This window comes from Heptranchias perlo, chromosome 21, assembly GCF_035084215.1.
Source record: "Heptranchias perlo isolate sHepPer1 chromosome 21, sHepPer1.hap1, whole genome shotgun sequence".
Lineage (NCBI taxonomy): Eukaryota > Metazoa > Chordata > Chondrichthyes > Hexanchiformes > Hexanchidae > Heptranchias > Heptranchias perlo.
In genome coordinates, this window is record NC_090345.1 from 38,485,010 (window position 1) to 38,557,098 (window position 72,089).

Here is a 72,089-nt window from a genome sequence, read left to right on the forward strand (position 1 = left end):
GATAGAAAATTTGACAAATTCCTTCGTCAAATTTGCCACCAATGGTGAGTTGATCAAGAACAGTGCTCAGTGTGTTATCATTTCCAGCTTATCTGTTCCCTGAATGTGAAACTAGAAACTGAACCTGATAATCGAAACTAACCACCACTGTTTTGCTCTCCAGGGGGAGTGGTGCCAGAACATGAGCAGTGTATGATGTCACAGAACTCCAATGGTCCCATTACCAACATCGGCCTGTTCACCATCAGAGAAAGACCCAACAAACCCAACCTGCATGGTTGATCTCAACTCTGCTTTCTCAACATATTCCTCAGTCACTACCTCTGGAATCCACTTAGACGAAATGCTTCAAAGACATCTCCATGATAAAATGATCTAAGTGTCTGTTACACCGAAATTTGGAAATTCTAATCAGGCTGCTGAGCCACTGGGACTGGGCTGTGGCAGGACTTCCCGCCCACCAGTCTGCCCCAGCACTGACACCATCCCCAATCCCGGGGTTAGGGCCATTAGTATAAAGGGGGTGGATGCTTCCAGGGCACCGCCCACCTCCCCCCCAAAACCTAAGACCAAAGTTCCTGATCCTTTACAGCCTGCTCAGTACAACTGTATTCAAAAAATTTAAAATATCCAAAATTATCTTGATACATTAACAAGGGCAGTGAACGTGACACCAACAGCCTAAAGCCCCTGAGGGGGACACTTCCGGCCCCAGGCTGGTGAGGTCAAGGTGGGAACAGGGCCCGGTTAAAACAAGGAATCAGAGTGACTGTCATTATTTTTTTTTATTCGTTCATGGGCTATTGCCCATCCCTAATTGCCCTTGAGAAGGTGGTGGTGAGCCGCCTTCTTGAACCGCTGCAGTCCGTGTGGTGAAGGTTCTCCCACAGTGCTGTTAGGAAGGGAGTTCCAGGATTTTGACCCAGCGACGATGAAGGAACAGCGATATATTTCCAAGTCAGGATGGTGTGTGACTTGGAGGGGAACGTGCAGGTGGTGTTGTTCCCATGTGCCTGCTACTCTTGTCCTTCTAGGTGATAGAGGTCGCAGGTTTGGCGAGTTGCTGCAGTGCATCCTGTAGATGGTACACACTGCAGCCACAGTGCGCCGGTGGTGAAGGGAGTGAATGTTTAGGGTGGTGGATGGGGTGCCAATCAAGCAGGCTGCTTTGTCCTGGATGGTGTCGAGCTTCTTGAGTGTTACTGGAGCTGCACTCATCCAGGCAAATGGAGAATATTCCATCACACAGAATACCCAGCCTTTGACCTGCTCTTGTAGCCACAGTATTTATATGGCTGGTCCAGTTAAGTTTCTGGTCAATGGTGACCCCCAGGATGTTGATGGTGGGGGATTCGACGATGGTAATGCCGTTGAATGTCAAAGGGAGGTGGTTAGACTCTCTCTTGTTGGAGATGGACATTGCCTGGCACTTGTCTGGCGCGAATGTTACTTGAAAGAAAAGAAACCAGTCAGACCCCACCCGTAGGTTACATGTTCCCACAGACCAATCAGATCACTAGAGCAGTATTAAGGATTTGGGTCACATGATCCCATGGACCAAAGAAATTGGCAGAAGAATAACTGAGTTGTGGCTCATGTGATTCCTATGGACCAATGAGATGTCTAGGAATCAAAACCAAATGAAAGCTACCAGAAGATAAATAATAACAATAGATAAGTGTTGGAATACAGTATTAAAGCTCGCAATGTGCTAAATAATTGTATCTGAACCAGTAGGTTACATAAATGAATCATGTTTATTCTAAAAAGGATTAATTATTTCCTTGAACCCTCCTCTCATAAGGAGCTTTATGCTGAGAGATTGATCGAATGAAGAGATTCAGATCGTCTCCATTGCCTTGGAACCAAAAAACAAGAGCCTGGAAATTAGTCTGAATGTTTCTATTGCACTAACATTGAACGCACTTGTAACAAAATCCTCTCTTCATTATTTTAATAGAGGCGTTAACCTGTTTATTTTAAAATAGTGGAGAGGAATTTGATAGAAATGCATTAAGTGTTTGTAACATCACTCACACTGATCTCCAGATTGGTAGAATAAGAAATGGTGACAAAAGAATTAACATTGAAACAACAGTCAACTCACACATCCACCACTGAGTGAGAAACAAGGGTCTGGATTTACTTCCGCTTTACCATTCGGAAATGGAAGAGGAAGATGGGGGGCAGAAGCCAACTGTCAGATCCTCACTCCTCAGAGCACCACCGGAAAGTCAACACCCCAATGTGGCCACCCTGCTGCATTTAATATGTTGGTGGCATGAGGGAGGCAGGACGTGGGAAGCAGGCCGAATTCCCTGCCCCCCAACTGATATATCACCAACCAACAGGGGAGGGGTGACAGTATAAGTTGGTGTCAGCGGCAGAATGCTCTTTTGGACAAAGGCGGCCTTGGAAAAGGTCAAGAGGAGAGCTACAAGACTGATTCCTAACTCAAAGAATCTTAGCTACTCAGATAGGCTCAAGGACCTTGGTCCATTTACTTTAGAGCAGCGTAGACTTAGAGGTGGCCTGATAGAGGTCTATAAAATAATTAAAGGGCTGGATAGTGTCTCTATTGATAGATTATTCCAGTTTAACAGACTGGGGAGGACCAGGGGACACAAATTTAAACCACAGACGAGTCGGAATAGACTGGGTGTTAGGCAGTTCTTCTTTTCCCAGATCATTGTGAGCCTCTGGAATACATTGTCGGCTGGTGTGGTGAGTGCTGACTCTCTGCATACCTTCAAGAGGGAGCTGGACTGGTTCCTGACTGGGGAAGAAATCGCATCATATGGATTTATAGATAACCCTTGGTCACAAGGGTGCGAGGGTAACTGTATTACCCCACCTGGTTCTCGAGCTAAGCTGAGCTAATTCAGTATCAGAGTTAATGGCTGCTGTCAGCTTCACAGGTTCAGTTAGTGCAGTTGGAGTGTCAGTGGTTTCTTCAAATCAGTTTCCAGCATTGCACGTTCCTGAGACAACACCTCCACTGAAAGGCCGACCCCTTCCCGGTGCTGCTTTTCCAATAGGTCTAAATATGATGTGAGGCCTCTGCAGCGTGAAATTTAAAAGGCACAGTTCTCCCGGGCACTGCTTCAAACTCGGCAGCAATAAGTAAAGCGCACTGTGGGCCGGGTGGAACTGTTCCGCGGGCCGTACATTTGACACCCCTGGATTAGATAGAGAGATATCACACGAGTATGATGGGGTAGGGACACATTGTGTCAGCTTCAGCATTTCCTGAGTATCACAAGCACTGGTTGTCATCGCTGATTTACACAGAATATAAAACCTTTGTGCTTTTGTTCTGACTTTTATTAACAGTTCGATAGCTCAAAATTGCCTGATCTGGGAAATAAATGTGACAATTTTTTCTGGTTATTTAGTTTGGTTTCCCCCATTTCATCATAAAGATTATCAAAAGACTATTAATAGTAGATAGCAGCTTTAAAAGAACCAGTAAGAAATTAAGCATTGTATTAGCATTCCAACAGCTGGTTTATCCAATTGTTTCTACATAATTTTATTTATTATAATGAATTTGATTAGCAGTTTTTTGCCTGATAATGCTTCCAGTGTGGGTTTTCTGCCAGATTAGAGAGGATCTGTCTCGATTAGAGAGGATCCTTCTGTGCCGTAAATTTTCTATGATTCTTCTACGATTCTATGATCTGTTGGTATCTAGATAATACAGTGGGAAGGCCAAACTTTCCAGAGCATTTCATTCCCCAATGGAAGAAAGGTTTGTTGGTCGCCCTGTGACCTGCAATCCCAGATATTTCTGGTTCTTAGGAAGCACAGGCTTGCCTATGGAGACTGACATTCACAGCGAGCACAAATAAAGAGTATTGGGCCTAAATTGTAATAGGCGGGAGGTCACAAGAGACAGCCTTCACGTGGGTGAATAATCAGCTCGGCCACTGAATATCACAAAATCTGTTTTTATTAGGCAGGCCTTTGGAATGTGCATTTTAAGGATCATATTGCAGCTTCCATGGGCACTCTGAAAATGATGTTATCGAGATTAACAACTTTGGGTTGTCCTGAGTTTGTGAAACGTGCTATATAAATACAAGTCTTTCTTTTTATGTAATTGTTAATGCCCTGAAGCATCATCAGACATATACCTTTAGGGCCCCTGGACTAGGAACAATTACACACTTTGTATTTTTTTTTTAAAAAGTATATGTTTTGCAATTTAATAATATTTACTGCTACTTATAGTACCTGGTAATGAGGAAAGAATGGGAGACAAGGAGATTGAAGCAGCAGAACAGTCACTGTACCAGAGACCTGTACCAACCAGCATATAGCAGGCACTGGAACAGAGACCTGTACCAACCAGCATATAGCAGGCACTGTACCAGAGACCTGTACCAACCAGCATATGGCAGGCACTGGAACAGAGACCTGTACCAACCAGCATACAGCAGGCACTGTACCAGAGACCTGTACCAACCAGCATATGGCAGGCACTGGAGCAGAGACCAGCACCAACCAGCATATAGCAGGCACTGTACCAGAGACCTGTACCAACCAGCATATAGCAGGCACTGGAACAGAGACCTGTACCAACCAGCATATAGCAGGCACTGGAACAGAGACCTGTACCAACCAGCATATAGCAGGCACTGGAACAGAGACCTGTACCAAACAGCAGCAGAGTAATGGAAACAGACAGCGGCAAATGCAGAAAGTTTTCAATGCCACAATTTGCTGATCAGCTTAATGACCTCTGGTTCCTAATTCAGATTCAAGATGGCCAATTTCATTCTGCAATTTTGTGAATTTTCTGTTGCTATGGGAATTATAGTTCTTGATTGTTTTAGTCTGTTCATCGGGATCATAGAATCATAATTTCATAGTATGATACAGCACAGAAGGAGGCCATTCAGCCTATCGTGCCTGTGCCGCCTCTTTGAAAGAGCTATTCAATTAGTCTCACTCCCCTGCTCTTTCCCCATAGCCTTGTAAAATTTTTCCCTTCAAGTATTTATCGAATCCCCTTTTGAAAGTTATTATTAATTTTGTTTCCACCATCCTTTCAGGCAGTGCATTCCAGATCATAACAATTTGCTGCGTAAAAAAATGTTTCATCATGTCGCCTCTGGTTCTTCTGCCAATCACTTTAAATCTGTATCCTCTGATTACCAACCTTTCTGCCACTGGAAACAGTTTCTCCTTATTTACTTTAAAAATAGTTCATGATTTTTAACACATCCATCAAATCTCCTCTTACCCTTCTCTGCTCTAAGGAGAGCAACCCCAGTTTCTCCATTCACTCCACATAACTGAAGTCCTTCATCCCTGGTACCAGCATAGTAAATCTCTTCTGCATCCTCTCTAAGGTTTTGACATCCTTCCTAAAGTGTGGTGCCCAGAATTGAACACCATACCCCAGCTGAGGCCTAACCAGTGTTTTATAAAGGTTTATCATAACTTCCTTGCTTTTGTACTCTATGGGCTTCATTTTAGCACCCGCTATCGGGTGCGTTCCTGGCAGGGGGGGCTCCGAAAATCGGGGATTCCCGGAGCGGGTCGGGAGCCCGGCTCCAACCCGCCCACTTCCGGGTTCCCCACAGATGCGCTGATGTGCGCGCGCAGCCTCCGCATGTGGGACTCCCGCAGGCAATTAAAGCCGGCGGGGTGCCACTTAAGCTATATTTAGGTATTTCAGGTCGTGTTGCAGCCATCAGCCTGTGGCAGCTGCAAAGGTCCATTTGACAGGTGGTGGGGGGAGACCCTCACTCATTGCAGGAGGCCACTCTGTCACTTTGGACAAAGTTTGGCCTCCACCACCCTCCTCCTAACAACAAAATTCATCAACTTGCACACTTACCCTGGTGTCCAGACACATGTACCTATCTTGTGGACCCCCTCAGATGTACATCTTCTGGATGGGGACCGCCATAGCTGCAGTCATGACCTCCTCGGAAGGCGAACAGCATCACCAGCCTCGCCGGCCACCTCTGACACAACACAGTGCTGTGACACATCCACCTGCACAGCAGGAGGGAGGGCAACGGCAGAGAGAGATGCGTCGCAGAGGGCACTACCCTCGCCACAGGGTCTACAGACCGAGGCTCAGCTTCCTGGACCTCTCTGAGCAGCAGTCCACACGGAGGCTCAGAGTCACTCGACATGTAGTCGTGGACATCTGCAGCCTCCTTCATGCCGAGCTGCTCCCGGCTGGCCCGAGCACCATCTTCTTACCTGTCGCTCTCAAAGTCATCACTGCCCTCAACAACTTCTCCTCCGCATCCTTCCAGGGTGCCACCGGGGACATCGCCGACGTCTCTCAGTCGTCTGCACAAAAGAGCCCTGCAAATACACCTACACCCACTCTGCAGTGACACAATGGGTGTCATCAGTTGTGGGTCTTCATTGTGATCCTCAGGAAAGGGCATTATTGCACAAACCTGACAGGATTCGCAAAGACGTGGCAGTAGTGGTGCCAATATAATATGTGATGTGAGTTGGTCAGAAATTCAATATAAGTGACAACCATGACAAACCCTCAAACACCCTTGTGCATCCCCTTCATGCTCACGACACGTTTGCCTTACGCTGCCTACTGCACATATGTGATGCATGCCCTGTGGCTGCAGCACAGGTAGTGGCAGGTTGAGTGAGGCTGACTGTGAAAGAGATGCATGAGAGGGTGAGTATGAGATAGAGCCATGAGATTGTATGAGGATTGGGTTGAGTGGTAGTGGTGGGATGAGTACTGGCGAGTTGAGTAAGTGCAGGTAAGATGAGGATGAGGTTTGAGTGTGTGTGAGGAGTGATGTGATAGAGTAGTGTTGGCAGTGCAGAAGGAGGTGTGGGGTGGGGGCGGTGATGTGGCAGACAGAGTGTAGGGGAATGAGTAAGTGTACTCACTTTGGCTGACCTACTTAGGTCATTGCAGCGCCTCCTGCACTGTATGCAGGTGCGCGATATGTTGGTGGTTCAGGTGACCTCCTCCACCACCTCGAGCCAGGCCTTCTTGGTGGCAGAGGCAGGCCGCTTCCTCCCGCCCGCCGGGGGGAAGATCTCTGTCCTCCCCCTCCTCCTCACCCCATCCAATGATACCTGGAGTGAGGCATCATTAAACTGGGAGCAGCCTTCCCCCTGGGCTGCTCCATGCTGTAATTTTTCCTATTTCTTGCAGCATCAGTCAGTGGAGGACTGCCCCTTTAAATAGAGCTCCTCCAGCTGACAGACCTTACTGCGCATGCGCAGCCCGCCCGACGTGCAGATCAGCAGCAGGGAACCCGGAACAACAGGTAAGTGGATCCAATCAGCCTGCGATTGCGCGCGGGGCAGACTGATTTCACCGGACGCGTTACCCACGCGCTCAATGGACCCCCCGCCGCGAACCCGCTGCCCTGATAATATCGAGCCCCATGTCTCTATTAATGATGCCCAGGATATCATAGGCTTTTTTAACAGCCTTCTCAATTTGTCCTACCACCTTCAAAGATTTGTGTAGATTCACCCCCAGGTCTCTCTGTTGCTGCCGCCCCCACCCCACTTTAAAATTGTACCATTTAGTTTATATTGCCTCTCCTCTTTCTTCCAACCAAAATGAATTGCTTCACACTTCTCCACATTAAATTTCATCTGCCATGTGTCTGCCCATTTCACCAGTCTGTCTATGTCCTCCTGAAGTCTGTTACTCTCCTCCTCCTCACAGTTTACTATATTTCCAAGTTTTGTGTCATCTGCAAACTTTGAAATTATGCCCTGTATACTCAAGTACAGGTCATTAATATATATCAAAAAGCAGTGGTCCCAGCACTAACCCAGGGGGACACCACGGTATACTTCCCTCCCAGTCTGAAAAACAACCGTTCACCATTACTCTCTGCTTTCTGTCCCTTAGCCAATTATGTATCCAAGCTGTCACTGCCCCTTTAATCCCATGGGCTTCAATTTTGATAACGAGTGTCTTATGCGGTAGTTTATCAAACGCCTTTTGAAAGTTCAAATACACAATATCAACTGCACTACCCTCATCAACTCTTTATGTTACTTCATCAAAAAACTCAACCAAGTTGGTCAAACATGATTTGCCTTTAACAAATCCATGCTGGCTTTCATTTATTAACCCATATTTTTCCAAGTGCCAGTTAATTTGGCCCTAGTTTTTTGTCTCTAAAACTTTCCCCACCACCGACTTTAGGCTGACTGGCCTATAGTTGCCGGGTTTATTTCTCTCCCCTTTTTTGAACAGGGGTTTAACATTTGTAATGCTCGAGTCCTCTGGCACCACTCCTGTATCTAAAGAGAATTAGAAGATTGTGGTCAGAGCCTCCACAATTTCTACCCTTACTTCCCTCAGGAACCTAGGATGCATGCTATCTGGACCGGGTAACTTTTCTACTTTGAGTACTACCAATCTTTTAAGCATTTTCTCTTTATCTATTTTTATCCTATCCAATTTCCCTACTACCTCCTCCTTTACTGTGATGAAACTCATCATTTTACATTAGTACATCCCTTCTAGATGATCATAAGCCACAATATCTGCCTCAGAGCACTTACAGAATACTTGATTCAACAATATGACAGTATAAAATTTAAGTTTAACTTTGTATTTTCTACAAAGTCAGAGTGGAATTGAATTTTAATTGTATTTGAAATATTACCTGTTAAAATACTATAAACAGATCTGCCTTTTGTCTCTTATTTCTTCTGATAATCACCAGCCTTGGTGAAGCACTATACTCTTATCTGTATGTCTCACTGCACAAATAATTCCAGCTCTATGCTTTTCAACTGCTTTGTAACGTATACTATTGAATTTCTCAAAACAAGCACCTTATTCAATAGTCTACACGTAAATTTAAATACAGAAGGAATTCCAATAATCTTTACCTCATAATTGTGATCAGATGGAAAATTCAATGAATTCCTTCTTCAAATTTACCTCCAATGGTGAGTTGATCAAGAACAGTGCTCAGTGTGTTATCATTTCCAGCTTATCTGTTTCCTGAATGTGAAACTAGAAACTGAACCTGATAATCGAAACTAACCACCACTGTTTTGCTCTCCAGGGGGAGTGGTGCCAGAACATGAGCAGTGTATGATGTCACAGAACTCCAATGGTCCCATTACCAACATCGGCCTGTTCACCATCAGAGAAAGACCCAACAAACCCAACCTGCATGGTTGATCTCAACTCTGCTTTCTCAACATATTCCTCAGTCACCGCTTCTGAAATCCACTTAGACAAAATGCTTCAAATACATCTCCATGATAAAATGATCTAAGTGTCTGTTACACCGAAATTCGAGTCAGGCTGCTGAGCCACTGGGACTGGGCTGTGGCAGGACTTCCCGCCCACCAGTCTGCCCCAGCACTGACACCATTCCCAATCTCAGGGACAGGGCCATTAGTATAAAGGGGGAGGATGCTTCCAGGGCATCACCCACCCTAAGATCAAAGTTCCTGGTCCTTTGCAGCCCACTCAGTATAGCTGTATTCAACATTTTTAAATATAGAAAATTATCTTGATACAGCAAAAAGGGCAGTGAACGTGACACCAACAGCCTGAAGCCCCCGAGGGGGACACTTCCGGCCCCAGACTGGTGAGGTCGAGGTGGGAGCAGGGCCCAGTTAAAACAAGGAATCACAGTGACTGTCATTATTGAAAGAAAAGAAACCAGTCAGACCCCACCCATCGGTTACATGTTCCCACAGACCAATCAGATCACTAGAGCAGTATTAAGGATTTGGGTCACATGATCCCATGGACCAAAGAAATTGGCAGAAGAATAACTGAGTTGTGGATCATGTGATTCCAATCGACCAATCAGATCTCTAGAATAAACACCAACTGAAAGCGACCAAAAGATAAATAATAACAATAGATAAATGTTGGAATACAGTATTAAAGCTCACAATGTGCTAAATAATTATATCTGAACCAGTAGGTTACATAAATCAAGCATGTTGTTTATTCTAAAAAGGGTTAATTATTTCCTTGAACCATCCTCTCATAAGGAGCTTTGCACTGAGAGATTGATCGAATGAAGAGATTCAGGTCGTCTCCGTTGCCTTGGAGCCAAAAAAACAAAAATCCTGGAAATTAGTCTGAATGTTGTTATTGCACTAACATTGAACGCACTTGTAACAAAATCCTCTCTCCATTATTTTAATAAAGGCGTTAACCTGTTTATTTTAAAATAGTGGAGAGGAATTTGATAGAAACGCATTAAGTGTTTGTAACATCACTCACACTGATCTCCAGATTGGTAGAATTAGAAATGTGACAAAAGAATTAACAATGAAACAACAGTCAACTCACACATCCACCACTGAGTGAGATACAAGGGTCTGGATTTACTTCTGCTTCACCATCCGAAAATGGATGAAGGATGAAAATTGGGAGGGGAAGCACCACCAGAAAATCTCCCATGCCCCCCTCATCCCCCCGCCACCAATGTGGATGCCCTCCTGCATTTAATATGTTTGTGGGGTGAGGGGTGCAAAGCGTGGGAAGCAGGCCGAATTCCCTGCCCCCCACCTGATGTATCATCAACCAACAGGGGAGGGGTGACAGTATAAGTTGGTGTCAGCAGCAGAATGCTCTTTTGGACAAAGGCGGCCTTGGAAAAGGTCAAGCGGAGAGCTACAAGACTGATTCCTAGCTCAAAGAATCTCAGCTACTCAGATAGGCTCAAGGACCTTGGTTCATTTACTTTAGAGCAGCGTAGACTTCGAGGTGGCCTGATAGAGGTCTATAAAATAATTAAAGGGCTGGATAGTGTCTCTATTGATAGATTATTCCAGTTTAACAGACTGGGGAGGACCAGGGGACACGAATTTAAACCATGGAAAATAGGAATAGACTGGGTGTTAGGCAATTCTTCTTTTCCCAGATCATTGTGAGCCTCTGGAATACATTGCCGGCTGGTGTGGTGAGTGCTGACTCTCTGCATACCTTCAAGAGGGAGCTGGACTGGTTCCTGACTGGGGAAGAGATAGCATCATATGGATTTATAGATAACCCTTGGTCCATGTGATCTACTGGACTGGTATCGATCGCCTGAGGGGATCGGAGAGGAAATTTATAGACTCAGAGCTGAGCTACAGGCGAGAGCGGACCTAGGAGAGAGCGCGGGACTTGGAGACTACTAAAGGCCCAGGCTCGAGGGCCTATCCGCACTCGGAGCGGAGCTACAGGCGGGAGCGGACCTGGGAGAGAGCGCGGGACTTGGAGACGAGAGGCAATTGGTGAAAAAAACAAGGAGTGCCGTCACAGGACAGCAAGTAGGTGATTGGCTGGTGAGTATTAGTTTTTTTCTCTGAGTTAGGGAATTGGGTAAAATTGAATTAAAAACTAGAAGCGTAAAACTACTGGTATCTTATTAAAATTAAAGCTTAAACTACTTAACTGGAGTAATATATTCAAAAATAACTGTATTTGAGGCTTAATTTGTTTTTGCTTGGTTTATGTTAATCTAATATATTTTGTGGTTACTACGGTCTCTTTGTGCAGCAGGGACGACTGTTAAGCAGGGGCCCTTGAGTATATCACTTAATTCCAGTGTGATTGGTGGGATCCATTTAATTTTAATTTAATTTAAATCAATTAAAGGGTAAGTCATGGCAGGACAGCTCGGCCTCGTGGCATGCTCCTCCTGCTCTATGTGGGAAATCAGGGACACTTTCTGTGTCCCTGACGACCTCCTGTGCGGGAAATGTATCCAGTTGCAGCTACTGACAGACCGCATTGTGGCACTGGAGCTGCAGATGGATACATACTGGTGCATTCGCGATGCTGAGAACCACGTGGATAGCATTTTTAGCGAGTTGGTCACACCGCAGGTAAAGGGTGTACAGGCAGGAAGTGAATGGGTGACCACCAGGCAGTGTAAGAGGTGCAGGCAGGTAGTGCAGAGGTTCCCTGTGCCCATCCCCCTCTCAAACAGACCTGATGGCTTACATCCTAGGGTCTTGAGGGAAGTGGCAGTAGGGATTGTGGATGCTTTGGTAATAATTTTCCAAAATTCTCTGGACTCAGGAAAGGTCCCGGCAGATTGGAAAACTGCTAATGTAACACCCTTATTTAAAAAGGGTAGTAGGCAGAAGGCTGGAAATTATAGACCAGTTAGCCTAACATCTGTGGTGGGTAAAATTTTGGAGTCTATTATTAAGGAGACAGTAATGGAACATTTAGATAAACATAATTTAATAGGACAAAGCCAACATGGCTTTAAGAAGGGGAAGTCATGTGTGACAAATTTGCTTGAGTTCTTTGAGGACATAACGTACAGGGTGGATAAAGAGGAACCAGTGGACGTAGTGCATTTAGACTTCCAGAAGGCATTCGACAAGGTGCCACATAAAAGATTATTGCTCAAGATAAAGAATCACTGGATTGGGGGTAATATTCTGGCATGGGTGGAGGATTGGTTATCTAACAGGAAGCAGAGAGTTGGGATAAATGATTCATTCTCGGACTGGCAACCTGTAGCCAGTGGTGTTCCACAGGGGTCGGTGCTGGGTCCCCAACTCTTTACAATCTATATTAACGATTTGGAGGAGGGGACCGAGTGTAACGTATCAAAGTTTGCAGATGATACAAAGATGGGAGGGAAAGTAGAGAGTGAGGAGGACATAAAAAACCTACAAGGGGATATAGACAGGCTGGGTGAGTGGGCGGAGATTTGGCAGATGCAATACAATATTGGGAAATGTGAGGTTATGCACTTTGGCAGGAAAAATGAGAGAGCAAGTTATTATCTTAATGGCGAGAAACTGGAAAGTACTGCAGTACAAAGGGATCTGGGGGTCCTAGTGCAAGAAAATCAAAAAGTTAGTATGCAGGTGCAGCAGGTGATCAAGAAGGCAAACGGAATGGCTTTAATTGCTAGGGGGATAGGGGGATAGAATATAAAAACAGGGAGGTATTGCTGCAGTTATATAAGGTATTGGTGAGACCGCACCTTCAATACTGCATACAGTTTTGGTGTCCATACTTAAGAAAAGACATACTTGCTCTCGAGGCAGTACAAAGAAGGTTCACTCGGTTAATCCCGGGGATGAGGGGGCGGACATATGAGGAGAGGTTGAGTAGATTGGGACTCTACTCACTGGAGTTCAGAAGAATGAGAGGCGATCTTATTGAAACATATAAGATTGTGAAGGGGCTTGATCGGGTGGATGCGGTAAGGATGTTCCCAAGGATGGGTGAAACTAGAACTAGGGGACATAATCTTAGAATAAGGGGCTGCTCTTTCAAAACTGAGATGAGGAGCAACTTCTTCACTCAGAGGGTAGTAGGTCTGTGGAATTTGCTGCCCCAGGAAGCTGTGGAAGCTACATCATTAAATAAATTTAAAACAGAAATAGACAGTTTCCTAGAAGTAAAGGGAATTAGGGATTACGGGGAGTGGGCAGGAAATTGGACATGAAGCTAAGTTTGGATCGGTCAAGGCCCTGTGGGTGGTGGAGCGGGCCCAGGGGCTGAGTGGCCGGGTCCTGCTCCTACTTCTTGTGTTCTTTAGATTTGAGGTTAGGATCAGATCAGCCATGATCTTATTGAATGGCGGAGCAGGCTCGAGGGGCCGATTGGCCTACTCCTGCTCCTATTTCTTATGTTCTTATTTTTGGCCCTGGGTTTTTCTGTTTTTTGCCTCTCGCAGGAGATAACATACCTGTGGGGCAGGTGTGAAGGGCAGAGGTCGGGGGAGAGAAGAAGTGTTTAGCCATGATGGCCCGGCCATCATGGTGTGGGGCAGGCTTGATGGACCAGATGGTCTTTTCCTGTCCATCAATTTCATATTTTGGTATTACTGTTTGAGAACATGAAAGATTTATTCTATAATTGTTTCCATTGCTTTGTGTAATCCCATCTCTTCTGTTACTATTTTGTTTTTCTCACTGGGGCCACGGGCCATGGAGTCAGAGCAAATCTTGATTCCCAGAAGTTAAAATTCAAACAAACCACTCTCACATTATTGCCTCAGAGTGAAGGAGCTGTGCATTGTCTATTCAGCATTAGGTTAATTTTCTGGCATCACATTGCAATGTCGATTGAGGAGACAAAGGTCTAATGGTTCCTGTACCTCATCAAACATAGATAACACTCAGTGACCTCCTGATAGAGGTGATTACGGTGCCTGGAAGGATCCAAGAGCCTCAAAAACTTTTGTTTCTCATTTACTATCCTCTGCTTATTCTTCCATTCTTCTCCTCTCCTGAAGGTGTTGACTCATTCGTGGTACAGTCCAATGGGCACTGGACAACTTCCAATACCTTTAAATCTGTTTCCAGCATTGTACAAACCCGAGACAACACCTCCATAGAAAGGCTGAGCCCTGCCCGGTGCTGGTTTTCCAACAGATCTAAATATGATGTGAGGCCTCTGCAGCCTCCCCCAAAGTTATGCTCTTCCATTGTCCTAATCCTCTGGACCTTCCCTACCATTCCTTTCTAACCTTTCTCTAACAGCGTTATGACTACAGCTAGCAGTGCAAGTGCCATGTTTCACTTCACAAACAACAGCTGTTAAGTTTACTGCCAGTGTTAAAGGCTGGTCTGAATGTTCCTTACAGAGCTGGTACAGTTCACCATCTCAAAGGTTGAACTATGAACAGCACTTACTGTCAGCATTAGCACAGATCAATGACACAAATAAAATCGTAGCTACAGTTTCATTTTATTGGTTATTTTAACACTCAGTCTCTGATATTACAGCAAATTAACATTTCTGGTTGGAAAATCTGTATCTGCAACTAAAAGCTTTATTATTTGTAACCATTTTAATCTATTTTTATATCCTTTAGCCATGGAATTTAACCACTTCCATTGAGGCTGGAAATCATGAAGCTGCGGGGGGCTCGTTACAGGGCGACAATGAAAATAAACTTTCTTCAGACGTTATTCTGGCCATCGTGTATAGCTGACAAATCGAATTCGCACCAACGCGCCCGTTATAAGTAGTGGGGACTGTACTCACGAATATTTATACATTTACAAACAAAAGGTTGCTTAGAATGAAAGTATGAACAGCGTATATTAAATAAGTTAAGTCAGATGAGTACCCTGCCAAACTTGTTCACAGATCAGAGATTATTACTGTATCTTTCAAACTCTGTGTTTATTTTTAGCTGGGAAAGTCAGCGTTGATCTAGATAGAAAGGCGTAATTCACAAAGAGCACTTAGATATTCATCATTATCACCATCAAACTCCAAGGCCTTTTCAAAGCATCCAATAGCTTCACGCTTCTCCCCATCCAGCTGGTGCAGTAACCCAAGAATACCAAAGGCCTTGCTGTCTCTTCGATTCCTGTCAATTTGTTTTTTTGCAATCTTTCTCAAGTTGGTGCGACACTTTTCCCATTCTCTTGTGCCACTTTGGATTTTAAGTCCTTCCAGAAAATGGGTGATGGCATTTGATTCAGATCTTTTATGTTGGAGTTGAAATAATCCAGCCTGGAAACATACTGCCTGCTTATTACCAGGGCAAATATCCTCTAATTTCAGTAGATTGCTGTAGATCTCCTCTGCTTTGTGATATTCTCCATTTAATGAACAGATTCCTGCAAAATCCAGTTGTGCAGTAATAAATGTTAATGGACGGTGCTCAAATGACCTTTCAAAATAATGCTTGCATAGTTTGATCAACTTAGCTTTCTGTTGAAAAGCAGGATTGCGAGGGTCTTTGCTGCCTGGATTTTTGTTCAGTTGAAATAGTTTGCTTCTGTAACACAGACCTATTTGGTGGTGTAAGAAGGTAGAGTTTGGGGTAATTTCTAATGCTTTTTTCAACAGCTGCAGAGATTTTTCCACAGCTCCTTCTCTTCTCAAAAATTTTGCTGCATAACGAGTTACATATGGAAGATCAGGGGACATCTGCAATGCTCGTTCAACTAATTTGAATGCTTCTTCCTTTTGGTTGAACTCTTGTAGTTTTAGAGCCAACAGCACCATGGCGACAGAGTCATCTGGATCAAGCTCCAGCACACGTCGCAACTGTTTCATTGATTGACTGTGTTCACCACTCTCTGAGGTACAAGAAAACCCTTCCAGACGAAACAGAGCAATCGCATAGCCAGCATTCCATTCTGTGTCATCAGGATCTTCCTCCAGAGCCTTCTCAAAACATTCCTTTGCCTCGTCATAATATTTCCTGCAAGATTTCAACAGTGACCAACCCTTCTCCCCGTATACTTCAGGTATCATTGCTGTATACCGAGAGCCATTAGTAAATCGTTTACAGATCATCTCCAGCTTGTCGAGGTAGGACTGGACCTCTGTCAGTTGGCCCATGTGATAATATACCCAGGCATAGTTTCCATTGGTGATGATGCTTCTTTCTTCAAATTCATGTTCATGATTCTCCCTCAGAATCTTTTCAGCTTCCTTTAAGTTTTGAATTGCCTCATCACAGTTTCCTTGCAGACAGTTTACAAAAGCGAGTTGGTTGTGAGACATGGCTTGATATTTCACACCAACATGTATCAAATCTTGCAATCTATGCTTCATGTCGTCCAAGTCAATACTGTCTATCTGTGGGCCCCACGTGAAGTGACATTGGAGCTGATCGAGCTTCTCTTTCAACAAATCCTTCCGTGCGTTGCTGCAAGAGAAAAACATCTTTCATCAACTCTTTTAGCTGCAACTGTAACTCGTCCATTTTACATTTTTGATCCTTGTGATTAATTCTAACACTGGCCTTTGATTAGTACTAGATGACAGAGAAGGGATATTTACCAATGGTACATTATTAATCTACGGCATTTAATTATATTCCAGTAGTGGACTGTGCTGGTGACTCTCAAGTATTGAAGTTACAAGTGAATTATAGTCAACATCACTTGTGTAATGTCACTTGTTCATATTATACTTTCACTATGAATCTGAGAACTTCTATTGATTTCCTGAATGAACCAGTTACTTAGGCTTAGAGTTCTGAATGGTGGGAATGAGTTCTACTTAAAATCACCACTGTGGAGATCAGAAAATCATCAGAAAATAGGATGCATGGGAATCTATCATCAGAGATAGAGTGACTGAGCACTTGGACAAATAAAAGCTGACCAAAAAGAGACAGCATGGATTTGTGAAAGAAAGGGCATGTCTGACTAATTTAGTTCAATTTTTTGAGCAGATCACTAACATGGTGAATAGGGGAGTGTCTATGGATATTGTCTATATGGACGTCCAGAGATATTTGATAAGGTTCCACACAAAAGATTATTAACAAAACTGAGAATGCACGGAATTGGATGTAACCTTGTGTCATGGGTTGTTAATTGGTTGGGAGATAGGAGACAGAAAGTAGGGAGAAAGGGAATGATCTCTGATTGGTGAGATGTGACAAGTGGTGTTCCTCAGGCATCTGTTCTGGGGACTCAGCTGTTCACCATATACATCAGTGACTTGGATGAAGGAATAGAGAATTTTATATCCAACTTTGCAGATGATACTAAGTTAGGAGGCACAGTGAATTGGTTAGATGAGGAGCAGAAATTTACAAAGCGACATAAAGAGACTAAGTGAGTGGGTAAAACTATAGCAGATGGAGTTCAATGTGGGGGAGTGTGAGGTCATCCACTTTGGATCTGTGAAAGACAATTCAGAATATTTTCTTAATAGTGAGAGACTAGGAGCTATGGAGGAGCAAAGGGATTTAGGTGTCCATGTACAGAGCCTTGGTCAGACCCCATCTGGAGAACTGCATTCAGATTTGGCGCCAAACCTCAGGAAAGATATCTTGGCCTTGGAGGGGGTACAGCACAAACTCACCAGAAGCATACCGGGCTTAATGGGTTAAATTATGAGGTCAGGTTGCACAAACTTGGCTTATATTCCCTTGAGTTTAGAAGGGGTGATCTAATTGAGGTCTTTAAAGTGGTGAAGGGACTTGATAAGGTAGAACAGAGAAAGTATCCCCCAACCCCAAGATTCCCTCTCTCCCCTGCCCGAACTTCAATCTCCCAACCCCCATTCCCCAGTGTTCCCTTCTTCCGTCGTGCCCCTCCCCTGACTCCCGATACCCTCTCCCTCTCTTGTCCCCCCTCCCCAGTTCCTAACTCCCGAACCCCTCCCCTCCCTCTGTCCCAATCTCTCGAATCTCCCCTCCCCTAGCCCCAATCTCCCAAAGACCCCCTCCCCCAGTACCAATATCCCGAATCCCAATATCCTATTCAACCCCGCACCTCTCTTCGCTCCACAGCCCAATATTTACGGGGAGGTGGGATGGATGCAGGGAAGGCCGATAATGGCCGAGGAACAAGGTCGAGGGCGGGGCGGTCCTGCCGAACTTAACGGCAGTGCCAGATTATCATTTTTTTGATCCGTTTCCTTCCCGGCAACCGAACAGCAGCAGGAGGCCGCAGACGCGGACCCATGGGGACCGTCCCCTGCAATCGGGGGGAGGGAAGGTCAGCGATCGAGGATGGGAGGTCGGTACTTGGGCCTCAGTATTTACAATCTATATTAATGACTTAGATGAAGGATCTGAGTGTAATGTATCCAAGTTTGCTAATGATACAAAGCTAGGTGGGAAATTAAGCTGTGAGGAGGATGCAAAGAGTCTGCAAAGGGATATCGACAGGTTAAGTGAGTGGGCAAGAAAGTGGCAAATGAGGTATAATGTGGGAAAATGTGAGGTTATTCACTTTGGTAGGAAGAATAGAAAAACGGAACATTTTTTAAATGGCAAGAGGCTATTAAATTGGATGGTGTTCAGAGGGATTTGGGTGTCTTGTACACGAAACACAGGAAGTTAACATGCAGGTACAGCAAGTAATTAGGAAGGCAAATGGTATGTTGGCCTTTATTGCAAGGGAGTTGGAGTACAAGAGTAAGGAAGTTTTGCTACAATTGTACAGGGATATGGCGAGACCACACCTGGAGTACTGTGTGCAGTTTTGGTCTCCTTATCTAAGGAAGGATATACTTGCCTCAGAGGTGGTGCAACGAAGGTTCACTAGATTGATTCCTGGGATGAGAGGGTTGTCCCATGAGGAAAGATTGAGTAGAATGGGCTTAAACTCTCTGGAGTTTAGAAGAATGAGAGGTGATCTCATTGAAACATGTAAGATCCTAAGAGAGCTTGACAGGGTAAATGCTGAGAGGCTGTTTCCTCTGACTGGAGAGTCTCGAACTAGGGGACATAGCCTCAGGATAAGGGGTCAGACATTTAGGACTGAGATGAGGAGGAATTTCTTCATTCAGAGGGTTGTGAATATTTGGAATTCTCTACCCCAGAGGGCTGTGGATGCTGAGTCATTGAGTATATTCAAGACTGAGATCGATAGATTTTTGGACCCTAAGGGAATCAAGGAATATGGGGATCGGGAAGGTCAGTGGAGTTCAAATCGAAGATCAGCCATGATCTTATTGAATGGTGGAGCAGGCTCGAATGGCCCTATGGCTTACTCCATCTCCAATTCTTATATTCTTATGTTCATATATACAACTCTAAATTCCTTCATCTAATTGAGTGAAAAGCTGAGGTCCCAGTACAGATCTCAGGGGGACACTGATAATTACATCCTGCCAATTGGAGTACATACCCATTGTCCCTACTCCCTGTCTCCTACCTCCTAACCAATTCCTTATCCTTCAAAGCTGTAAGACCACAGGCCCTGCCTCAAAGTATTAGCAGATCCTGGGATTGATCTTTCAATGCTCCCATACCCTAGTTCCCATCCCACCCCCATCTCTCCCAGTCATCTGATATTTCAGGATCACCCCAAAGATCGCAAACCCTTCCTCTAAGTGCTCATAGACCCAGAGATCCCTCCTTTCCACCAGTCCCCTCCCCATGCTCCCTCACCCCAGTTCCTCTTTCCAATATTGCCAGACTTCAGGACACAACTCCCATGGCTCCCGTATCCCATGAAGTTCTCCCAAACCTAGACTCACCCTTTCTCCTTCTACCAGATCTCCATCCCCAAAACACTGATTAAAAACTCCACAATAGCAGGTAACAAAAATGTAATTTGACAGATCCTATTATCATAAATCAATGGCTCCTGACAATGATACATGATTATTGTTATAAAACAGGATATCCTTCAAGTAACCATTAGCAACGTACTTGGAGATTCCTGTCTGTGTCTTAAAAAAAACGCACAATCTGTTTGTACAGTAATAATGCGTGCAACTAATAACTCTACACTGTCACCCTCTGGAACCGAGTGTATGCACCATTCCCAGCACTCACAGAGAGGGAGGGAATACAGGGAGATACAATGGAGAGAGGTAAAGAGAGAGAAATTCCACATCACCAATCCCCAGCTTTAAGAAATGTCCTATCTTCCTTGCAGCAGGCATAGGGAGGCAGGTTTAGGAAGGCGCTTGCCCTGAGGCAGTTACCTTGCTATAAACATCCTTCTGCTGTAAATAAATAGCTCCGGCTCCCTTCATTTCAGTGGATTTGAAAACAATGGCCTCGATATTAACGACAGACAGGAGAGGGACGGGGATTGGGGAGTAAACAGTCAAATAGGTGAAACGCGATCCTAACCCACCGTGCATGCGCCTGCCACCTAGTGCAACCACAAAAAAAGGTTCATGTAGGTCTACGCCAGATTCCCTGGGAGCTGCCATGATGCTTTCCTACTGGGGCAGTCCAACATCCCCAACATGTTCAGACCTGGAACCAGCCTTAAAAGGTGGCTGCTAGGCGACAAAGTGTATCCCCTTCAAACCGGGCTGATGACACCTCTGAGGAATCCCACTGATGAACACCAGGAGTGCTACAATACGAGCCATATGACAACCAGATGTGTCATCAAGCAAGGCATTGACATACTCAAGTTGTTCTTCAGGTGGTCTGGACAGGTCTGGAGGCGCCCGTCAGTAATCTCCAGCGAGGGACTCTAGGATAATCGTGGTGCGCTGCGCTCTGCACAACGTAGCACAGCAGTGAGGATTAGAGGTGCCGGAGGAACAAGCCGCTCAGCACTCCTCATCTGATGTGGATTTCAATGGCGAGGAGGAAGAGGAAGAGGAAGATTGGGTGCCCAACACCAGACCAGCCGATCACATTGCTGCTCGAGATGCCCTAATAGCTCGAAGGTTCAGTTAGTCACTCACACTGGACCAAAGTAACTATAACATCCCCTGGACCCCCCACTTACACAAGAAGTCCTGTAACCACCCATCCACTTATTCCACATCCACCAATTGGTCTCAGTCAATTCATGTCTTCGCTTTCAGCACCAAACAAATAAAAAGCAGAGTTGGCCCTTGCCATTCAAGAGTGGGGAAAGTGTAGCAAAGTAATAAATTTAATGTGATTTAAGAAATTAAATATATTAACAAATATTGAAAAATACCCTAAGTGAACTATGAAGCTTTTCTCTTTCTCTTTCTAACTCTGGCAGTTCTACATGGTGCAATCCACATGGCTTCAGCAGAGGTTGAGGCAGGCTGCTCTGATCCCTGCTCTGACCTTTGAGGTGCTCGCAGCCGAAAACCACTGGATTTTAGAGCCAAAGGGCCCTGCCAAAGACTGCTCCATCTGCACCTGTTCAGGGGCAGACCGGGCCAGGGGGAGAGGAGGCAGCGTGCCGAGTACATGGGAACGCTTTGAGAGGAGGCTGCACTTTCATCTCCCTTATCACCAGCCTCCCTCCCCTGGGTCATGGGCACATCACTCCTGCCTCTCTGCAGGAGAGCAGCTTAGAAGAGATCAGTGATTCCTTGGAAGCTCATGTCTAATCTATCGGTCAGCCTGTGTAAGGCGGTGGACATGTTAGTGTTCAGAATTTGCCAGGCTGCCGTCTGGGCCTGCAGGGACTCATTACTGCTCCGTGATTCAACTTCCACAGAGGAGGCCAGTCTCCCAATGGAAGATTGTATCTTCGCAAGGACCTGCGACATCACTCCACAAATGTTTGGGCTGGTCTCCTCTATCCTCTGGGACATTGTGGTGAATTTGCCTGGCAGGACTGCCAATATCTCACACAGTTGTTGCTGACCTTCTATAATTCCCTTTTCCATTGATGGCCCCCCGAGTTCTGGATCTCTGTCCAGCTGAGCAGAGTTTGGAGAGGACCACGCCCTCCGACGCAGACTCTCCACAGCTGTCCCTGGTGGCGGGTTCGCGGCGGGGGGTAGATTGGGCGCGTGGGTAACGCGCCCGGTGTAATCAGTTTGCCCCGTGCGTGATCGCAGGTTGATTGGATCCACTTACCTCTTGTTCCGGGTTCCCCGCTGCTGAGCTGCGCGTCGGGCGGACTGAGCATGCGCAGTAAGGTCGATCAGCTGGAGGAGCTCTATTTAAAGGGGCAGTCCTCCACTGACTGATGCTGCAACAAATAGGAAAAATTACAGCATGGAGCAGCCCAGGGGGAAGGCTGCTCCCATGTTAATGATGCCACACTCCAGGTATCATTGGATGGGGTGAGGAGGAGGGGGTGGACAGAGATCTTCCCCCCGGCGGGCGGGAGGAAGCGGCCTGCCTCTGCCACCAAGAAGGCCTGGCTCAAGGTGGCAGAGGAGGTCACCAGCACCACCAACATATCGCGCACCTGCATACAGTGCAGGAGGCGCTGCAATGACCTAAGTAGGTCAGCCGAAGTGAGTACACTTACTCATTCCCCTACACTCCGTCTGCCACATCACCGCCCCCACCCCACATCTCCTTCTGCACAGCCAACACTACTCTGTCACATCACCCCTCACACCCACTCAAACCTCATCCTCATCTTACCTGCACTTACTCACCTCCCCAGTACTCATCCCACCACTACCACTCAACCCAATCCTCATACAATCTCATGGCTCTATCTCATACTCACCCTCTCATGCATCTCTTTCACGGTCAGCCTCACTCAACCTGCCACTACCTGTGCTGCAGCCACAGGGCGTGCATCACATATGTGCAGTAGGAAGTGTAAGGCAAACGTGTTGTGAGCATGAAGGGGATGCACAAGGGTGTTTGAGGGTTTGTCATGGTTTTTACTTATAATTAATTTCTGAGCAACTCACATTACATATTATATTGGCACCACTACTGCCACGTCTTTGCGAATCTTGTCTGGTTTGTGCAATAATGCCCTTTCCTGAGGATCACTATGAAGACCCATACCTGATGCCACCCATTGTGTCACTGCAGAGTGGGTGTAGGTGTATTTGCAGGGCTCTTTTGTGCAGACGACTGAGAGACGTCGGCGATGTCCCTGGTGGCACCCTGGAAGGATGCGGAGGAGAAGTTGTTGAGGGCAGTGGTGACTTTGACAGCGACAGGTAAGAAGATGGTGCTCGGGCCAGCCGGGAGCAGCTCGGCATGAAGGAGGGCTGCAGATGTCCACGACTACATGTCGAGTGAATCTGAGCCTCCGTGTGCACTGCTGCTCAGAGAGGTCCAGGAAGCTGAGCCTCAGTCTGTGGACTCTGTGGCGAGGGTAGTGCCCTCTGCGACGCATCTCTCTCTGCAGTTGCCCTCCCTCCTGCTGTGCAGGTGGATGTGTCACAGCACTGTGTTGTGGGGCTCCACGTGTCAGAGGTAGACGGCGTGGCCGGCGAGGCTGGTGATGCTGTTCGCCCTCTGAGGAGGTCATGACTGCAGCTACGGCGGCCCCCATCCGGAAGATGTACATCTGAGGGGGTCCGCAAGGTGTCTGGACACCAGGGTAAGTGAGCAAGTTGGTGAATTTTATTGTTAGGAGGAGGGTGGTGGAGTCCAAACTTTGTCCAAAGTGACAGAGTGGCCTCCTGCAATGAGTGAGGGTCTCCCCCCCCACCTGTCAAATGGACCTTTGCAGCTGCCACAGGCTGATGGCTGCAACACGTCCATTTGAACTGGGAGTGTTTCCCCCTGTACAGGAAACAGTCCCAGTTGTTTTCAAAATCCCACCCCTCCTAAAATGTCATGTTAATCAGGTCTGTAAACGACCTGAAATACCTAAATAAATACCTTAAGTGGCACCCCGTCGGCTTTCATTGCCGGCGGGAGTCCCACATGCGGGGGCTGTGCGCTCTTGTGAGTGCGTCAGTGGGAAACCTGGAAATGGGGCGGGTTGGAGCCGGGCTCCCGAACCGCCCTGGGAATCGCTGATTTTCGTAGCCTCCCCGCCACCAACGCACCCGATCGTGGGTGCGAAAATCGACCCCAAAATATCTGTTCAATTCCTCTGCCATTTCCTTGTTTTCCATTATTATTTCCCCAGTCTCATCTTCTAAGGGACCAATGTTTACTTTAACTACCCTCTTCCTTTTTATATACTTGTAGAAGCTTTCACTGTCAGTTTTTATATTTCTTGCTAGTTTACTGTCATATTCTTTTATTATTCTTTTGGTCATCCTTTGCTGGTTTTTAAAGTTTTCCCAATCTTCGGGCTTACCAGTCATCTTTGCTATGTTGTATGCTTTTTCTTTTAACCTGTTACCATCCTTGATTTAGATATGATTTAGGATATGATTTAGTTATGGGACGGTACAAATGTTGAAATGCCCATGATTAAGGTGATCATATTTGATCAAGCGCTGAAGTCAACTCAAGATGAATTTGTCTTGTAGGAGATGTGGGTCTGAGAGATTAATTCTGTCACCCTGCAGCAATGCACTCCCAATCTCGCCTACTCCAGTGCTGAGGGAGGCAGAGATGCTGCTTATCTCTAATGTCTCCTCTCCCGCTGTGGTGAGCTCCACGATCTGTGGGGGTCCGCCTCAGGTCCTCACCCGCTCCCTTGTATTCTGTGCTCTCTTCACCTGCAAGGGTGGCACGGCAGGCCTGAGTGTCTGTAAGGCATGTGTGAATCCAATGGATGCCGTGCATTCGGTGAGGGTGAGAATCAGGCAGATGCATCACGAGTGACACTCGCATGCATTTGAGGAATGTGTTGATGGTGCCATTTGAGGACGTGTGCTGAGAATCGGGGGAGCAAACTGAGGTGGTGTCAGATTAAATGAGGATTGGGGCGAGTGGCAGTGGTGGATGGAGGAAGGGAGAGGTGAGGATGTGCATTGAAATGGAACGAAGGGTGCTGCTGAGACTTAAGTGGGTGTCAGGAGTGATGTGAATGGAGTACGCTCGACAGGACAGAGTGAGGCAGGCGGGCACTACATGATGTAGGTGAATCTGCAACTTTGCTTATCTTTCCTGACCTGGTTAGGTCTTTAAAACATTTCCTGCACTATATCCATATCCTCGTTATCACACTCCTGCTGCTTACTTCTTGGGCCACCTCCAGCCATGCCTTTTTGTCGTGGTTGCAGACTTCTTTTCCCCATTGCTGGGAAACAGGACCTCCTTCCTCACCCGTACTGCACCCAGCAGTACATCCAGAGACTCCTCATTAAACCTGGGCACAGCCTTTGCCCTCTTTCCTTCCATAATTCTGCATGTACTCCTTCCAACCAAATGTAGCAAACTCTAAACCTCCTCCTCCATTGCATCTGTGAAGTGGGCCTTTAAATAGTCGAGGTGAATTCGCTTCAGGCAGGTCCACATCAAACCCGTTCACACACAGTGGAGACACAAAACTCAGAAACAAAATGATAATGAGGCACCCCTGTCCCACGATACTGCAAGTTCGTCCCCCGCTGCTTCCCCCTCCTCCCCCCCACCCGGCCCCGCTCCGCTCCGATCCTGTCTCTGCGTCAATATCGGGGCCGATTTTCTTAAAAATGTCAATACTCTAATAATGCTGTGTAAAGTGAAGTGATCACTAACCTCATGATGCTGGTCTGGATTTCACCTGTACTTCGGACAGTCCAGTAACTGAAACACAGTTGCTGAGTTTGGCTTCCCGGGTATTTTTATACCATCTGGAATCATCTGATTTTGAGGAATTGCAACTGGAAAGTGAAACTGGAAAGTGAAACTGGAAAGTGAAACTGGAAAGTGAAACTGACCATATCTCATATCCTTCCATCTGAAGGTTGGTTGTATTAGTAAACCAGCAGAAATTGCAGTCAATTTCCATGGGTCCTTCCGCAGGATTTTACAGCTTTGTTTATTTTCTGTTCCCATGGGCGGTGATTGCTTTAATCTCTTCATCACAATATGCTAAAACTCACTAGTTTACATTAGTAAGTCCCTTCTAGATTACCATGGGTCACAAAATAAACCCTCCTTTAAAGTCTGAAAAGGGGCTGAGGACACTTACAGCATATTCTTGTCCACATTGTAACAGTATTCAATTCGGAAACTGGAGTCCTGATTTTAACTCGGGGCCTGGAGTGTGAGGCGAGAGGGAAACCCCCACACACTCCATAGTGTGAGGCCTGGGCCTTTTAACTCCCAGGCCGTATTTCAATAGTTCAACTCTGTCTCCCGCCCGAAACCGATGGGAACCACAAGCCGCCAGGGACCAATAGAAACGGCCCCCGGCAAAGTAAGACATGCAGCAGAGGGAATCTGGGCTGATTGGGGCTGGAGGAGGTTGGGGGGTGCGGGGTGGGGGCTGTAAAGCCCGGGGCAGAGGAGGCCCATGGTTTCCTTGTTGGGCCAGGAAATGAACTCCTGCTCCTCCTGGGCCACAAGGAACTGTACCAAAATTTAACAAATTCTTACTTACGTGGACCTCTTCTGGCTCGATGCTGCTTCACTGGCAGTTCAGAGACTCTGCACAAATTGCACATTTCAGAGTTAAAATTAGATCGGGGTCTGAATTTCCTCATTGGGCCGGGACATTTCAATATTTACAAGGTCCCAGTCTGCCTGTGGTGGACAGACTCCACACTCCCAAATCACGGGAGTTAAAATCCCAGGAACGCTGTGGGAACACGGTGGGGTAGATCTTGACTTTGACGGATGGTGTAAACCTGGTGACAGTGGGGGTAATTTTAACTCCCCAGGACGGCCAAGGCTTGCGGTGGGTGGAGGGGTCACGGTTAAAATATCAAAAATAGGAAACCCGAACCCAACCCGCCTCCAACTTGCTCACTTCCGGTTTAACGGAGACGGGTTTGAGTAACCTGCTCTCGAGAGGCGGGTCCCTTATTGTAATATGTTAATGAGGGTACTTTCATGAGATTTTGGCAGCAATTTGAAATTAACGCCTCCTGCACGAGTTTCCCGGGAAACTTGTCAATGAAACGGAGGCGAGATTGAGCAGCACTTCATGGGATGGTAAATGTCAGGTGTCCCGATATGAATAAAGGCTCAGTGCTCACAGCTGCTTTCTCGGAACCCTCTGGTAAATGGTTTGCTGAGAGTTCTCATGGTGACAGATGTATTGGAGAGCTTTAGAGATTTTCAAACAGTGGACATCACAATGAGTGGCACTATGGCTGCTTTAGATTGGCTTCGGACGAGGAAGAGAATCAGCAGCAAGGTTGTGCTCTGGTGGGAGCTGCAGGTGGACAACAGAGGGGTGGACAGCAGAGAGGTGGGCAACAGAGGGTGGACAACAAAGAGGTGGACAACAGAGAGGTGGAGATCAGAGGGGTGGACAACAGAGGGGTGGACAGCAGAGGGGTGGGCAACAGAGAGGTGGACAACAGAGAGGCGGACAATAGAGGGGTTGAATTTGCAGGAGGCACTACCCACCTAACAGGGTGTACAGACAGAGGCTCAGCTTCCTTGACCTCTCTGGAGAACAGTACTTCCAGAGGCTCAGATTGACACCTCAGGTGGTCGCAGACATGTAGCCTCCTAGATGAAGAGCTGCTCCCTGCTTGACCTGGTGATCACACATTGCCAGTCGCTGTGAAAGTCAACACTGCCCTCAATATTTTTGAATCTGGCACCTTCCAATGCGAAACCGGAGACATAACGAGGGTCTCTCAGTCGGCTGCACATAAATTCATAATGCAGGTGATGAATGGGTTGTTTATCAGGGCATCCATTTATGTCAACTTCCCCTGTGACGACAATAGCCAGAATAAGCAGGCACTCAGATTCACATCTCTGGCTGGCTTCCCGCAGGTAGTCCAACATCCCTGAGCTCTTCGTACCTGGAACCAGACTTAAGGGGTGGCTGTTAGGAGACAAAGGCCACCCACTTCAAACTTGGCTGATGATACCTATGAGGAGCCCCACCAATGAAGTCCAAGAGCAGTACAATGAGAGCCATATCACCACCAGTTTTGTCATTAAGCCAGCCATCGACATGTTGAAGATGCACATCAGGTGCTGGACAAGTCTGGAGATGCCCTTCAGTAGTCACCAGTGAGGGTCTCCAGAATGATCGTGGTTTGCTGAGTTCTGCACAACATTGCACAGCGGTGAGGATTAGAGGTTGAGGACGAGGAAGGCCCTCATCAATCATCATCTGATGATGATTCCAATGAAGAAGAGGAGAAGGAAGATGAAGATGGGGCACCTTACCTCAGTACAGTCATTCACATTGCTGCTCAGGATGCCAGGGATGCCCTAATAGCTCAAAGGTTCAGTTAATCATTCACACTGGACCAAAGTAACTATCACATCACCCGGAACCCCCCCCCCCCTCCTCCCCAAACCACTCACCAATTCCTCTAACCAAACATCTACCCATTGCACATGCCCCAATTGGTCCCATCAAATCATGTATTCACATTCATCGCCAAGCCACTGAAAAGTTGCCACTTGGAACACAAGAATGGGCAATACGGGGAATTGGTGCAAATTAATATACTTTATGTGAGGTAATAACAAAAGGAAACTTATTAACACAAAATGTTCACAAACACCCATGTGCATACCCATGGTAAATTAACATTTATTTTCCTTAGTTTACCTTGTGCTCCTACTTGTTGCAACCCCTGTGGCTTCAGCAGAGGTAGAGGCAGGCTGTTCAGATCCCTGCTCGGACTGCTGAGATGCTCTTGGCCTGGAGCCTCTGGGTGTTGGAGCCTGTGAGGGCCTCGCCAAAGACTGCTCAACCTGCACCAGTGCAGGGGCAGACTCGGCCATCAAGAGAGGAGGCAGCATGTTAGGTACAGGTTGGGGGAGGGGGGCCGCAACGGGTGAAACGTGGGAGTGCTCTGAGTGGAGTTCCCACTGCCATGTCCCCTTTCAGCATCATCCCTCTCCCGGACATGCTGGCATCCAAAGTTTGCACGGCCATGGACATTGCCTGCCTGGACTGGTTTGATTGTCATGATTGAAGTTCCATGGAGACGGCCACTCTCTCCGTGGTAAACATTCTCACAATGGCCTGTGACCAAGGTTCGAGCTGGACTCCTCCATCCTCTCAGCTATTGTGGACAGTGTGAGTGGCATGTTTACCAGTACTTCACAAATTTGCTGCTGTCCTTCTATAATTCTCCTTTTCATCGATGGCCCCAAGGGTTCAGCATCTGTGTCCAGCAGAGCTTGGAAAGGAGTGCTGCCTCTGACCCGGACTCTCCACACCTGTCCCTGTCACAACTCTCTGCTCGTGCTCACTTGTGAAATGTGAATCACCAGGTGAAAATCCAACTAGCTGTGTAACTGGACTCACCGAAGTGCGAGTATTTGCACTGGTGAATGGTATTAATCCTGTGACGGTGCACCCTCAGATGGAATCATGTCCTCTGAGGAATCATCGTCAAGAAAATTGATGGACTGCTGCTCTACGCATGAGAGAAGAGGAAAGAAGAAACGGATCTGAATTAGAACTGTGAATGTAAAATTGTTGCCACTCAACATGCAACATCACTAAAACAGCTTATCTGGTTATTTATCTCATTGCTGTTGGCTGCTGTGTTTCTCTACGTTACTATAGTGGCTACACTTCAAAAGTACTTCATTAGCTATGTAGTGCTTTAGGATGTCCCAAGGATTTAAAAGGTGCTGTGTAAAATGCAAGTTCTTTCTTTTTCTGCTTTATTTTTGCGACATCACCTTTCCATTGGGAGTATCTCTGTATCACAGAGGCCTGTGTCCACCTGCAAATACAGGCAGAATCTGAATTGCCTGAACTTCTCTGTGGAACTTGGCATGTGTCGGCTCTGATTCACCAAGGAGGCAGTGCCAGAGATGTGTCACATGCTGTAATCTGCTGTGTAGGCAAACTTGAGGGCAGGCAGGTTACTGCCGGTAGCTGTGAAGATCACTTTGCCCTTAACTTTTAGGCCTCAGGCTCACTCGAGGTATATTGCACTGTTTTCCTATGGGTTGGGTGCCCTACCAGACAACGCAACCCTCGTGCAACATAATGTCCACCTTCGCAGTGGATCTTCAGGCAATGGAACCTATTCAGACAGCTCTGAGTTTTAAGAGACTAAGAATCATTCACACATTTATTTACAATTTAAAGCAAATTCATAATTAAGCAATAACAATAGAACACAACGATTAATTATAACTGCCCTTTACAGAGATCACAAGGGATTAGTTCATTTTCTCCGGTGATTTTGCCACCAAAGAACATAATTATAGTCAATTTATCTTCAAAATATTTCTTTCATCAAATACTCTTCTTCCTGCTGCTGGAGCTTCTCTTTTGAATGAAAGGTCAGATGATCTCTCCCCCATCACAAGTTCAAGGGTCAGCTCTTAAACTCAAATTCTCCTGCACGTCAAGTTTGAAACCATCCTATTTTTGATGGTAACATTGGTGTAACCCCTTCTAATAGAACTCTACAATTAAATACAATGTTCGAAGAAATACTGTCGAATGTTAATAAGGAATATTCACACAGAGTCAAGTGGCAGGCACACACGTTTGGCTCCTCTCAGATATTTACAAATTTCCATCCACAGCAAATCGTATCATATTATCAACCCATCTAAAACAGGATATGAAATCATAAACATTCAAAATATATTGAAACAACCTGAACAACAGTGATGGCCCACACAAGGTTCACACTTCTACAGAAATGCCTTTCATTATTAAAGGACAATGGTGCAATTAGTCACTAAACTGTTTTAACAATGGTTCGAAGAAATTACTTTAAACTACACAAACTGACAGTGCACCTCAATCAACTAACCCTTGACTAACCACTGCTGTCTGGATTTCCCTTTTATAGAAGTTGGAACACCTATAAACTCACAATGGGAAAATCTAACCATGGGAGATGGGATAAAACGGGGCAATTAGAATTCAGTTGATTTCAATGAAAAGGAAAATCGGGAATGGTGTATAATGGACGTCTATAGAAACATAGAAACATAGAAAATAGGAGCAGGAGTAGGCCATTCAGCCCTTCGACACTGCTCCACCATTGAATATGATCATGGCTGAATCTCTATCTCAATACTATATTCCCACTCTCTCCCCATATCCCTTGATGCCTTTTGCGTCTAGAAATCTATCTAGCTCCTTCTTAAATATATTCAGTGACTTGGTCTCCGCAGCCATCTGTAGTAGAGAATTCCACAGGTTCACCACCCCCTGAGTGAAGAAATTTCTCCTCATCTCAGTCCTAAATGTCCTACCCCGTATCCTGAGACTGTGACCCCTTGTTCTGGACCCCCCAGCCAGGGGAAACATCCTCCCTGCATCCAGTCTGTCTAGCCCTGTCAGAATTTTATACATTTCAATGAGATCCCCTCTCATTCTTCTAAACTCGAGTGAAGACAGGCTGAGTCAACTCACTCCCTCCTCATATGACAGTCCTGCCATCCCAGGAATCAGTCTGGTGAACCTTCGCTGCACGCCCTCTATGGCAAGTATATCCTTTCTTAGGTAAGGAGACCAAAACTGCACACAATACTCCAGGTGTGGTCTCACCAAGGCCCTGTATAACTGCAGTAAGACATCCTTGCTCCTGTACTCAAATCCTCTTGCAATGAAGGCCAACATTTGGCTTCCTAACTGCTTGTTGCACCTGGTGTACAAGGACACCCAGGTCCCTTTGTACATCAACATTTCCCAATCTATCACCATTTAAATAATACTCTGCCTTTCAGTTTTTCCTTCCAAAGTGGATAACTTCACATTTATCCACATTATACTGCATCTGCCATGTATTTGCCCACTCACTCAACTTGTCTAAATCGCCTTGACGCCTCTTTGCATCCTCCTTACAACTCACGATCCCACTTCATTCGCTATCGCCCGTTTTACACCATCGGCCAAAGTCAAAATTACCCCACAGTTTCTAACTATGTCCCTTTCAGTTTCAGCTGTTGAAATCAGTAAAAAAAATGAGTTGAGACCTTGTCATTAGCTCAGAAATTTATACTTATCATTACTGTAACCATAGCAAGTGGGAACGTGAATGCAGAATGATAGGGTAGATGAGTAGCAACACAACCCTATGTCAAATGGGAAGTCTGTCAACTAATGTTAAGATTATTTTTGAACTATTTACCACAAAACAACACATTGAAAACGGGATTCAATTTCCTCAGGTCAATCGGAGACACATTTTAACATTGCCCTATGTAACCTGATGCAGCTCTCGTAGAGCACTTCGATATTCTTCATTCTCAGGATCACCCTCCAGGGCTTTCTTAAAGAATTCAATGGCTTCTGATTTCTTGCCATCAACCTGGTGTATTAGCCCCAATATACCAAAGGCTACACTGTCTCTTGAATATCTATTCATTCGATCTTCAGCAATTTGTTTCAATTTTGCACGGCATTCCTCGTTTTTCTTATTGTTAACTTTGAGTTTTGAGCATTCCTTGAAAAGATGAATGGCATTCAGCTGGGATCTCTTCTCATGCAGCTCGTACTGTCCATAGTTCCAACGTATTAATTGTTTATAGTAAAGGCTGCAATCTTCATTTCTAAGTAGGTTGACGTAGATGTCATCGGCTTTGGAATGTTCTCCGGATTCTGCAAGGATTTCAGCCAAATCAAATATTGCAAAAATAAGTGAGGGTTTCTGATCAAACGCTGTTTGGAAATGGTATTTGCAAAGTTCAATCAATTCTTTTCTTTCTCCATGATTAATGTATTTAGGACGTGTTTTCTTCAGTGCAATCAGCTTAGATTTGTAACATAAGCCAATCTGGTGGTGAAGGAGTGCTGAAGACGATTTAATCTTCAGTGCCTTTTTCAATAGCTGTAAGGAATATTCAACAGATCTTTGTTTTCTTAAAAATTTGGCTGCATACTGAATTATATATGGATCATCAGGAGATTTCAGCAGTACTTCTTCAACTAATCTGAAACATTCCTCGGTTTGATTGAATTCCTGTAGTCTGAGAGCCAACATGATCTTGACAAAAGTGTCATTTGGGTTCAGTGCTAACGCACGGTGTAACTGATTCACTGCTTTGCAGTGTTCAGGACGCTGTGGGTCTCCAAAGGTTTCTTTAAGTCGAAACAGAGCAGTTGCATGAGCTGCATTCCATTCAATGTCATCAGGATCCCCCTCCAGTGTCTCTAAAAGTTTCTCCACCAACGACATTAGACTAACTGGCCTATAATTGTCGGGTTTCTCCCTCTCCCCTTTTTTGAACAGGGATGTAACATTTGCAATCCTCCGGTCCTCTGGCACCACTCCCATATTTAAGGAGGATTGGAAGATTGTGGCCAGAGTCTCTGCAATTTCCACCCTTACTTCCCTCAGCAACCTAGGATGCATCCCATCTGGACCGGGTGACTTTTCTACTTTGAGCGCTGCCAACCTTTTAAGTGCCTCCTCTTTATCTATTTTTATCCTATCCAATTTCTCAACTGCCTCCTCCTTTATTGTGACATTGGCAGCGTCCTCTTCTTTAGTGAAGACAGATGCAAAGTACTCATTTAGTACCTCAACCATGCCCTCAGCCTCCACACGGAAATCTACTTTTTGGTCCCTAGTCAGTCCCACCCTTCCTTCAACTACCCTTTCACTATTTGTATGTTTACAAAAGACTTTTGGGTTCCTTCATAAGTTACCCGCTAATCTAATCTCACACACGATCTTTGCCCTTATTTCCTTTTTCAGTTCTCACCTGTATTTTTTGTATTCTGCTTGGTTCTATAATGAATTGTGAGCCTAAAATTTATCATAAGCCTCCTTTTTCTGTTTCATTTTGATCGCTATATCTTTAGTCATCCAAGGAGTTCTGGGCCCTGATATTAGCGGGGAGGCGGGACGGCAGCGGGAGGGTGATTGGGCGCGTGGTTAACCTGTCCAATAAAATCTGTACGTTCCCCACGCAATCACGGGTAAATTGGAGCCACTTAACGTGGCTTCCGGGTTTGGAGTCCGAAACCTGCGCAGCGGGTGGACTGCACACCCGTATCACAGGCTGTCAGCTGGAAGAGCTCTATTTAAAGGGGCAGTCCTCCAATGGCTGCTCCTGGAGGAAACATCCACACAGCACAATGGAGTAGCACAGGGGAAAAGCTGCCCCGAGATTCAGTGATGTCTCATTCCAGGTGCTACTGGATGGGGTGAGGAGGAGGAGGGATGTGTTCTACCCGGTGGATGGGAGGAAGTGGCCTGCCTCTGCCACCAAGAAAGCCTGGCTCGAGGTGGCAGAGGAGGTCACCAGCAGCAGCAACATCTCCCGCACCTGGATCCAGTGCAGGAAGCGCTTCAATGACCTAACTAGGTCAGCCAAAGTGAGTGCACTTACTCATTCTCCTACACTCCGTCTTCCACATCACCGCCCCCACCCCACAACTCATTCTGCACTGCCAACACTACTCTATCACATCACTCCTCACACCCACTCAAAGCTGATTCTCAACTTACCTGCATTTCCTCGCCACTTCCTCACCTCCCAGTACTCACCCTGCCACTACGACTCAACCCAATCCTCATACAATATCATGGCTCTGTCTCATACTCACCCTCTGATGCATCTCTTTCATGGTCAGCCACACCCAAACCAATGCATTCAGCGGTTGGCCACATCACCATCACTCACTCACGCCTCTCTACTTTCTCCCCTTATAGGAGAAGAGAGCCCAGAATGCACGGGAGAGAGTGAGGACTGGAGTGGGACTGCAATAGGTAGTCGTGCTTACAGACGCGGAGCAGGAGGCGCTGGAGCTGAGCCGCACCCTCGAGTGCCTGTCCGTCAGGGACGCCAAGACTGGCACCCAACAAATGTGTGGTGACAGAACTTTAACATTCAGCACACACAATACCAATTGATGTTAACATGCTTTGCCATCTTCAGCACCTCACCATCTGTCATCATGCTTAATATTGCCTTCCGTTCTCTCACAGGGACTTCAGCGGCCGCTGTGACGGCAAAGAGCGATTCCTCAGAGGACCTGCCAGCCTCTGAGGGGGCACCGTCACATCTGAGCGAACCATCCACCAGCGCAAATACACACAACTCAGTGGGTCACCATCTGCAGTTAGTTGGGGTCGCACATGGTGAGCAAGCACACACATGTGAGCATGAACAGACACTGGTGGCCGGGGCAGCTGTGGAGAGTCCGTGTCGGTGGGAGCACTCTTCTCCAGGCTCTGCTCAGCTGGACACAGATGCTGAACCCTGGGGGCCATCCATTAAAAGGAGAATGATCGAGGGGCAGCAGCACATTTGCGAGGTGCTGGAACAGGTGCCACACGCACTCTCCACAATCACGCAGAGGATGGAGGAGTCCAACTCCTGCTTGAGTGGAATGGTGGCACAGGTACAGGAGGGAATCTCTGAGATACTGTCACAGGGACGTGAGGGCATCTCTGAGGTAGTGTCGCGGGTAAGTGCGGGAATGTCTGTGATGGAGGGAAGACTAGCCTCCATGGAGCTTCAAGCACAGCTCACAAAGGAGTCCATTCAGGCCCTGACAACGGCCCTTCGGACTCTGGGTAAACAACATTCTGCTGTCTTATACAGGCAGGCATATACTCCAGCACTGGCCTTACAAGACTTCACATATGTCCTCCAAACTGTCGTACAGCAGAGTGGTAGGAGTGGTGTGGGCCTGGCCCAGGGGAGGGATAATGACGAAAGGGGACATGGAAGTGGGGACACCACTCAAAGTGCCCCTATGTCTCACCCGTTATGCCCCTCTTAACCAGTATCCGCAATGCTGCCTCCTCTCCAGGTGGCCGAGTCTGCAATTGCACAGATGCAGGTGGAGCAGTCTTTGGAGGGGCCCTCACGGCGCCAAAACCCATAGGGCGTAGGCCCAAAGCATCTAAGCAGTCAGGGCATGAACATGAGCAACCTGCCACTACCTCTGCTGCAGCCACAGGGGATGCACCACGTAGAAGTAGTCGGAAGTGAAAGGCAAAGGTTTTTTAAGCACAAAGGGGATGCACAAGGGTGTTTGACGGTTGGTCATGTTTTTATTTATATTTGTTTTTTGCTAAACGCACATTAAATAATATTAATGTCACCACTACTGCCACGTCTTGGCCATTCTTGACTGGCTTCTGTAATAAGGCCCTTTCATGAGGTTCACCATGAACGCCCACACTTGATGCCACCCGTTGGGTCACTCTAAAGTGGGCGCATGTGTAATTGCAAGACTGTTTTATGCCAGGAGGGGGGTGGGGGGGCTGGTGTAGCTGCTGCTCGATCCAGGTGGTGAGGACTGGAGTCTTCACACTGTCTGATATTAGGAGAGCCGCTCACATATCAGTGACTCCTGGCCTTACAAGTAGCCAGGTGAGCTGCTGTTCTGCCCATGGGTTGCTCCTCCTCCTCCGCCTCCTTCTCCTCCTCCTCCTCCTCCTCCCTCTCCTCTGCCTCCTCCTCCTCCTCAGCATGGGTGGCAGATGTGGATGAGGCCCTCTCCAGCGGCACCCCTCTATGTTATGCCATGTTGTGCAGGGCACAACACACGACTATAATGCGTCCCACTCTGTCTGGTGCGTACTGAAGTGCTCCCCCAGAATGATCAAGGCACCTGAAGCGCATCTTGAGCAGCCCTATAACATGCTCAATTATAGACCTGGTAGCGATGTGGCTGTTGTTATATCGACGCTGTTGAGGGTTTCCTCAGAGGTGTCATAAGCCACGTGTGCAGGGGATATCCCTTGTCCCCAAGGAGCCAGCCCTTGCGAGTGTTGGGTGCGTGGAAGAGGGACGGGATGTTGGACTCCCAGAGGATGAAGGAATTGTGGCAGTTGCCAGGGTATCTGGCACACACGTGAAGGAATCTCTTGTGGTGGTCATAAATGAGCTGAGTGTTGATGGAGTGATAGCCCTTCCTGTTGATGAACAGTCTTGGCTCATGTGGAGGTGCTCGTATTACTATATGGGTGCAATCGATTACACCCTGCACCCGTGGGAAGTCAGCCACAGTGTGGAATCCCACTGCCCTCTCCGTCTGGCTGAAGTCGTCCATCGGGAAGTTGACGTAGTGCGAGACCCTGCGAAACAAGCTGTCGGTGACCTGCCTTGTGCACTTGTGCGCAGATGACTGAGAGACCCTGGCGATGTCCCCGGTGGCACCCTGGAACGATCCGGAGGCAAAGAAGTTGAGGGCAGTGGTGACTTTTACAGCGACAGGTAAGGAGATGCTGCTCGGCCCAGCCGGGAGCAGCTCAGCATGAAGGAGGCTGCAGATGTCTGCGACTACCTGGCGACTCACTCTGAGCCTTCGTATGTGCTGCTCCTCAGAGAGGTCCAGGAAGCTGAGCCTCGGACTGTAGACCGTGTTGCGAGGGTAGTGCCTCCTGCGACGGCGCTCTCTCTGTTGTTGCCCTCCGTGCTGTTGTGCAGGTGCCTGTGGCGCAGCACTGTGTTGTGGAGCTCCACGTGGCGGAGGTGGACGCCGTGCCTGGCGAGGCTGGTGATGTTGCTCGTCCTCGGATGAAGTGATGAATGCAGCCATGGCGCCCCCCCCATCCTGACGGTGTGAGTTTGAGGGGGTCCGCAAAGTAGGTAAATGTTTGCACAGCAGAGTTTTGGGTGGAAAGTAAGAATTTTGAGTGAAAACACAAAGGCCTTTGTCTGAAGTGACAGAGTGCTCTGCTGCAATAAATGAGGTTTTCCCCCCACCTGTCAAATACTCATTTGCATCTCCCACTGGCTGCTGGCTGAAATACGTCTGTTGCAACAGGGAGTGCTTCCCACAGCACAGGAAACACGCTGAGGATCCTTCAAAATTGCACCCCTGCCAAAATGTCCACTCAATGAGGTCTCTCAAGTACTTCAGCCACGTGGACAGGTATTTAAATTATCATCCCACCTGCTTTAATTTCCGGTGGGAGTCCCGCATTCGGGAGGCGCACACGCACCCTAACGCGTTACCCGGGAACCCAGAAGTCAGCAGGTTGGAGCCGGGCTCCGAACCTGCTCCAGATTTCTACGATTTTAGGAGCACCCCCCCACCCCCAACGCCATCCGAAAATCGGCCCCCTAGTTTTTCATGCTCTTCCTTTTGCCCTCATGGGAATGTGTCCAGTCTGTACCCGAACCAACTCCTCCTTGAAGGCCTCCCATTGCTCATTTGCTGATTTACCTGCCAATCTTTGATTCCAATCGACCATGGCCAGATCCCTTTTCAACTCACTGAAAATAATTCTCCTCTAATAGAGTGTTTTCACGTTTCTTGTCCTTTTCGATAACTACTTTAAACCTAATAATATTGTGATCACTGTTTCCTAAATGCTCCCTCACTGAAACATGCTCCACTTGCCCCACTTCATTCCTCTGAACTAGATCCAAGACTGCTTCCTTCCTCATTCAGCTGGAGACATATTGATCAAGAAAGTTCTCTTGTACACATTTGAGGAATTCCTCCCCCTCTTTGCCCTTTACACTGTTATTTTCCCAGTCTAAAATAGGATAATTGAAGCCAACCATTATCACCACTCTTAAATTATTGCATCTTTTTATAATTTGCCTGCAAATTTGCTCCTTTATCCCCTTCCCACTATTTAGTGGCCGTTGTAGACACCCAGCAGAATAATAGCTCCTCTATTGTTCCTTAATTCTGACCAAATAGATTCTGTTTTTGAACCCATTTCGAAGAAGAGCAGGGGAGTTCCTTCCAATGTCTTGAGCAATAATCACCCCTCAACCAACATCACTAAAAATAGATTATCTGGTCATTATCATATTGCTGTTTTTGGGACCTTTCTGTGCACAAATTAGCTGCCGCATTTCCTTCATTACAACAGTGACTACACTTCAAAAGTACTTCATTGGCTGTGAAACACTTTGGGATGTCCTCAGGTTGTGAAAGGTGCTATATAAATGCAAGTCATTTTTTCTTTCTTTATCTAATCAGGTTAATCTGAATTGTCAACTTTCTGCATGTTGTATCGTTTGAACAGTGTGCTGATTAAATATTGGTCTGTTGATTAAATGTGCAAATTAAGTTTTGGCAGCAAACCATCATTTGGTGTCTCAGAGCTCCAGGTCTACAGTTAGTCAGTGCAGGTTAAAGTATTCAAGTGAGTCTGTTGACACTTCGAGTGCCTTTAAACTGAAGCAAGTCACAGTCAGGCAGAGCCCAGTTTACATTGATTAGCTACCGCCCGGCTGTAACTGTCCTGTTTAGGAGAGAGCTCTGTGCATGTCAGGTTACCACAGTCAGAGCTGTCTGACAAAAGTTACAGATTTAAATGTTAGAGAACATGGAGAGCGGAATCTCGATTCCCCAAACATTCTCTTCATTGCCCTCCATTTCGCTCGCTTCCCATTCCTGACAGAGCTTCTGTTGGAGAGAAAGGGGGAAATGGTGAGAGAAAAAGTGAGAGGGAAGGGGGAGGGATAGGCTGGTAATATCTTGCTTTATTGCAAATGACTAGTGCAGGGCTATTCAGCTCAGCTGCCTTGATCCTGCTGTGAGTCTCTCTCTCTCTCTCTCCTTCTCAGCTCCTGTCCTTCTCCAGGCTGCTCTCGGGACTCTTATCATCTCTACGCTGCTCTCTTGAGTTTCTCTCTTGAACTCTTCTCCTCTCCAAACAGCATTCGGGGCTTTTTTGCCTCTCTTTCCCTTCCTGCATGTACTGCCCCCCCTCCCTCCTGTCTTCCCATGTTCTGGCTGACTTCACCCCCCTGCCCACTTCACACTCCACCTTCTGAAGTGACGGACTGCAGCTGTTCACACTACTTCCAGAGCATGGGGCACTGTGCCCGGGCATTCTCCCTCCTCTCCACTCAATCATGGACAGACCGTGACTGTAAGTATCACTAATTACAGTTACAATTTGACATAATCATGTATCCCATCCTGCAAAGCTTTAGGCGCTTGGCTAAAAAGCGAGACTGTGGGCAGACCTTGCGTCTGTGAGAATACAGAGGGAGCCAGCATCCCACAGGAAATGATATGCCTGACACCAGGCAAAGTGATTGAGAATATTGCAGACAATAAAACTGTTAAACAGACACATTGAAGACCAATTGTCAGAAACAGCTAACAAAATGTCCCAAGGCACAATCAAAGACTCAGGGCTTGGACACAGACTAATCCTGTATGTTAATTGCAGGAGCTTTGTTCAGATAATTAGGTAACTTTAGCGATTGGGGTACACAGGATGAGACATTTTAAATTTCTGCATCGGAACAATCAAAATACACAGAAAGATAAGGGCATGTCCCTCCCAATAAGATGGATAGAATGGACTACAGTTAACACCATAGAATGGATAAAGATGTCTGGAAAATTGAGCACCCTGGGGGAGAGGAGATGTCTGGGACAGACTCCATCATGGGACTAATGTCGTGAAGCTACCAGAAGCAAATATGCTTCAGAAAGTTATATAAACTGAAACACTGTCCCGCGAAAGGTAGGAGCAGCTTCTGGGGTGACGGAGGCACACACACCCTACGAAACCTGATCAGCTTGAAACTTTCCAGGGACAGGTTGTACCATCTTTGTTTATTTGATATAACTGTATCAGAACATTGTTATATAAATACTTATTAGGAACAGAGGAACAGGAGTAGGCCATTCAGCCCCTCGTGCCTGCTTCACCATTTGATATGATCATGGTTGGTCTGTGATCTAACTCCATATACCTGCCTTTGGCCCATATCCCTTAATATCTTTGGTTGCCAAAAAGCTATCTATCTCAGATTTAAATTTAGCAATTGAGCTCGTATCAATTGCCGTTTGCGGAAGAGAGTTCCAAACTTCTACCACCCTTTGTGTGTAGAAATGTTTTCTGATCTCACTCCTGAAAGGTCTGGCTCTAATTTTTAGATTGTGCCCCCTACTCCTAGAATCCCCAACCAGTGGAAATAGTTTCTCTCAATCCACCCTATCCGTTCCCCTTAATATCTTATAAATTTCGATCAGATCACCCCTTAACCTTCTAAACTCGAGAGAATACAACCCCAATTTGTGTAATCTCTCCTCGTAACTTAACCCTTGAAGTCCGGGTATCATTCCAGTAAACCTACGCTGCACTGCCTCCAAGGCCAATATGTCCTTCCGAAGGTGCGGTGCCCAGAACTGCTCACAGTACTCCAGGTGCGGTCTAACCAGGGTTTTGTACAGCTGCAGCATAACTTCTGCCCCCTTGTACTCTAGTCCTCGAGATATAAAGGCCAGCATTCCATTAGCCTTATTGATTATTTTCTGCACCTGTTCATGACACTTCAATGATCTATGTACCTGAACCCCAAAGTCCCTTTGGACATCCACAGTTTTTAACTTTTTACCATTTAGAAAGTACCCTGTTCTATCCTTTTTTGATCCAAAGTGGATGACCTCACATTTGCCTACATTGAATTCCATTTGCCACAGTTTTGCCCATTCACCTAATCTATTAATATCGCTTTGTAATTTTATGTTTTCATCTACACTGCTTACAATGCCACCAATCTTTGTGTCATCGGCAAACTTAGATATGAGACTTTCTATGCCTTCATCTAAGTCGTTAATAAATATTGTGAATAATTGAGGCCCCAAGACAGATCTCTGCGGGACTCCACTAGTCACATCCTGCCAATGTGAGTACCTACCCATTATCCCTACTCTCTGTCGCCTTTCGCTCAGCCAACTTCCTAACCAAGTCCGTACTTTTCCCTCGATTCCATGGGCTTCTATCTTAGCTAACAGTCTCTTATGTGAGACTTTATCAAATGCCTTCTGGAAGTCCATATAAATAACATCCATTGACATTCCCCTGTCCACTACTTTAGTCACCTCTTCAAAAAATTCAATCAGGTTTGTCAGGCACAACCTACCTTTCACAAATCCATGCTGGCTCTCTGTGATTAACTGAAAATTCTCGAGGTGTTCAGTCACCCGATCCTTAATTATGGACACCAGCATTTTCCCCACATCAGATGTTAGGCTAACTGGTCTATAATTCCCCGGTTTCCCTCTCTCTCCTTTCTTAAAATGTGGAGTGACATGTGCAATTTTCCAATTTAGAGGGACAGTTCCTGAATCGAGAGAACTTTCTTGTTTGGTATAAATGCATTAGAACGTTGTTCTTGTGTCTATAATAAAGCTTGCATGTTCGGTCACACTCGGGCCCAAAGCATTGTGGAAGTTATTATTAAGAAGGATTAACAACCCTTGGTAGCATTAATAATAGCTTTTTTCCAACATGTTACATTGACACGACCGAAGACATAGAAAGCAAATGGACCAAGAGTGATTTTTTTTTTATTCGTACATGGGGTGTGGGCGTCGCTGGCAAGGCCGGCATTTATTGCCCATCCCTAATTGACCTTGAGAAGGTGGTGGTGAGCCGCCTTCTTGAAACGCTGCAGTTCGTGTGGTGAAGGTTCTCCCACAGTGCTGTTAGGAAGGGAGTTCCAGGATTTTGACCCAGCGACGATGAAGGAACAGCGATATATTTCCAAGTCGGGATGACGAGTGACTTGGAGGGGAACGTGCAGGTGGTGTTGTTCCCATGTGCCTGCTGCTCTTGTCCTTCTAGGTGGTAGAGGTCGCGAGTTTGGGAGGTGCTGTCGAAGAAGCCTTGGCGAGTTGCTGCAGTGCATCCTGTTGATGGTACACACTGTAGCCACTGTGCGCTGGTGGTGAAGGGAGTGAATGTTTAGGGTGATGGATGGGGTGCCAATCAAGCGGGCTGCTTTGTCCTGGATGGTATCGAGCTTCTTCAGTGTTGTTGGAGCTGCACTCATCCAGCAAGTGGAGAGTATTCCATCACACTCCTGACTTGTGCCTTGTAGATGGTGGAAGGGATTTGGGGAGTCAGGAGGTGAGTCACTCATCGCAGAATACCCAGCCTCTGACCTGCTCTTGTAGCCACAGTATTTATATGGCTGGTCCAGTTAAGTTTCTGGTCAATGGTGACCCCCAGGATGTTGATTGTGGGGGATTCGGCGATGGTAATGCCGTTGAATGTCAAGGGGAGGTGGTTAGACTCTCTCTTGTTGGAGATGGTCATTGCCTGGCACTTGTCTGGCGTGAATGTTACTTGCCACTTATCAGCCCAAGCCTGGTAGTTGTCCAGGTCTTGCTGCATGCGGGCTCGGATTGCTTCATTAGCTGAGGGGTTGCGAATGGAACTGAACACTGTGTAATCATCAGCGAACATCCCCATTTCTGATCTTATGATGGAGGGAAGGTCATTAATGAAGCAGCTGAAGATGGTTGGGCCTAGGACACTGCCCTGAGGAACTCCTGCAGCAATGTCCTGGGGCTGAGATGATTGGCCTCCAACAACCACTACCATCTTCCTTTGTGCTAGGTATGACTCCAGCCACTGGAGAGTTTTTCCCCTGATTCCCATTGACTTCAATTTTACTCGGGCTCCTTGGTGCCACACTCGGTCAAATGCTGCCTTGATGTCACGTGCAGTCACTCTCACCTCACCTCTGCAATTCAGCTCTTTTGTCCATGTTTGGACCAAGGCTGTAATGAGGTTTGGAGCCGAGTAGTTCTGGCGGAACCCAAACTGAGCATCGGTGAGCAGGTTATTGGTGAGTAAGTGCCGCTTGAAAGCACTGTCGACGACACCTTGCTTCACTTTGCTGATGATTGAGAGTAGACTGATGGGGCGGCAATTGGCCGGCTTGGATATGTCCTGCTTTTTTTGTGGACAGGACATACCTGGGCAATTTTCCACATTGTCGGGTAGATGCCAGTGTTGTAGCTGTACTGGAACAGCTTGGCTAGAGGCGCAGCTAGTTCTGGAGCACAAGTCTTCAGCACTACAGCTGGGATGTTGTCGGGGCCCATAGCCTTTGCTGTATTGAGTGCACTCAGCCGTTTCTTGATATCACGTGGAGTGAATCGAATTTGCTGAAGACTTGCTTCTGTGATGGTGGGGATATCGGGAGGAGGCCAAGATGGATCTTCCACTCGGCACTTCTGGCTGAAGATGGTTGCAAACGCTTCAGCCTTGTCTTTTGCACTCACGTGCTGGACTCCGCCATCGTTGAGGATGGGGATGTTTGCAGAGCTTCCTCCTCCCGTTAGTTGTTTAATTGTCCACCACCATTCACGACTGGATGTGGCAGGACTGCAGAGCTTTGATCTGATCCGTTGGTTGTGGAATCGCTTCGCTCTGTCTATAGCATGTTTCTTCCGCTGTTTAGCATGCATGTAGTCCTGAGTTGTAGCTTCACCAGGTTGGCACCTCATTTTTAGGTACGCCTGGTGCTGCTCCTGGCATGCTCTTCTACACTCCTCATTGAACCAGGGTTGATCCCCTGGCTTGTTGGTAATGGTAGAGTGAGGAATATGCCGGGCCATGAGGTTACAGATTGTGCTGGAATACAATTCTGCTGCTGCTGACGGCCTACAGCGCCTCATGGATGCCCAGTTTTGAGCTGCTAAATCTGTTCTGAATCTATCCCATTTAGCACGGTGGTAGTGCCACACAACACGTTGGATGGTGTCCTCAGTGCAAAGACTGGACTTCATTTCTACGAGGACTGTGCGGTGGTCACTCCTACCAATGCTGTCATGGACAGATGCATCTGTGACAGGTAGATTGGTGAGGACGAGGTCAAGTAAGTTTTTCCCTCGTGTTGTTTCGCTCACCACCTGCCACAGGCCCAGTCTAGCAGTTATGTCCTTCAGGACTCGGCCAACTCGGTCAGTAGTGGTGCTACCGAGCCACTCTTGGTGATGGACATTGAAGTCCCCCACCCAGAGTACATTCTGTGGCCTTGCTACCCTCAATGCTTCCTCCAAGTGGTGTTCAACATGGAGGACGACTGATTCATCAGCTGAGGGAGCAAGCGACTTTAGGACATGGACTTCTATGGTTTAATTAGTGTAATATAAAGAATTGTATTTTATCAAGAAAGAAAAGACTTGCATTTATATAGCATATTTCACAACCTCAGGGCATCCCAAAATTCTTTGCAGCCAATGAAGTACTTTTGAATTGTCATCACTGTTGTAATATAGGAAACGTGGTAGCCAATTTGCAGGCAGCAAGGTCCCACAAACAGCAATGTGATAATGGCCAGATAATCTGTTTTAGTGATTTTTGTTTAGAGATAAATATTGGCCAGAACACCACCTCTCGTCTTTGAAATAGTGCCATGGGATCTTTTACATCCACCTGAGAGGGCATAAGAGGCCACGGTTTAACGTCTCATCCAAAATCCGACACCTCCAACAATGCAGCACTCCCTCAGTACTGCAATGGAACACCAGCCTGGATTTTGTGCTCAACTCTCTGGAGTGGGACTTGAGCTCACAACTCACTGATTCAGAGGCCATGATGTGGAGATGCCGGTGATGGGCTGGGGTTGACAATTGTAAATAATTTTACAACACCAAGTTATAGTCCAACGATTTTATTTGAAATTTACAAGCTTGCGGAGGCTTCCTCCTTCCTCAGGTAAATGTCAGGAACTCCTCGAAGCCTACGCATTTATAAATCACAGAACAATGCATGGTGATTACAGATAGTCTCTGAATTATAAATGATTCAGAGGCGAGAGTGCCACCACTGAGCCACGGCAGACACTTATATCAAACATGCTATTTACACAGGAAAATCTCTCTTACCTCATGATGTTCTGAATGAATAGGCCAGTTTCTTGTTTATTTTCACTTACGTTGTCTGATCAGCTGGATAAACAGAACTAATTGCGTTCGGCTCTTCCAAGACATTTATAAACCATCCACACCCTTTTTCGTCAGGTGATTTTGCAGAATTGCACTTGAGATTAGAAGTTAAAAACAGCAGATAACTTATCTGCTGCAGAAAATGTGTTAATCAACGTCACCAAAACAGAAGAACCCCCCTGGATTATTTGTGATTCATGTGTTGTTTAGAACTTGCTGTGTGTATATTGGCTGTTCTGTTTACATTACCTTCTGCTGCATAGCAACTATGGCTGAACTTCATAAAAGAATTAATTACATGTGAAGTGCTTTGGGATGACAATGGTCAGGGAGCGATGAGATCATTTCCATGAACTGTTCCCCAGGTGTACAGACATCAATGTACTTTCAGTCGTGAGTGGGGTAGAAATTGGACCCCACTGCAGCCATTTTTTCAGGTATATAATGAGGGAAAAAGCATCAATTTCCCAGCGCTGTCTCCCATGCCCCAAGGGTGTCTTATTGGGCTGGACAATAATCAGGTGTCCGGGACTTGCTGAGTATTTCCAGCATTTTCTGTTTTTATTTCAGATTTCCAGCACTCGCAGTATATAGTTTTTATTTCAGAGAGTTAATGGCTGCTGTCAGCTTCACAGGTTCAGTTAGTGCAGTTGGAGTGTCAGTGGTTTCTTCAAATCAGTTTCCAGCATTGCACGTTCCTGAGACAACACCTCCACTGAAAGGCCGACCCCTTCCCGGTGCTGCTTTTCCAATAGGTCTAAATATGATGTGAGGCCTCTGCAGCCTCTCCCAATGTTACGTTCCCTCATTGTCCTAATCCTCTGGACCATCAAAACCATTCCTTTCCAACCTCTCTCTAATGGCACTATGGCTACTGCGAGCAGTGCAAGTGTCATGTTCCACTCCACAAGCAGCAGCTGTTAAGTTTACTGCCAATGTTAAAGGTTGGTCTGAATGTTCCTTACAGAGCTGGTACAGTTCACCATCTCAAAGGTTGGACTATGAACGACACTTACTGTCAGCATTAGCACAGATCAATGACTCAAATAAAATCGTAGCTACAGTTTCTTTTTATTGGTCTTTTGAACATTCAGACACAAATATTAGAGTAATTTAACATTTCTCTTTGGAAAATCTGTATCTGCAACTATAAAGTTTTATTATTTATAACCATTTTTATATCCTGATGCCTTCCTCCCTCTTCTGCGTTTCCCTTCACTGAGATGGTGTCAGTATCAAGAAAATGGACTTCTTCAGTTATTGTCCAAGCTGCCTGGTGTTGGCCAACGAGGGACTCAGAAGGTTTGATGAAGACCTGGTGCATCTGACAGGTTACAGGGCAGAGAGACTCCCAGTGTCAGAGGCTGAGATCCGAATAAACACTCTGGATGGGAGTTCAATCGCCTGACAGCAAAGCTTCAGAGCAACAGAATTACGTAGAATTTACAGCACAGAAACATTCGGCCCAACAGACGCATGTCGGTGTTTATGCTCCACACGAACTTCCTCCCTCCCTACTTCATCCAACCCCATCAGCATATCTTTCTATTCCTTTCTCCCTTATGGTGTTCATCTAACTTGCCCTTAAATGTATCTATGCTCGTCGCCTCAACTACTCCTTACGGTAGCGAGTTCCACATGATAACGACTCTCTGGGCAAAGAAGTTTCTCCTGAATTCTCCATTGAATTTATTAGTGACCATCTTCTATTTATGGCCCCTGGTTCTGGTCTCCCCCACAAATGGAAGCATCTTCTCTTTGTCTACCCCATCAAACACTTTCATAATCTTAAAGAGCTCCATCAGGTCACCCCCTCAATCTTCTCTTTTCTAGAGAAAAGAGGCCCAGCCTGTTGGGGCTGATGATTTATTTGAAGGGCCTGCAGTGCTCGTTGACCCTTTCTCAACTGTCATATATGGAAAGCCTTTCACCTGATGGGGGCATTTGTTTTGTGAAGGGGCTGCCCATCGATGACAGGTTGGCAGAGGGGTTGAGAAGGAGAAGCCTGTTTGTAGAGGGTTAATTTGATGAGTCTTCATTGTAATGGTCAGAAAATCATGGGCGGCACATGTCTGAATTTCAGACTCACAATGTCAGCGACTGAGGCTTCTCTGGGCCATTATTGAATCTGCTTCTAACACCCTTTCAGACAGTGCATTTCAGATCTTAACTACTCGCTGCCTAAAATTTTATTTACTCATGTCACCTCTGGTTCTTTTGCCAATTCCCTTAAATCTGTGTCCTCTGGTTACCAAATCTTCTGCCACTGGAAACAGTTTCACCTTATTTACTCTTTCAAAACCATTCATGATTTTGAACAACTTCATCAAATCTCCTCTTAACCTCCTGCTTTAAGGAGAGCAATCCCAATTTCTCCAGTTTCTCCACACAACTGAAGTCTTTCATCCCTGGTAGCATTTTAGTAATTCTCATCTACACCCTCTCTAAGTCCTAAAATAGGTGTCCAACTGGGGCCAAACCATTGTTTTATAAAGGTTTAGCTTTTGTACTCTATGTCTCTATTAATAAAGCCAAGGATCTCATATGCCTTTTTAATAGGCTTTGACATCCTTCCTAAAGTGTGGTGCCCAGAATTGGATACAATAATCCAGCTGGGGCCTAACCAATGATTTATAAAGGTCTAGCATAACTTCCTTCTTTTGTAATCTATGCCTCTGTTTATCAAGATGTGGAGATGCCGGTGATGGACTGGGGTTGACAATTGTAAATCTGTTTATCAAGCCAAGGATCCCGTATACTTTTTTAACAGCCTTCTCAACTTGTCCTGCCACCTTCAAAGACTTGTGCACATACACCCTCAGGTCTCTCTGTTCCTACACCCACTTTAAAATTGTACCATTTACTTTATATTGCCTCTCCTCATTCTTCCTACCAAAATGTATCACTTCACACTTCTCTGCGAGAACTTTTATCTGCCACGTGGTTGCCCATTTCACCAGTCTGTCTATGTCCTCCTGCAGCCTGTTATTATCCTCCTCATTTTTTACTGCATTTCTGAGTTTCATGTCATCTGCAAACTTTCAAATTATGCCCTGTATACCCAAGTCCAGGTCATTAATAAATATAAAAAAGAGCAGGAGTCCCAACACCAACCCCTGAGGGACACCCACTGCACACCGCCCTCCAGTTTGAAAAACAACCACTCACCACTACTCTCTGCTTTCTGTCCCTTGGCCAATTTCATATCCACGTAGCCACTGCCCCTTTAATCCCATGGGCTTCAATATTGCTAACGTCTGTTGTGTGGTACTTTATCAAACGCCTTTTGCAAGTCCATATACACATCAACTGCAGTACACTCATCAACCCTTTCCGTTACTTCATCAAAGAACTCAATCATGTTAGTCAAACACTATTTGCATTTAACAAGTCTGTGCCGGCTTTCATTAATTAACCCATATTTTTCCAAGTCCCAATTCATTTTGTCCCAGATCATTGTCTCTAAAGGTTTGCCCACTATTGACTTTAGGCTGACTGGCCTGTAGTTGCTGGGTTTATCCCTATCCCCTTTTTTGAACAGGGGTGTAACATTTGCAATCCTCCAGTTCTCTGGCACCACTCCCATATCGAAAGGAGGATTGGAAGATTGTGGCCAGATCCACCGCAATTTTTACCCTTACTTCCCTCAGCAACCTGGGATGCATCCGATTCGAACCTTTCCCACTGGGTAACTTTTCTACTTTGGTCACTGCCAACCATGTACCTCCTCTTTAACGGTTGTTTTGGACTGGAGGGAAGTATACAGTGGTATTTCCCAGGGTTCGGTATTAGGACTGCTGCTCTTTTTGATATATATTAATGACCTGCACTTGGGTATACAGGCCATAATTCAAAGTTTGCAGATGTCACAAAACTTGGAAGTAAAATAAACAATGAGCAGGATAATAACAGACTTCAGGAGGACATCGACAGACTGGTGAAATGGGCAGACACATGGCAGATGACATTTAACGCAGAGAAATGTGAAGTGATGCATTTTGGTAGGAAGAATGAGGTGTAGCAATATAAACTAAATGGTACAATTTTAAAGGGGGTGCAGGAACAGAGAGACCTGGGGGTGTACGTAAACAAGTCTTTGAAGGTGGCAGGACAAGTTGAGAAGGCTGTTAAAAAGGCAAATGGGATCCTGTGCTTTATCAATAGAGCCGTAGAGTACAAAAGCAAGGAAGTTATGCAAAACCTTCATTAAACACTAGTTAGGCCTCAGCTGGAGTACTGTGTTCAATTCTGGGCACCACACTTTAGGAAGGATATCAAAACCTTAGAGAGGATGCAGAAGAGATTTACTATGCTGGACCAGGTTGAGGGACTTCAGTTATGTGGAGAGACTGGAGAAGCTGAGGTTGTTCTCCTTAGAACAGTGAAGGTTAAGAGGAGATTTGATAGAGGTGTTCAAAATCATGAACGGTTTTAATAGAGTAAATTAGGAGAAGCTGTTACAAGTGGCAGAAGGGTCGGTAACAGATTTAAGGTGATTGGTAAAAGAATCAGAGGTGACATGAGGAAAAAATAAGTTATGTACCAAGTTGATATGATCTGGAACGCACTGCCTGAAAGGGTGGTGGAAACAGATTCAATAGTAACTTGCAAGAGGGAATTGGATAAATATTGGATAATTTACAGGGCTATGGGGAAAGAGCAAGGGAATGATACTAATTAAATAGCTCAAAGAGCTGGCACAGGCACGTTGGGCCGAATGGCCTCCTGTGTGCTGTATCATTCTGTGACTCTATGATCTATTTTTATCCTATCCAATTTCTATACCACCCCCTTCTTTGCTGTGCTGGATGCGCCGAAACTCACCGTTTGACATTAATAAATCCCTAGTCGATATCCATGAGCTACAATATCTGCCTGAGAATACACACAGAATACTTGATTCAACATTATGACAGGATAAAATTTAAGTTGAACGTTGTATTTTTGACAAAGTCAGATTGGAAACTAATTTTAATTGTATTTGAAATATTACCTGATATAATACTATAAGCAGATCTGCCTTTTGTCTCTTATTTCTTCGGACAATCACCAGTCTTGGTGAAGCAGTATACCCTTATCTGTATGTCTTACTGTGAACAAACAATCCCAGCTCTATGCATTTCAACTGCTTTGTAACAAAAACAAGCACCTTATTCAATAGCCTACATGTAAATTTAAATACAGGAGGAATTCCAATGATCTATACCTAATAATGCTGATTGGATAGAAAATTTGACAAATTCCTTCGTCAAATTTGCCACCAATGGTGAGTTGATCAAGAACAGTGCTCAGTGTGTTATCATTTCCAGCTTATCTGTTCCCTGAATGTGAAACTAGAAACTGAACCTGATAATCGAAACTAACCACCACTGTTTTGCTCTCCAGGGGGAGTGGTGCCAGAACATGAGCAGTGTATGATGTCACAGAACTCCAATGGTCCCATTACCAACATCGGCCTGTTCACCATCAGAGAAAGACCCAACAAACCCAACCTGCATGGTTGATCTCAACTCTGCTTTCTCAACATATTCCTCAGTCACTACCTCTGGAATCCACTTAGACGAAATGCTTCAAAGACATCTCCATGATAAAATGATCTAAGTGTCTGTTACACCTAAATCTGGAAATTCGAGTCAGGCTGCTGAGCCACTGGGACTGGGCTGTGGCAGGACTTCCCGCCCACCAGTCTGCCCCAGCACTGACACCATCCCCAATCCCGGGGTTAGGGCCATTAGTATAAAGGGGGTGGATGCTTCCAGGGCACCGCCCACCTCCCCCCCAACCCTAAGACCAAAGTTCCTGATCCTTTACAGCCTGCTCAGTACAACTGTATTCAAAAAATTTAAATATACAAAATTACCTTGATACAGTAACAAGGGCTGTGAACGTGAGACCAACAGCCTAAAGCCCCCGAGGGGGACACTTCCGGCCCCAGACTGGTGAGGTCAAGGTGGGAACAGGGCCCGGTTAAAACAAGGAATCAGAGTGACTGTCATTATTTTTTTTTATTCGTTCATGGGCTATTGCTCATCCCTAATTGCCCTTGAGAAGGTGGTGGTGAGCCGCCTTCTTGAACAGCTGCAGTCCGTGTGGTGAAGGTTCTGCCATGGTGCTGTTAGGAAGGGAGTTCCAGGATTTTGACCCAGCGACGATGAAGGAACAGAGATATATTTCCAAGTCGGGATGGTGTGTGACTTGGAGGGGAACGTGCAGGTGGTGTTGTTCCCATGTGCCTGCTGCTCTTGTCTTTCTGGGTGGTAGAGATCGCGGGTTTGGGAGGTGCTGTCAAAGAAGCCTTAGTGAGTTGCTGCAGTGCATCCTGTGGATGGTACACACTGCAGCCACTGTGCGCCGGTGGTGAAGGGAGTGAATGTTTTGGGTGGTGGATGGGGTGCCAATCAAGCGGGCTGCTTTGTCCTGGATGGTGTCGAGCTTCTTGAGTGTTGTTGGAGCTGCACTCATCCAAGCAAGTGGAGAGTATTCCATCACACTGCTGACTTGTGCCTTGTAGATGGTGGAAAGGCTTTGGGGAGTCAGGAGATGAGTTACTCGCCACAGAATACCCAGCCTCTGACCTGCTCTCGTAGCCACAGTATTTATATGGCTGGTCCAGTTAAGTTTCTGGTCAATGGTGACCCCCAGGATGTTGATGGTGGGGGATTCGACGATGGTGATGCCGTTGAATGTCAAAGGGAGGTGGTTAGACTCTCTCTTGTTGGAGATGGACATTGCCTGGCACTTGTCTGGCGCGAATGTTACTTGAAAGAAAAGAAACCAGTCAGACCCCACCCGCAGGTTACATGTTCCCACAGACCAATCAGATCACTGGAGCAGGATTAAGGATTTGGGTCACATGATCCCATGGACCAAAGAAATTGGCAGAAGAATAACTGAGTTGTGGGTCATGTGATTCCTATGAGCCAATGAGATGTCTAGGAATCAAAACCAACTGAAAGCGACCAGAAGATAAATAATAACAATAGATAAATGTTGGAATACAGTATTAAAGCTCACACTGTGCTAAATAATAATATCTGAACCAGTAGGTGACATAAATCAATCATGTTGTTTGTTCTAAAAAGGATTAATTATTTCCTTGAACCCTCTTCACAAAAGGAGCTTTGCACTGAGAGATTGATCGAATGAAGAGGTTCAGGTCGTCTCCGTTGCCTTGGCACCAAAAAACACAAGAGCCTGGAAATTAGTCTGAATGTTTTTATTCCACTAACATTGAACGCACTTGTAACAAAATCCTCTCCATTATTTTAATAGAGGCGTTAACCTGTTTATTTTAAAATAGTGGAGAGGAATTTGATAGAAACACATTAAGTGCTTGTAATATCACTCACACTGATCTCCAGATTGGTAGAATTAGAAATGGTGACAAAAGAATTAACATTGAAACAACAGTCAACTCACACATCCACCACTGAGTGAGAAACAAGGGTCTGGATTTACTTCTGCTTCACCATCCGAAAATGGAAGAAGGATGAAAATGGGGAGAGGAAGTCAACCATCAGATCCTCACTCCTCAGAGCACCACCGGAAAGATCCCTCCCCCCCCACCAACCACCATCATCAACTTGGCCGCCCTCCTGCATTTAATATGTTGGTGGAGGGCAGGGTGTAGGAAGCAGGCCGAATTCCCTGCCCCCCACCTGATGTATCATCAACCAACAGGGGAGGGGTGACAGTATAAGTTGGTGTCAGCAGCAGAATGCTCTTTTGGACAAAGGCGGCCTTGGAAAAGGTCAAGCGGAGAGCTACAAGACTGATTCCTAGCTCAAAGAATCTCAGCTACTCAGATAAGCTCAAGGACCTTGGTCCATTTACTTTAGAGCAGCGTAGACTTAGAGGTGGCCTGATAGAGGTCTATAAAATAATTAAAGGGCTGGATAGTGTCTCTATTGATAGATTATTCCAGTTTAACAGACTGGGGAGGACCAGGGGACATGAATTTAAACCATGGAAAGTAGGAATAGACTGGGTGTTAGGCAGTTCTTCTTTTCCCAGATCATTGTGACCCTCTGGAATACATTGCCGGCTGGTGTGGTGAGTGCTGACTCTCTGCATACCTTCAAGAGGGAGCTGGACCGGTTCCTGACAGGGGAAGAAATCGCATCATATGGATTTATAGATAACCCTTGGTCCATGTGATCTACTGGACTGGTTTTGATCGCCTGAGGGGATCGGAGAGGAATTTTACAGAGTATTTTTGGCCCTGGGTTTTTCTGTTTTTTGCCTCTGGCAGGAGATTACAAGCCTGTGGGGGTGGGGGTGAAGGGCAGAGGTCGGGGGAGGGAAGAAGTGTTTAGTCATGATGGCCCGGCCATCATGGTGTGGGGCAGGCTTGATGGACCAGATGGTCTTTTCCTGCCCATCAATTTCGTATTTTGGTATTACTGTTTGAGAACACAAAAGATTTATTCTATAATTGTTTCCATTGCTTTGTGTAATCCCATTTCTTCTGTTACTATTTTTGGTTTTCTTACTGGGACCACAGGCCATGGAGTCAGAGCAAATCTTGATTCCCAGAAGTTAAAATTCAAACAAACCACTCTCCCGTTACTGCCTCAGGGTGAAGGAGCTGTGCATTGTCTATTCAGCATTAGGTTAACTTTCTGACATTACATTGCAATGTACATTGAGGAGACAAAAGTCTAATGGTTCCTGTACCTCTACATGTGAGCATCAAACATATATAACACTCAGTGACCTCCTGATTAGAGGTGGATACGGTGCCTGGAAGGACCCAAGAACCTCAAAAACTTTCGTTTCTAATTTAATATCCTCTGCCTATTTTTCCATTCTTCTCCTGAAGGTGTTGACTCATTAGCGATACAGTTCCATGGGCACTGGACAGCCTGCAATACATCTATACCAGTTTCCAACATTGCATGTCCCTGAGACAACACCTCCACAGAAAGCCTGACCCCTGCCAGGTGCTGCTTTTTCATTAGGTCTAAATATGATGTGATGATATGATATCCTAATCCTCTGGACCTTCCCAACCATTCCTTTCTAACCTTTCTCTAACAGCGTTATGACTACAGCTAGCACTGCAAGTGCCATGTTTCACTCCACAAACAACAGCTGTTAAGTTTACTGCCAGTGTTAAAGGCTGGTCTGAATGTTCCTTACAGAGCTGATACAGTTCACCATCTCAAAGGTTGGACTATGAACAGCACTTACTGTCAGCATTAGCACAGATCAATGACACAAATAAGATTGTAAACAATTTTACAACACCAAGTTATAGTCCAACAATTTTATTTTAAATTCACAAGCTTTCGGAGACTTCCTCCTTCCTCAGGTAAATGTAAACATTTACCTGAGGAAGGAGGAAGTCTCCGAAAGCTTGTGAATTTAAAATAAAATTGCTGGACTATAACTTGGTGTTGTAAAATTGTTTACAATTGTCAACCCCAGTCCATCACCGGCATCTCCACATCACAAATAAGATTGTAGCTACAGTTTCTTTTTATTGGTTATTTTAACACTCAGTCTCTGATATTACAGCAAATTAACATTTCTGGTTGGAAAATCTGTATCGACAACTGTAAAACTTTATTATTTGTAACAATGTCAATCTATTTTTATATCCTTTAGCCATTAGTCACCTGGTGGAACTTAACCATTTCCATTGAAGAGGCAAATTGGAGAGCTACAGGTAGCTCATTACAGGGAGAGAGAGAGAAAATAAACTTTCTTCAGATGTTATTCCGGCCATCATGTATATTTGGCAAATCGCATTCGCACAAACACGCCCACTATAAGTGGTGGGGACTGTACTCACGAATATTCATGCATGTACAAACACAAGGTTGCTTAGAATTAAAGTATTAACAGTGTTTGTTAAATAAGTTAAGTCAGATGAGTACCCTGCCAAACTTGTTCACAGATCAGCAGAGTTTGGAGAGGACCACGCTCTCCGATGCAGACTCTCCACAGCTGTCCCTACAAGCACACTCTGCGCGTGCTCACTTGTGACGTGCAATTCAACCCACATCTCAACTAACTCTCTAAGAGGACCCATTGAAGTGCTCAAATCTGCACTGGTGCCTGTTACTCATGTATCCTGTGACAGTGCACCCTCAGTAGGAATGAGCTCCTCTGAGGAATCTCATCATCAATGGGCAGGTGCTCCTGTTCTTCCCATGATGGGCCTGGAGGAGAGAAGAGACGTATATGATTTAATCATGGAACTGTACAAATGTTGAAATGCCCATGATTAAGGTGATATTTGATCAAGCGCTGAAGACAACTCAAGATGAATTTGTCTTGTAGGAGATGTGGGTCTGAGAGATTAATTCTGTCACCCTGCAGCAATGCACTACCAATCTCGCCTACTCCAGAGCTCATTCCTACTGAGGGAGGCAGAGATGCTGCTTATCTCCAATGTCTCCTCTCCCGCTGTGGTGAGCTCCACGATCTGTGGGGTTCCGCCTCAGGTCCTCACCCGCTCCCTTGTATTCTGTGCTCTCTTCACCTGCAAGGGTGGCACGGCAGGCCTATGAGTGTCTGTAAGGCATGTGTGAATCCAATGGATGCCGTGCATTCGGTGAGGGTGGGAATCAGGCAGATGCATCACGAGTGGCACTGGCATGCATTTGAGGAATGTGTTGATGGTGCCATTTGAGGACGTGTGCTGAGAATCGGGGGAGCAAACTGAGGTGGTGTCAGATTAAATGAGGATTGGAGTGAGTGGCAGTGGTGGATGGAGGAAGGGAGAGGTGAGGATGTGGATTGAAACGGAACGAAGGGTGCTGCTAAAACTTAAGTAGGTGTAAGGAGTGATGTGCTCAACTGAAACACAGTTGCTGAGTTTCGTTTCCCGGGAATTTTTATGACATTTGGATCATTGCTGCTTGAAGGTGAAACTGGAAAGTGAAACTGACTGTATCTGATATTTTGCAACTGGAAGTTAGTTGCAATATGAAAAAGCCTTTGCACTCCCAAAACCCAGGAGTTAAAATCACAGAGGGGGGAGGGAGGTGTTGGTGGAGGGGGGTGCGGTGGAGGGGCGGGGAATGGGGGATTAGGGAGATTGATGGGAGACGGGGGAATGGAGGATTGGTGGGAGAGGGAGACTAGGGAATGGGGGCTCGTGTGGAGAGATGGGGAATGAGGGCCTCAAAAGTTCCTCAAAATTACGTCGGGTGACATTTCAATATTTATGAGGACTTGTCCATGGTGGACGTTCGCCATGCTCTCCAAAACACGGGAGTTAAAATCAAGGGAAAGCTGTGGGATCTCACCGACCTTTGACCCACCACTACGGCCCCAGACCGATCTCTCTGGGCCACCCTTCGATGTCTCACCAACCGACGGTCTCTTCCTCCCCATCTCCTCACCGCTACCCCACTGCAGCCTGGTGCCACAGGCCTTCCCATTCCGACAGCCGTCCTCTCAATCTGGCTGCGGCCAGGAAACAGAGTCCAAAAATTTAAATCAGGTCCTGTCATTAAATTCAGCACAGCCTCCGGGAAGCACGTAATTCCAGGTTTCCCAGCTGCTACAACTCCCCTCCCCGCCTCTCCGTAAATATCGGGGCCAATATGTAAAACGGTAATGATTCAAACATTGTGAATCTTAACAATTTATCTCATTGCGTCAGATGTATGTAATTGGAGTTTTGTAATCAGATCCATATTCTGCTTTAACACATTAGCTGCCACCATTACTAATTGTCATGTATTTCCCGTGACCTCGAAGCAAATACAGCACCATCAGGCCCCATGAGTCAGTGAGGACAGCATCCTAGTTCCACAACTGTATTGATGCATGAGCCCCAATTTTAGGCTTTGTTATACCCCATAAGTGCACATAGTAGGGACATAATGGAATGGGAATATGGGTGGTGATCAGTTGGACGCAATCTCCACCCGTGAGACGCATCATGTGCATGTTTTAGCGGTAGCACTCTCACCTCTGAGTCAGAAGGTTGTGAGTTCAAGTCCCACTCCAGAAACTTGAGCACAAAGACTAGGCTGATGCTTCAGTGCAGTACTGAGGGAGCACCAGACTGTCAGAGGTACCATCTTTTGGATGAGACATTAAACCGAGGCCCTGTCTGCTGATCAGTGGACGTAAAAGATCCCATGGCACTATTTCAAACAAGAGCAGGGGAGTTCACCCTGCTGTCCTGGCCAATATTTATCCCTCTACCAACACCACTACAACAGGTTACCTGGTCATTACATCATTGCTGTTTGTGAGATCTTGCTGTGTGCAAATTGTCTGCCATGTTTCCTACATTACAACAGTGACTACACTTCAAAAGTATTTCATCGGCTTTGGGACGCCCTGAGGTTGTGAAAGGCACTGTGGAAATGTAAGTTCTTTTATTTCTGGCAGGCATGTGGAACGACACAGAAATCTCCCACCAGAAAAAAGCAGGAGCTTCATTTCAATATTTTAATGAGGGTGTTGACCTCATCTAGACTACCTGCTATTCCCGAGCCTTTACGCCAGATCTGTGTTCATTCATAAAAAGAATCCCATGTACAAGGGCCAATCAGGATTGCTAGGCAGCTGTAAGGTGCAGAAGTGGTCATTTAAAGGGCCAGATGACGATACGGTCCAGGTTTTGTAAAATACTTTCTAAGCACTTCTGTCCGTGATATTGTCTGTGTTTTTGGCCAACTTAGTTGGTGAGAACACTATCTAGCAAGCATTCTGGCAATTCAGCAGGGCCTCCAGGAAACCCGTCATTCCAGGTTTCCAAGTTGCGACACCTGCACCCCCACTCCCTCCCCGCCTCCCTGTAAATATCAGGGCAATATGGAAAACAGTCATGATTCAAACATTGTGAATCTTAACAGTTTATCTCATTTTTATGTGTAGTGTCAGATTTATGTAATTGGATTTATGTAATCAGACCCATATTTTGGATTGGTCATAGAAATTTGGATAAAGGGTTTCCTTATGTTCCTCTATTTGTACTTTCTTGAGGAAGAAGGGGAGGAGAAATTAAGGTTGCCAGACAAGTTTGAAACCATCCTATTTTTGATGGTAACATTGGTGTAACCCCTTCTAATAGAACTCTACAATTAAATACAATGTTAGAAGAAATACTGTCGAATGTTAATGAGGAATTTTCACACAGAGTCAAGTGGCAGGCACACACGTTTGGCTCCTCTCAGATATTTACAAATTTCCATCCACAGCAAATCGTATCATATTATCAACCCATCTAAAACAGGATATGAAATCATAAACATTCAAAATATATTGAAACAACCTGAACAACAGTGATGGCTCACACAAGGTTCACACTTCTACAGAAACGCCTTTCATTAATAAAGGACAATGGTGCAATTAGTCACTAAACTGTTTTAAAAATGGTTCAAAGAACTTACTTTGAACTTCACAAACTGACAGTGCACCTCAATCAATTAACGTGCGACTCACCACTGCTGTCTGGATTTTTCTTTTATAAAAGTTGGAACACATATAAACTCACAATGGGTAATTCTAACTATGGGAGATGGGATAAAATGGGGCAATTAGAATTTATTTAATTTCAATGGAAAGGAAAATCAGGAATGGTGTAAAAATGGAAGTCTAATTCGATATTTTTTTTTATTCGTACATGGGATGTGTGCCCATCCCTAATTGCCCTTGAGAAGGTGGTGGTGAGCCGCCTTCTTGAACCGCTGCAGTCCGTGTGGTGACGGTTCTCCCACAGTGCTGTTAGGAAGGGAGTTCCAGGATTTTGACCCAGCGACGATGAAGGAACGGCGATATATTTCCAAGTCGGGATGGTGTGTGACTTGGAGGGGAACGTGCAGGTGGTGTTGTTCCCATGTGCCTGCTGCTCTTGTCCTTCTAGATGATAGAGGTCGCAGGTTTGGGAGGTGCTGTCGAAGAAGCCTTGGCGAGTTGCTGCAGTGCATCCTGTGGATGGTACACACTGCAGGCACAGTGCTCCGGTGGTGAAGGGAGTGAATGTTTAGGGTGGTGGATGGGGTGCCAATCAAGCGGGCTGCTTTATCTCGGATGGTGTCGAGCTTCTTGAGTGTTGTTGGAGCTGCACTCATCCAAGCAAGTGGAGAGTATTCCATCACACTGCTGACTTGTGCCTTGTAGATGGTGGAAAGGCTTTGGGGAGTCAGGAGGTGAGTCACTCGCCGCAGAATACCCAGCCTCTGACCTGCTCTCGTAGCCACGGTATTTATATGGCTGGTCCAGTTAAGTTTCTGGTCAATGGCGACCCCCAGGATGTTGATGGTGGGGGATTTGGCGGGGGTAATGCCGTTGAATGTCAAGGGGAGGTGGTTAGACTCTCTCTTGTTGGAGATGGTCATTGCCTGGCACTTATCTGGCGCGAATGTTACTTGCCACTTATGAGCCCAAGCCTGGATGTTGTCCAGGTCTTGCTGCATGCGGGCTCGGACTGCTTCATTATCTGAGGGGTTGCGAATGGAACTGAACACTGTGCAATCATCAGTGAACATCCCCATTTCTGATCTTATGATGGAGGGAAGGTCATTGATGAAGCAGCTGAAGATGGTTGGGCCGAGGACACTGCCCTGAGGAACTCCTGCAGCAAAGTCCTGGGGCTGAGATGATTGGCCTCCAACAAGCACTACCATCTTCCTTTGTGCTAGGTATGACTCCAGCCACTGAAGAGTTTTCCCCCTGATTCCCAATGACTTCAATTTTACTAGGGCTCTTTGGTGCCACACTCGGTCAAATGCTGCCTTGATGTTGACGATCCGGATTCTTTCCCCTCAGTCTGGTTCAGTAAAAACTGAGTCGAATACATTTTAAAGTTCAACACAACTTTAATATAGCAGGGTTCTTAGTCTGCAGCATTGATTTGGACTCCTGATAGAGCCCCTCTATGCTGGCAGAGCAAGAACAAGAAACATACAGAAATCCACACGTTTTTATACAGATCAATAGGGGTTGGAACATACTTAACGAGGCTCAACACCAATCATAAGCCGGGCATAGGTTGCCATGCGAGGTTACATTATTGCCGGCCAATCATAGATCGTCCATGTGCTGATCATGCTGCTGTTAGACATCAAAGGGGATACTTCCTCACCTTCCAACCTGGAATGTTCTTTCCTGTTCCTTCTGTTCCTTATCTCCCAACTTGGAATGTCTTTCAACTTTGGCTAAGCTCGTTACCTATATTGATCTGCCATAAACATGGAGACATTCAGACCAGTCCTTGAATCACATCAAAGACTCTACATTGATAAGACAATGCAAACCTGCTGACTACGCAAACATATGGCCCAGCAGGAGGCCAGGCCACCTGTACCAATCTCAGTTACTAACTAATTAACCCTTTCTAACCATTTTGCATTCTGCTTCTTTGCCACGTAGGCATTTTAATATTTTACCGAAAACTGACCACGTAGGGATTCTCATTCCCCCCTTTTATCATTTCATGATAACCAATTATTACGGTGCTCACTGGTTCTGCAGGTTCTGCAGCGCAGCAACATTTAAGTAAGCAATAAACTATAAGAATTATAACAATGAATATGACTAGCCCTTGAACTGGAGAAGTCCCAATAGAACACAGACATGTTTCATCAATACGCCTTTGTACTCTTATCTGTTCTCAGGAACAGACTCCTTCCAAACATCTCTCAAGTAAGCTGCGAATGTCCTTGGTCAGCTAAACCTATTCATGTTAGTTTGAAAAGGCTAACAGAGTCAAATATCCTATGGTGCTTTCTATTTTGTTTCCAGCCTAACTAGACTGAATGGTACCTTTCAGACCATTTTACACCTGTGAATTGGTGCCCTCCCCATTATATCCCTTAATCCAAATTCTCCCTACAATATCCCGTTAGATGCTGTACCTCATCTTAACCAGGTTCCCTTCGTGTTGGCCACCAGTCCGGGTGGAAGAGAGGCAGAGCATCTGATAATCCTATCAAACTATAATTGTCTTCCCTTTTACATGCACCTTACCCCAGCGGGTGCTACTCCCGGTACCATTAAGATGTGTTCTTAGTTGAAACCACAGAGACAATGGGGACATTCTTACCCAGGCTCTGTTTCATTATCTTTGCCAAACCCTTCATCCTCTGCTTACATTTATTACATGCAATGAAAATCAAGAAGCACATTACAACAAACTGCACTGCGACTAATACATATGAAATTAATCTAATCCAAAGATGGATCTGTATATTCAGTCCCAAATTCCAGAGGTCATTTCACCAGGTGGTGACTTTAATTTGGTCAATGTCATGCTTAATGTTGTTATTGTCCTGTTGTAGGTTATAATAAACCTTCTGGGAGAGGCGTATCTCCATTCGCAATGCTTTCAAGTATTTAGGCAACAGGGGTGTCAGATACCCAAATGTGTCCTGATATGCTTTCAAGTCCTTTCTGACATTCTCAGAAACTTGTAAGGTGGTGAGGTTATGCCGGTGTATCTCTACCAGTTCCTCGGGTCCAATCCGAACCAGGACTTCAGAAATGGAGTAGAATTCTGGACTTAAAATATCACAAGTTAGATTGGCATATTTAAACGTTTTCAAATTAGTTGTAACACAGTATTCGTCCTCTCCGGCATATGCCACTTAAGTGGGTTTTAGATCCGCCTCTAGGGCCTCCTACAGTTAATATCCGGATTGGTACCGGTATTATTAAACCCACACTGTGCTTCTAGGCTGTGTCCAACACTATGTGGACACACAGTGACAGCATGTCTAGTAACACATCCCTTTAATTTTGTTCCAGCCAATCAGCCTAAATCTACATCCTCTAGTTCTTGAACCCTCTGCTAGGGGAAACAGGTACTTCCTGTCTACTTTATCTGGGCCCCTCATAATCTTGTAATTTTGTATCCATCGTGCGGATATCTTCTAAATATTGTTTCTCCCAATTTTATTGTTAACTGATGGGAACCTAACCCTGAATTTTGGAAATCCAAATTACTGTGTCCCTCTTTACTTTAATTTCAGTCCTTTTGATTGATACCAGTGTTTCCTGACTGTTTCATTAATTAGTTGGTTTCTCTATGGACCATGTGTCAGTGCCTTGTTTAAAAGGATTTCTCACTCGCCTGGACCACATTAACCATTTTCCTGTTGTGCTGTTGTCAAGTAACTGAGCCTGTCTGAGACTCATTCTTCACTGTATCTTCTTCATGTATCTCCGCATACTAGCAGCATCTCATAGGAATGAGCTTAGTGTTCTTAGATATTAACTTTCTGCTGGCCAGTCTCTGCTTCCTCATGGTATTTCCGAACATTTTCCATGGCACACATCATATGTCCTGTAGGATTCAGTCCTGTAAAAGCAACTGGTTTGTTTAAAGAGTGGTTGCAATAGCTCACCAGACCATAGGCCTTTGTAATCATGTTCTTCATCCTGATCTCCGTTTCAGATGATGGCAACATACATTTGTATCTTTTATGTCCACTGTAGCCATTCTTAGGTTTTCAGGTTATCTTATCAAAAAGATCAGGGGTGTCTAGAGTGCTTATCTCCCTCTGCATGGTCCCGATGTCAGGGTAGTGGCCAGGCTATTGAGTGTAGTTTTCTCATTATTCATTATAGGCAAGGACACAAATATCTCCACGAGAAAGCTATCAATTTACTATTCTTAACTACACTTTCCTGACTTCCACTAGATTGTATATTTATGCCAGATTGATTTTTTTATCATGCCCAATTCAATGACTTTAGAGAAAAATTCCCATTTCTCCCCATCTCGAGCACTCTGTCTCGGACGACAATAAATAGGTTAAAACAAAACAAATCAAAATGTTTTCAAAAGAAGAGAATCAGGTTGATATCACCACGCTGTGACATTTGGTATCCGCTGATGTCTGCAGCTAAAGTCTTAAATCTTTAACACCACTGGATCGTTTCCTGCACCAAATTTCTCCAGCAAAGGTTGCACCGTAACTTTGTAACTACTCTTGGTAATCCTGCACCATCAACACTCACGTGGTCCCAAAAAAAAACCAGGGTCACCTGTTTTAAAAGAAACACAGAAAATCCATTGCGGCTCTTCTTGAGAGCCCAAGTGATTAATTTGTCAAATCTTCATTTATTATTTATTTATCCAAAGGAATAATCCCTTTACCCGAAACAAATTCAGAAAACAAAACAGGAGAGAGAAATTGCATAGTCCCTCTCTCGCTCTCTCTCTGAAGCACGCAGCCTGTCTGAAATAAACACTGTCTCTCCCACATGTACGCAGGGCTGCAGACTGGAATTTCTAACTCCAAGTCCTAATCTCTGTGTTTTCAAGATGTAACCACATTAAGCAGATATCATTAGCAGCCGCCTGCTAAGATACGTTATATTCCTCTTTTATTAATTTATTAATGGTTTGGGCATGTGTTTCTAGCACTGTAGCTATCCTTTGCAAATATATGGTCAGCATTTGATCCTCAGACAATTCCTTATCTGTATTTTCATTTATCTTTTAATATATCTTTAATGCGAAACCCTAAATCTCTGACCTTTTGATCTAATGTTGTCAAATCAATGGTGTTAACAACTGAGGCAAAGGCAGTTGCTATATCACTTATCACAGATCTTTACGTCTCCATATTTGCCTATCTCTTTTTACGATGTCCACCTCCATTCCATGTCGCTCTTTGTTTTAACACTTGAGTTAGGAGGTGTTGATCTAATTGTTGAGTTTTCTTAGCATTCTCAATGCGAGTTATATAATTTGTCAGGGAAGGTCTCCCCTCTTTGGTCAGATCTTGTATTCTACTATTAATTTCAAATAAAATTGAATAGCCCCAGAACTTGTCAAAACTTCCTTATCATACTGTGGCAGGGTAAAACTGATAGGCATTTAGTACCCTGTGTCAGTACATAGCTCAAGTAATGGACTTCCAATTGTCTAACCTATGCTTCCTTTTCATATGATTTGTTTTACATTCCTTTCTTATCAATTTTTCACTGTAGCGTGAAAACTTATATCTCAGTCAATTGTAGCCTTTGGCATTTCCGAGTGATTGGGACAATTTTACTAATATAACCTATACAAATTGTTACCTCATGTTCACCTGTGTTCTGGGCAAGCCTCAGACAGTTCTCAACCGACTGGGTCATTTCTATCTGTTTGAACTGCTCTTGGCATGACAGTCTGGCTTCTTGGGATGGAAGGGGTTAATATTAACTTGCTCTTGTGGTCGGAGTATTTTGATCCTTCTCCCTTTGAGATTATGTTCCCACCTTCAAAATTTCTCTTCACACAGGTTTGACTGATTTTTTTACTTCTCACATTTGTGGATTGCTTTATACTATACTTTTGCACACTATTTTTTCACATACTTTTAGTGGATGTGATTATAATCAATGCTCTGAGCTGTTCCAGCTTTCCGACTTTTCCTGTCACAATGATACCAGATAGTTTTTTTAATGTATCCCGTTAATTTTTAACCTCTCTTTAAACCACAGCCAATCACAAAATAAACATTCAAAATGCCAATTTTTTGAAGATCCCATGTCTGGAATTTAACATGCCCACACTTTATAAGAACCAGAATTTAATAGGTCACTTAACCTAAATAACTCCAATTTTAATTCAGCAGTATCAGAATTAAACACACGACAAGACAGATACATTACACAAAGGAAGAAAACACGTAAGACACAGTAAGAAGGGGGCGTGGCCCACAACACCGACAAAAAAAAACGCTGATCAAGACAGGCTTTTTAAAGGGACAGTACACTTAAACAACAAAACCTCTCTTTTTCGGGTCTCTGTCTTTCAAACATTTGTCTAGTCACTTAATTCTATCCATATTTTTTTTTTACAGTACTGTCTCCATAAAGCAATTAGTTCTTTGGCTGTGGTACCTCTGTTATTTTTCCAAATTAATTCCTGAGCCGTTTTGGCGTCATCGAAGTTTTTAGTTCCTCCCAATGGCCATTGACCATTCCCCAGTCTTTTATTCTTATTCAACTAGTCAACACAACCGTATTATCGCCACTCAGTTGCTTATTACAGAATTTGAGGACGGTACTGATGCTTGTGCCTCACAATCCTAAGTGCCCTTGGTCCCTACGCCCACTTCAAGGTCCTGACTTTCACGTGGGGGATTTCCCCTCTTAACAACCGGTCTAAGGCTGCACGTTGAGACAGGCACTTCCTTCTGTAGTCGATCAGCACAAGCAATCAGTTCCCGTTCATACCCAATCCCCAGGGACTCGAAGTTCCTGTTTATACCCAATCACCAGGAATTCGAACCCTGACTCAGTGATATTTTGATCACTAGTTCCTGTTTATATCCAATCACCAGGATCTTAAACCCTGACTACCCTCAGTGATATTAACCACTGACCTACCGCTTACAAGTTATTCCCTCAGTACGTACGCTGACCCTCAGCCGGAGCTGACCCTCAGTGATATTCGACCACTGACCTATTCCTGCTATTTCTGTGTATTCGCCAGACTGACCTGAATCTTGTAAGGACGCCACACGAGTGTTAGTGATTGGACGATTCGTCATCAGACTGACGGATTGGAGGAAAACCGACGTAGTAAATTAAGACTACTTACATCGGGGCGCTATTTCCTTCCTCTGTGTCTGAGACAATCCGTCTCTTACTCCGCGAACTCTCGGTGAACGACCGTTAATATCCCCGTACAGGCCACCAAATGACGATCCGGATTCTTTCCCCTCAGTCTAGTTCAGTAAAAACTGAGTCGAATACATTTTAAAGTTCAACACAACTTTAATAGCAGGGTTCTTAGTCTGCAGCATTGATTTGGACTCCTGATAGAGTCCCTCTATGCTGGCAGAGCAAGAACAAGAAACATACAGAAATCCACACGTTTTTATACAGATCAATAGGGGTTGGAACATACTTAACGAGGGTCAACGCCAATCATAAGCCGGGCATAGGTTGCCATGCGAGGTTACATTATTGCCGGCCAATCATAGATCGTCCATGTGCTGATCAAGCTGCTGTTAGACATCAAAGGGGATACTTCCTCACCTTCCAACCTGGAATGTTCTTTCCTGTTCCTTCTGTTCCTTATCTCCCAACTTGGAATGTCTTTCAACTTTGGCTAAGCTCGTTACCTATATTGATCTGCCATAAACATGGAGACATTCAGACCAGTCCTTGAATCACATCAAAGACTCTACATTGATAAGACAATGCAAACCTGCTGACTACGCAAACATATGGCCAGGCCACCTGTACCAATCTCAGTTACTAACTAATTAACCCTTTCTAACCATTTTGCATTCTGCTTCTTTGCCACGTAGGCATTTTAATATTTTACCGAAAACTGACCACGTAGGGATTCTCAATGTCAAGGGCAGTCACTCTCACCTCACCTCTGGAATTCAACTCTTTTGTCTATGTTTGGACCAAGGCTGTAATGAGGTCTGGAGCAGAGTGGTTCTGGCGGAACCCAAACTGAGCATCGGTGAGCAGGTTATTGGTGAGTAAGTGCCGTTTGATAGCACTGTCGACGACACCTTCCATCACTTTGCTGATGATTGAGAGCAGGCTGATGGGGATTGGATCACCTGTTTTACACCATCGGCCAAAGCTAAAATTACTAACTATGTCCATTTCAGTTTCAGCTGTTGAAATCAGCAAAAAAATGAGTTGAAATCTTGTCATTAGCTCAGAAATTTATACTTATCGTTACTGTAACCATAGCAAGTGGGAACGTGAATGCAGCATGATAGGGTCGATGAGTAGCAACACAACCCTATGTCAAATGGGAAGTCTGTCAACTAATGTTAAGATTATTTTTGAACTATTTACTGCAAAACAACACATTGAAAACGGGATTCAATTTCCTCAGGTAAATCGGAGACACATTTTAACATTGCCCTATGTAACCTGATGCAGCTCTCGTAGAGCACTTCGATATTCTTCATTCTCAGGATCACCCTCCAGGGCTTTCTTAAAGAATTCAATGGCTTCTGATTTCTTGCCATCAACCTGGTGTATTAGCCCCAATATACCAAAGGCTACACTGTCTCTTGAATATCTATTCATTCGATCTTCAGCAATTTGTTTCAATTTTGCACGGCATTTCTCGTTTTTCTTGGTGTTAACTTTGAGTTTTAAGCATTCCTTGAAAAGATGAATGGCATTCAGCTGGGATCTCTTCTCATGCAGCTCGTACTGTCCATAGTTCCAACGTATTAATTGTTTATTCAAAAGGCTGTAATCTTCATTTCTAAGTAGGTTGACGTAGATGTCATCGGCTTTGGAATATTCTCCGGATTCTGCAAAGATTTCTGCCAAATCAAATATTGCAAAAATAAGTGAGGGTTTCTGATCAAACGCTGTTTGGAAATGGTATTTGCAAAGTTCAATCAATTCTTTTCTTTCTTCATGATTAATGTATTTCGGACGTGTTTTCTTCAGTACAATCAGCTTAGTTTTGTAACATAAGCCAATCTGGTGGTGAAGGAGTGCTGAAGACGATTTAATCTTCAGTGCCTTTTTCAATAGCTGTAAGGAATATTCAACAGACCCTTGTTTTCTTAAAAATTTGCCTGCATACTGAATTATATATGGATCATCAGGAGATTTCAGCAGTACTTCTTCAACTAATCTACAACATTTCTCAGTTTGATTGAATTCCTGTAGTCTTAGAGCCAACATGATCTTGACAAAAGTGTCATTTGGGTTCAGTGCTAAGGCGCGGTGTAACTGATTCACTGCTTTGCAGTGTTCAGGACACTGTGGGTCTCCAAAGGTTTCTTTAAGTCGAAACAGAGCAGTTGCATGAGCTGCATTCCATTCAATGTCATCAGGATCCCCCTCCAGTGCCTTCTCAATACACTCATTTGCCTCTTCGTAATATTTCCTGCTAAATTTCAACAGCGACCAACTCTTCTCTCCGTATACTTCAGGTATCATTGCTGTGTACCGAGAACCATTAGGAAATTGTTGACAGATCATCTCCAGCTTGTCGAGGTAGGACTGGGCCTCTGTCAGTTCACCCACGTGATAATATACCCAGGCATAGTTTCCATATGTGATGATGCTTCTTTTTCCAATTTCATGTTTGTGATTCTTCATCAAAATCTCTTCAGCTTCCCATAAATTGTTGATTGACTCCTCGCGGTTTCCTTTCATACAGTTTACAAAAGCGAGTAGATTGTAAGGCATGGCTTGATATTTCACAATATCAGACTCTATTATATAATTTAGCCGTTCCTGCAAATCATCCCACTCAACATCTTCCATCTGTAGATTCCACGTGAAGTGACATTGTAGCTGAAGTAATTTCATTTTCAGGGAGTTCCTTTCAGTATCACTGTAAGAAATATGTTTAAATATTTAATAGTTTTGTTAAACATTCAGAAAGAAATAGCTATGGGGAAATTATTATGTACAGTCCAACATAGAAACTCAAGAAACTCAGTAAAGCTAATAAGCAGTCCCAAAAAAGCTGGCAATTCAAATAATAACCAGAAGTTCAAACACACGAACATACAAAAATAACAGACAGGAAAAGACCAGCTGGACCATGGAGTCTGTCCCATACTGTCATGGTGCAAATTAACACCACAACCTTCATTGCCCCTCCCCACCAGCCAGCCTCGCAGCCTCCCCGAAAATAAGCTTATGATTAAGGCCACTACTTTACAGTAACGGAATGGGGTAAATTCTCATTTATTACAAGGCAGTCCAGAATTTTCACTATTGTTTCAGGATCATATTTCATCATTTAGACCCCTTTTCAGTGGAAAACAAAACCTAAAGGTTTTGCCTATGATTTGATCACAAGATGGAATAGAGTTACCTGTTTGTTTCTGTCGTGCCTAGAGACTGTTTCCAGAGGGGATCTTATGGTTGAGTATTTTCCTCTGTGCAGCTGGTGGTTGCTGTGCAGTTTGGAGGCAAGGGGAACATCTTAGGCTGGGACGGTTGTCCCTGGAGCAAAGTCAGCAGCCAGCAGGAGTCGGATATCGCAGGAGAGGAGCTGAGCACAGGAGGGTCACAGCAAAGATCGGCAAAGGCTCAAGCCGCTGATACCAGAGAACTTGCAGCCAGCAGGAATTCAGAATCGGATCCTGGGATCTTTCTGCTTACATGGCTGAGCTACTCATTGCTTTAACCAGATGAGCCGTCGGGTAAACCAAACTCATTTAATTGAACTAGTACCTATGTCAGCCATGGCTCAGTGGTAGCACTGTGGCCTCTGAGTCAGTAGGTTGTGAGGTTCAAGTCCCACGCCAGAGATTTGAGTGCAAAATCTAGGCTGACACTTCAGCACAATACTGAGGGAGTGCTGTACTGTCAGAGGTGTCAGGTGAACATAAAATCCCATGGCACTACTTCATAGAATCATAGAATGATACAGCACAGAAGCAGGCCATTTATCCCATTGGCCTTGTGCTGTCTCTTTGAAGGGGCTATCCAATTAATCCCACTGCCCTGCTCTTTCCCTATAACCTGCATCTTTTTCCTTTTCAAGTATTTATCCAATTACCTTTTAAAAGTTATTATTTAATCTGTTTCCACCACCCTTTCAGGCAGTGCATTCCAGATCATAACAATTCGCTGTGTAAAAAATGGTTCCTCACATCGCATCTGGTTCTTTAAATCTGTGTCCTTTGGTTATCGACCCTTCTGCCATTGGAAACAGTTTCTCCTTATTTACTCTATCAAAACCCTTCATGATTTTGAACACCACTATCAAACCTCCCCTTAACTTTCTCTGCTCTGAGGAGAACAACCCCAGTTTCTCTAGTCTCTCCACGTAACTGAAGACTTTGATCGCTGGCACCATTCTAGTAAATCTCCTCTGCACCCTCTCTAAGGCCTTGACATCCTTCCTAAAGTGTGGTACCCAGAATAGGACACAACCTTCCAGCTGGTGCCTAGAAAGTGTTTTATAAAGGTTTAGCATAACTTCCTTGCTTTTGAACTGAATGCCTCTATTTATAAAGGCAAGGTTCCCGTATGCCTCTTTAACAGCCTTCTCAACTTGTCCTGCCACCTTCAAAGGCTTGTGTACGTACACCCAGATCTCTCTGTTCCTGCATTCCCTTTAAAATTGTACCATTTCATTTATATTGCCTCTCCTCATTCTTCCTTCCAAAATTAATAACTTCACACTTCCACGCGTTAAATTTCATCTGCCATGTGTCTGCCCATTTCACCAATCTGTTATGTCCTCCTGAACTCTGTTATCATCCTCCTCGCTGTTTACTACATTTCTGAGTTTTGTGTCATGTGCAAATTTGGAAATTATGCCCCATATTCCCAAGGTCATTTATATACATCAAATAGAGCAGTGGGGGAAACTACTGCACACTTCCCTCTGGTCTGAAAAACAACCGTTCACCACTACTCTCTGTATTCTGTCCCTTAACTAATGTCTTATCCATGTAGCCACTCCCCATTTAATCCCATGGGCTTCAATTTTGCTAACATGTTTTATTGTGTGATATTTTATCAATCATCTTTAGAAAGTCCATATACACAACATCAACTGAACTAAGCTCATCAATCTTCTCCATTACTTCATCAAAGAACTCAATCAAGTTAGTCAAACATGATTTGCCTTTAACAAATTCGTGCTGGCTTTCAATTATTCACTCATATTTTTCTAAGTGCCAATTAATTTTGTCCCGAATTAGTGTCTCTAAAAGTTTCCGCACCAACGATGTTAGACTGACTGGCCTATAATTGTTGGGTTTATCCCCCTCTCCTTTTTTGAACAGGGATGAAACATTTGCAATCCTCCAGTCCTCTGGCACCACTCCCATATCCAAGGAGGATTGGAAGATTGTGGCCAGAGCTTCCACAATTTCCATCCTACTTCCCTCAGCAACCTAGGATACATCCCATCCGGACCGGGTGACTTTTCTACTTTGAGCGCTGCCAACCTTTTAAGTGCCTCCTCTTTATCTATTTTTATCCTATCCAATTTCTCTACTACCCCCTCCTTTATTGTGCCATTGGCAGCATCCTCTTCTTTAGTGAAGACAGATGCAAAGTATTCATTTAGTACCTCAACCATGCCCTCTGCCTCCACATTCCTTTTACTATTTGTATGTTTATAAAAGACTTTTGGGTGCCTTCATAAGTTACCCGCTAATCTATTTTCACACACTAACTTTGCCCCTCTTATTTCCTTTTTCAGTTCTCCCCTGTACTTTTTGTATTCTGCTTGGTTCTCTACTGAATTATGAACCAAACATTTATCACAAGCCTCCTTTTTCTGTTTCATTTTAATCTCTATATCTTTAGTCATCCAGGGAGTTCTAGTTTTTGGATGTTTTTCTTTTCCCCCTCCTGGGAATGTGTCTAGTCTGTACATGAACCATCTTCTCTTTGAAAGCCTCCCATTGCTCATTTGCTGTTTTACCTGTCAATCTTTGATTCCAATCGACCATGGCCAGATCCCTTTACAACTCACTGAAAATAGCTCTCCTCCAATTGAGTGTTTTCACGTTTGTATATTTCTTATCATTTTCGATAACTACTCTAAGCCTAATGATATT

At 45.1% G+C, this 72,089-nt stretch overlaps 3 protein-coding genes across 6 annotated transcripts; all 3 read right to left on the reverse strand.

Annotated features, from left to right (window-relative positions):
* Positions 1-14,643: 14,643 nt before the first annotated feature.
* On the reverse strand, positions 14,644-45,610 carry LOC137340167 (interferon-induced protein with tetratricopeptide repeats 5-like). 4 transcript variants are annotated; one of them, XM_068002521.1, is made up of 3 exons: positions 45,586-45,608; positions 25,644-25,781; positions 14,644-16,586 (listed from the first exon to the last, which is right to left on the reverse strand). In XM_068002521.1, the coding sequence occupies exons 2-3, from the start codon at positions 25,646-25,648 to the stop codon at positions 15,134-15,136; spliced, it is 1,458 nt and encodes a 485-aa protein (XP_067858622.1). In that variant the 5' UTR covers positions 25,649-25,781; positions 45,586-45,608; the 3' UTR covers positions 14,644-15,133. The 4 variants fall into 4 exon arrangements, with proteins under 4 accessions (XP_067858622.1, XP_067858623.1, XP_067858621.1 ...); XM_068002522.1 differs by lacking the exon at positions 45,586-45,608 and adding an exon at positions 27,465-27,703 and having other exon boundaries at positions 25,644-25,768; XM_068002520.1 differs by lacking the exon at positions 45,586-45,608 and adding an exon at positions 27,465-27,703.
* LOC137340168 (interferon-induced protein with tetratricopeptide repeats 5-like) lies at positions 30,086-33,989 on the reverse strand. Its single transcript, XM_068002524.1, has one exon. It carries the CDS (start codon positions 33,542-33,544, stop codon positions 32,213-32,215), a length of 1,332 nt encoding a protein of 443 aa, XP_067858625.1. The 5' UTR covers positions 33,545-33,989; the 3' UTR covers positions 30,086-32,212.
* A 21,839-nt stretch (positions 45,611-67,449) lies between the features above and the next one.
* Positions 67,450-68,865, reverse strand: LOC137340247 (interferon-induced protein with tetratricopeptide repeats 5-like). The gene has a single exon (XM_068002666.1). The coding sequence runs from the start codon at positions 68,863-68,865 to the stop codon at positions 67,450-67,452; it is 1,416 nt and encodes a 471-aa protein (XP_067858767.1).
* Positions 68,866-72,089: the final 3,224 nt, after the last annotated feature.

Excerpts from the sequence above, each read along its gene's own strand:
- LOC137340168 (XM_068002524.1), bottom strand. The coding sequence starts at position 33,544 with ATGGTTGAGGTACTAAATGAGTACTTTGCATCTGTCTTCACTAAAGAA.
- LOC137340247 (XM_068002666.1), bottom strand. The coding sequence starts at position 68,865 with ATGAAATTACTTCAGCTACAATGTCACTTCACGTGGAATCTACAGATG.